Source organism: Gymnogyps californianus, chromosome 1 (assembly GCF_018139145.2).
Source record: "Gymnogyps californianus isolate 813 chromosome 1, ASM1813914v2, whole genome shotgun sequence".
Lineage (NCBI taxonomy): Eukaryota > Metazoa > Chordata > Aves > Accipitriformes > Cathartidae > Gymnogyps > Gymnogyps californianus.
In genome coordinates this window covers 126,180,560-126,252,648 of record NC_059471.1, presented here as the reverse complement: position 1 = coordinate 126,252,648, position 72,089 = coordinate 126,180,560, and the positions used below count along the sequence as shown (strand labels likewise).

Below are 72,089 nucleotides of genomic sequence, written 5' to 3'. Positions count from 1 at the left end.
GGATGATCTCAGTGATGGGGGACTGTCCAGTGCGAAATCTTCAGGATAAGATTGCAAATGTTCATAATGCAGCTAGTATAACTATGCAAAAATAAATAGTGCCTGCCTAATCTTCACTTATTGCTATCTCTCTTTCCATCGGTAGGCTGGTTGGCCTTTGTTTATTTTTACTGCATGTGGTATTTCCACTCACGCATATGAATTTTTTCCTATTAAGTAATTTGCTTAACATCTATAAATCAGGAGGTTATCTTACGTTGCATCAAATAGAGTTTATTCATTTCATGTGTTGCCTGATAGTGTCATCAAAACGCAACAAGTTATGGGACAGGGCAAGCACAAACAACCCTCTAAACCAGTGAGTCTCAGCTTTTGCAGACAGGTAGCCCATTCCACCAGGAAAAATATTTAATTATGGAACTCCTTCCTATATGTACCATGTCACAGGAAAAACTGTGCGGTATTCTGTAGAACTGTCCTATTCATATACACTGCATTGAGAGGCAACTACAAACTCAATCTTGTATTTGAAAACAATGAGTTAAATCACAGCTATCAAGTACATCAGAGGCAATGTTCCTCAGAGCAAATTCAGTTCTGCTTATTTCAGGTTTTATGCCATGGGGTTCAAGCAGCAATTCTTATGATGCTTAAATTCTTAAATCATTAGATTTACTGAGAAAATCTCATTAAATTGTTTTTTCTCATTTTTCTTATTCTCAAATGTATGGAAGAATTAACTTACCTTTCTTAGACAAAGATAAATCTTCACAGGAGTCTAAATGCAGGTGAATGTCAGGATGGATAAAAAAATTCTAATAAAATTTTTTATTTAAATATTTTAAAATAAACCTACATATAATGATGACCAATCATTATGCCATACCTATTCAAGCAATTACATTAGGTAAAAATCATACAGTAGTACATGCTTTCTCCTAAAGTTTCACAGAAAGTAGACTTTCAAAAATACTTTAACGCCACACACAAATCCCACTCCTTTGAACAAATAAAATCTTTTGCTTTGGGTTGAATAAAGTATTTAATTCCATCCTAAAACGTATTTCTGAAAGAGAGCAGCAGCATCTGGTTTGACCACAAGGTGGAGATGAAAAGGCAACTAGAGTGGGGTTTTTTAAACTGCTGAAGTCACCCACAAGTCAAATGCACATTATCCCAACTGCCTCGTCTTATGGACAATGACAATTGTGTACAATTTGTACAACATGTACAAAACAAAATGTACAACAACTATGACAATGAGAAAAATAATGACAATGAGAAAAATAATGACAATGAGAAAAATTACTATCAGACACCATGTTTTGAAACAGCTGGGGAAGAGATTAAAGAACATTTCAGTTCACTGTGAATTCTAGCAAAACTTGTGGGATGGAATGGAGAAGAAGGGACAGTTTTCTCCTCTAGAAGAAATATAACACCCATCTCTTAGATCCTGCTGCTAGAATAGCTGAAAAGTAGGGTGGAATGTAAGTAGATACAATGGGAGAACCATGCACCATAGATGACATGTTCCTTCTAAAGTAATTTCTGGTCTTTCAGTATTTCTGGTGAAGCAGGACCTCGTGACACATTTATCAGAAGAGAAACCCAACCAGGGAGAAAAGGCGGCTGGTAACTTTGCAGAATTCTTCTCACAGATGGTACGGATGGCCAACTCTAGCAGGTAGAAAGTCCATGCTGAATGTGGATAGCAATGCAAGAAATCCTAGTTACTTCAGCTGTCTGAAGGACAGTTATTTTTAAGGCGTCACATGATTTGAGTTCTCAGAGCATTATTTTTACTCATCAAGTGAAAAGGTTTGGGGTATCTGTAGGGTGCAGAGCCTGGGCTGAACTCCACATTGCAAAGTGTTCTTCATCATTGCTTTTTCTGTTTGTTCTGATCCTTCTGGATTTAGATTTAGATCTTTGATTCTCACAGAAATCAAACATGAATATGTGCCAAAAAGCCTCTGTGATTTCAAGGCATTAACTGTATATGCCATTTCATATACAGTCATGCTATCTTCTAGATGGTATTACTGAACCAAGTCTTGGCAGAGAAAAGTTGGGAAACTTCAGCTCGTCTAGATAATGACATAAACAATATATGTATCCCAACCTACCTTGAAAGCAAGCAGAATATTTAATCACAGAAGATTTAATCTGAAGTTGTACTCAGTTTAGGCAGTTATGTGGATCACAACAATCTATTGACAAAGTGATTTTGGGAGAAGAAAAGCTGCTGTACTCCTGCTGTACGCTCACTGACAACAGTGCCAAACTCATTAGTAAGCTGCTGTTGGTATTTATAGCTTATCAGGGTAAACAGTCGCTCTTTACAGAGCTCAAGCTGGAAATTGCCATCATAATCAAAGGGCACAAGGTTCAGAAAGCCATCCCAAAGTGGGAAGCTCAGAATGCTCTGCTCCATACCACCCTTTTGTCTCATCAAAATTCAAGTCGCAGTATTTCCTGGATTTTAGTGCTGTTTCATTCTACTTTCAGCATTTTCATCCTAAAGAGCAGCTACAGCAGTTTCTAAAGAAAGAACAGAGCAGTCTGAGGCAACACGTCATTGCTAGTCCCCAAATTATGATTTTTGAGCTTCTGACTCACTGCCTCTTTCTTATTACTGTTCAGACAAGCTTGCCAAGCACCGGAGAGATGCAAAGTTCAAATGTAACCACTTGTATTCACCAATATCTAGTTTAGAAATTCTGACCTGATTAAAACATAAAAAGCCAAATTTATTGTAACTACCAGAATTTTACCATCATGTCCTTTTCTTCACCTGAAGTGTTCTCAGTATCGCCAAGTTCCCAAATTAAGTGATTTAGAGTTCTTCTGTCCCAGCTGGAGTCACATGCTTCTGAGATCTCGTACTTTAGCCATTGTTGTTACAGAGCAAAACCACCCAAGCAAATGCATTTCTTTTGCAGTCATATGATTTGTGGCCAGCAAGTTGAGAAATTATTTTTCAATCTTCAGGGCTGGCAAGGCTCTATCTTCCAGATCATATAGATGCTGTACCCCCCTGTGCTGTTCTTAGTCGTGCATTGCTAACAACTGTAGGCTGGTATTTCCCTGTGCCAGACAGGCCTTGTTTGTTCTGGTATAGCAAGCAGGGCTGATTCTTAGTCATATATTAGTATCAGAAAAAATGAACAGTTTAGGTTAGCAAGTCTGCTTACATGCGAGAAGCCCATTTGTTCTCAGTTTCCAATACATGCATCCCCATCATAACATAAGCATTGTACGTATATAATATATGTAGCCTTGGGAGTTGAACTTCTCTGTGACAGAGGCAGTTTTTACAATTCACTTATAAAAAGTGAAGGTGACAGAATAAGCCAGTAACAAAACTGGAAGAGAGATCTTTACCTCCGGCCTATCTTGAACCCCCCAGATCAAGTCTCCTGCCTTCCTCAAAAAGTGGCAAGAACAGCAACATGAAATCAGGGAATTCCACCCTACACATTAAACCATTGAGACTATCAGGAAAAATCAAGGCTTGATGAATATACTGACTTTTCTGGAGTTATACTAGAGATTCTTTTGGAATTTGCACATCTTAATTAAACCAATTATAACTGAACTGTTTTATGCCTAACACAACTGTGATAGACTAGACTTGGCTAACAACCAAATGCCCACCCAGCTGCTCACTTACTACCCACACCCTCAGCAGTAGAGAAGGAGAAAATAGGAAGAATAGGAATGAGAAAACTCATGGGTCAAGATGAAAACAAGGAGATTGCTTATCACTTACCCTCATGGGCAAAACAGACTTGACTTGGAGAAAATTAATTTATTGCCAATTAAAATAAGCATTTAATTAGTGATTTGGGTAGTGGGAAACAAGAAGACAAACATTAAAACAATTTCCTCTGCCCTTTTCTATGCTCAACTTCATTCCCAGCTCCTCCACCCTTCCCAGAGGCACAGGGGGGTGCAGGGTTACAGTCAGCACAAAGCAGTTCCTCTCTGACACTTCCTCCTCACACCTTTCCTCTGCTCCACGCGGGTTCTCCATGGGCTGCAGTGAAATATCTGCTCTGGCACCATGCAACACCCCTCCTCCTCCTCTTCTGACCTTGGTGTTTCCTCTGCTGTTTCTCACTCTTTTTGTTCCCTCTGTGGTGTTTTCTGCCCTTTCTTAAACATATTTTCAGAGAGGCACCACCAACTTTGCTGATGGGCTCAGCTGTGTCTACAGTGGGTTCACTACCCCACTACAAAACCTTGCCACGTAAACCCAGTACATAAATCTAAGGAAAAATCCCATTGTGGGGAAGTCCTCAAATGCTAAATATTTTTCAACTGGATCAGGATTTTCCTCTATTAAATATAAATCGTGTCTTTTTTCTGAAAGTTAGTGGCACAGGAGTTGATCATATTAGAAGTAAATGCAGCACAGAAGTTATCTGAATAATGTGGAATATTTCCAAACCTCCCAAATTTATGGCTGACAGGCCAATCTGGAGGTAATAATTTCAGTGTGATCTGAGTCACAACATAGATCCTTTGCTAGGAAAGCCCTCTTTCATGGAAAAACATTTTCTTCAGAAAATAAGATACATGCTGCTGGAATGGAGACAACGGATCCTGTCCTCCATTTCAGATTCTAGAGGTTGCTGAAGCTTTTATCAGCACCCTTTGGAAGGAGACACACAGAAATGAGATAAGGCAAAGCATGGTACAAAATTCAGAGGTTATGTCCTCATTCAGATTTTTTGTAGCCTTGACGAAATTTTGAGTTTCGTATTATTTTCCAATTTAGTCTCCATTCCCCACTATAGCTATCTTTCTTTCACTGGAAAAGTCAAGAGTTGTACAGGGTAAAAGCCTAAAGCTGACAACCCATAACTTCCCTTAATCACCTACAGATTAGGTTCATCACTGCTATACAATTCACTAAGGTGTTTAAGATCAATCCTGGGAGAAGTGAACAGGTATGAATAAAGGGTGTTTCAAATTTCATGTGTATCCTGTTCTTCATCTCAGTAGAGGTACTACTAGTACTCATTCTCTGTGGTGAGATAACCCAGGCTCCAGTAGAGCACTTTTTCTAAGAAGGCAGCTAGTCTTTACCTGAAGGAAACGAGGCATGGGAATCATCACTACAGTAGTTTGTTCCAACACTTAGTCATGCTCACTGTTAAAAATACATGCCTGATTTATAGTTTGAATTTGACTGAATTGTAGCTTGGTGGGCGTTGCACCTTTTTCACTGAGTGAAAAAGTCCTTTACCACCTGCACTTTTTCCCTGTGCACATATTTGCATGTGATGATCAGATCACATTTTTCATCTCCCTTATTTCCATTTACTTGTTTGTTGATATGCTATTATAGCTATCGTCTAACCAAAGGATTAGAGCTTCCCAAAAGGGCTTTCTCGATATGGTTGAGGAAATGAATGTGTGCAAATCAAGATAAATTGTCAGTTTATTTCACAGAAGGTGCTTCAAATCTTGAGGCAAAATTTCGCTGAAACTAATGAATTTGTCCCGATGTAGCTTGAAAAGTTTGGCCTTTTTAGGACAAGATATATCACTGCATGTTCTTGGTCAATTTGATGGTGGTGAACCTATAAAGAAAAGCTTTCTTTCCCATTTCTAGTCCTAGCGCTCAACCAGATTAGGCAAAGCTGCACTCAATACTGTTGAGAAACAGGCGCACAGTACAACCATGTCCCGGTTGTAGCTATTAGCCGCTAACATTAATGCAGTACCACATAGTACATACATACAATACTGTCTCGGTGCTCTGCTCTGCACACTGTGCCTCACTGTGTGCTCCACTCAGCCTCTCTTGTCTCTCCTTTCATCTCAACATCCCATCTTGTGAAATGGGATGCCATCTCTCTCTCTCCCTCATGTCTTCTCCACTCCATCAGTGCAAAGGAAGGTGAAGACTCTTATATCCCAGCTGGTGGCACTTTCCAAGCAATGTAGGAGAATGGAGCTGTCATGTCAGTGGGTCACAGGGGCAGAGGGGAGCAGGAATGGGATTTTGCCAAGGAGAAAGAGTCAGAGAGGAGGGAGTCACAGCAACTTCTACACTACTTGCTTTGGCTGTGGAGATAAGTGCCCTAGGAAAAAGTCCTGCAGCCCCCATAACCCACTTGTGAGATCAGATCACTTGGACAATGGGAAAGGGTTAGTGAGGCTGGAGGAAAGATGTCTGTCTCCATCTTCTGTCCCCTGAAGTTCCACTTACCTCTGTCCAAAAGTTTTAATACAATGCTGATTTAGCATGGATTCCTGATGGCTTTTTGTTTTATGAAAAAAAGACTAATTTCAACCCTCCACAACTGCTGTGTTCCTGACAGATGAATGTCATGGTGGATCTCAATGTAATTTGTACAGTTTAAGAATGATCCTGAGCTGTGAGATTCCTGTGGATGTCTCTGTGGTAAGCTGAACTTCACAGAGAAGACAGGCTATGCTAATAAACCAGAGGAACTGAGAGAGGTTTCCTCTCTAGTGTCCAAAAGTAAGATGCTGAAAATAATAATTTTAAATGGACAACTTGAAGTTTTTCTAATTCTCTGTGGAAGTATAGCTGTCTTTGGGAAGCCTTTTTGATGCAGGTGCAGAAAATGATAATGAACCTAGCATATATTTTTAATCAATATTGTGACCTTCCTGCACATAAACAGTCCATGATTGACTGAAATTATCTATAGACAGTAACAAGAGCAATACACACATACACACATACAAGGCTCATTACTGCATGCCTTGACCACGCTTTGGAAAGACTGTAGCTTTTTAAAGTTACAGGCAACATTCAGACCTGGCAACACTTTCAGTTCCATATCTTTCTCCAAGTGTAGTGGGGAGTATGTTTTGCACAGAAATCCCTCCTAAACTGCAGTCTACCATTTCAGAGTGGCCTTAAAAACCAGGTCATATATTAGCAAATCTCATGACCATCAGATATTTCAGACTTGAATCATATGCTTCTCTTTACTTCCTTCTGTTTTTTCTTCAGGTGATGTTAAATGCAGTCGGAATAGAAAGGGAGAGAAACCAGAGTTTTTAGAAGAAAGGCAGAAAGATCAGGATTCCAGCTTGGATAGCTAATTATTATTATTATTATGACTAGAAATTAGTTTCTGTTTCCCTTGATCCCCACAATGCAAGAACAGCAGGATGCCTCACCTCACCTCATACCAACTTCAAGGCAAGAAAAGGAAGTAACTTTTCATTCACTGCATAAATGGGCTGCGTACGTCCTTATCACCAGATATTGCTGAAATAAGAAAACAAGCAAAAATCCGTAAAACATTAGATAATCATGAATTGTGGAAACATTAGAAATTACAACAATGCAGGCGCAGTACTGAAACAGATATTAAGCTTTATGTACTATCATTTAAACCAATACCTATCTCCTGAAGATTGGAAAGTGTCCTGCACCTTTCTGTGAATGATCTGATGCTGGACTTCAATTTCTTCACTAGAAATGTCCATTCTATTAGAATCATCTTCTCTCAGCCTTACTGCTGTTTACTAAGCAAAATAAGACAGAAATAACTGTCCAAACCCCAAATCAGGCAGAAGAATCTCCTGCTTCTGCTTACATGTGTAGCATATGTTGCAGAAAATTAAATAAATGGCTCTACACCCTGCAAAGGTCTCCATACTCCAGCTTCTTTCCACTAACCTCCGTTGATTTATGTCAGGGAAGAATTTCCCACAGATTTCTCATGTTTCCTTACTCCAGCTACTTGAAATAATAGAGGACATAGCACATAGAGCCTTACTGTTCTGTGCAGCCACGCTGGGGATAACAGACACATCACGACATGCAGGGTAGTGCAGAGGTTAGTCCCAACCTAGCTAAGCTAGCAGATTTCCAGGCCACATCATTAGAAGTGCCGCAAATGGTGTTCAACTGCAGAACTTCCTCCTTCATGTCCTTAGCTTGCCCACCCTCAACTGGGAGATTGCTAGGAAGCATCTCCATTGGAAAAAAAAATAGCCTCAGGCTTTGCTGTCAAGTGAAGATATCCTGTTCATTCCTCAAGCCAAGGATTTCAGTGTTTTAAGGAATCAGAGAAGTGAAACATCTTCTTCCTGTTGTTCAAGCAGAGCCTTAACAATTACTTATTTCTGTGCAACCTCCTGACCAAAGAAAAGAGGGGCTGACTCCAATGCTTTGGACCTCCAGCACAGAGGGGAGCTAGGCTTCATCTGGAGGTTCCTGCTCCTTTCCTCTCATCAAACATCTGCCTCAGTTCATCCGGTCCTCTGAGTCACTTCCTCCCCACTTCTCAGTCATCCGCTCTCAGTGCACTTCTCCAAGTAAGCCCAGTCTTCTTTGCCCAATCTGGAGCAGAGTTCAAGGGAAGCCTTGCTAGGAGGTAGGCTGGAACGTAACTGCAACATAATCACAAGGTAAAGCTTCTAGACATTGTGGCCTCTGCAGGAGTTCGGGGCAGGTGAACATCATGCATTTTAGTGATCTTAATGCTGATTTCAAGCGAGCCACAACATTTCATACCAGCAGGAACTGTGTGCCTTCTGCGTATGTCAGTGACCCCAGAACTAGCTCCAAGTAAGCTGATACATCATTGCGTTGCACTGGGTGGAATCATTCGTCCTCACCGGGTAGCAGTTAGTTGCATGAACAAGTTGCTGTGCCCCGGCTAGGTGCAGCGCTGTTCTGACTTGACCGTACCGCTTCTATTTCTGAAGCTAGCTCGAAGCTAGCTCAAAGCCAGCTCAGGGAGCTCTGCACTGTCAGCAACTGCACAGCATGGACATGGCCCGCAGAAGCTATTGAGACAGGAATCCAAGGAGCGATGGGAAGCAGAATTTCAGACTAGGCTGCAGGGAGGTGTTCAGTACCTTTAGCCCCTACACCCAGCACCCCCAGAAGTACTTTGAAACATGAGTATTATTTTATTTACCTATGCATGTGTATAAAGGGTGCACAACAGCTCTGAAGTCAAAGTCAGGTCCTCCAATTTCAGTCTTGCTATTAAATGCAAGCTTCCGTGAAGGGAAAGGGACTCTGGGAATATGGGCTTCACCTCAGCCTTACCTACCCTCCAGTAGGAGTTGTGTAAAAGAAACCATATTCTCATCAGGACTTTCAGGTGTGTGGGTGTTTCCAGGAATAAACAACACCCAACCACAGAACAACCAGGAAGCGGCTTTATAAGCATTTTATGTCACTTTACCGTCACAAAGTTTATAAATTTTATCTCCATAGCCAGCCTACCGCATTATGCCATTCTACTACGGGACTTGCCATGCGATGGGACCAATGGGCTAGAAAATGACCACTGCACACTGCCCTTCATGGCATGCTGAAAGCAAGAGCTGAAATTACAGTCTGCAATTGCAACCATTCAGACAATCAAATTTTGGGCAGACCTGTCAATCATATTCCAGGTAGACTGGATGAACTCTGTTAGAGTTAAGAACTGGAATAGTCGGAGGAACAGCCAGTCAAAGTGCATCAGCAAGGTAGATATAGCAGAAGTTTTGCATCTGCCCACACAAGCAGTGATGCTATCTAATACTTTTGCTTTCTCTTTCACATACCCCCATATGCAAAATTAATGTATTTTGTTAGAGTATGCAAATAAAACTTATGAAATTATTTTTCCTTCATTATAAATGTAACAAGTTCTAAGCTCTAAGACAGGTCATCAAAAGGCAGGAAATTCACTGAAAAGTGTGACACACACTGCTATCTCTGAAAGAATTAAAGTGGTTTTAATGCCCTATACATTGGACAAGGCTATTGCATAATGTAATCCAGCCTTAATTTCACTTCCTTGCCAAATTGCCAGACAAAACCATTGTATTTCATTGCTGGGGTGAGCGCTTAGTGAGTAAAACAGATCCGTCAGCACACAGAGAATCATGATGCTTTTCCAGAACTATTCCCAGCTTCAGAGATAATTGATTCACTCATTTATGTGCAACCTGTTGAGCTATCTGTATGGTACCAAGATTTAGGATCCTCAGCTGACATAGAAAGAGACAGCAGGGAGAATTCTCACGTGGAGAAAGTCATGGTAGCTCCATGAGAAGTCAACAGAACCAGGCCAGCTTAAAAGTTTATGCCAGCTGAGGTTCCAGCACTCTGATATTCATGTCATCATTGGAAATGAAGTTCCTGGAAAGAATTTAATTTCTGTCTGCACCTTGATAATTAAAATCCAGGTTTACAGCTCCTGCACTTCTTGTTGAATGAGTTATTAGTATGGAATCTGCTGTCAGCGAGGACTTTAAGGCTGAGTAAAACCACTTCAAACAGAGCAGATCACAGACTCTGCCTGTGTCAAATAATATCTGATGACATTATGATAATCAACATAAAATGGGTCTGCAATAACCCACACTGAAAACCACAGGCAGAGCCCAGATCTGTACTCTCAGAACACAGAAGACAGGGAAAGTTCAGTCTCCAGGAAAGCTGTGATGGCTCTGCGTAGCGCCTTCAACAAACAATGCTTGAGCTGTCTCTGCTGCTGTGTGGAAATGTGCACTTACTGAAAGTGTATCTTTAATTGCACCTTGTTGGCAACGTCTTCATCCTCAGCTACATCTCAGGCTTGAACTTCAGCTATCACAAGCAGTTTATCCCTCTCCTCCTCCTTTCCATCAAATGCACACTACATTTCTGCGTAATGCAGCCGGCAAACCCTGACAACTTCCCCTCCTCTACATGCGTTATTTCTCCATCTAGGTCATCCTCTGACCCACTCTGGCCTTTCTCAGGGTCAATTCCTCTGTCATGGGGTCCTGGCTCTCAATGTGTAACTGAGAGGACAGGCTCCAGTGAATAAGAAATAAAGTACTTGTCACTTCTTCTGGTAAATTTATGTTTTCAGTCATGTCCTGCCACAGACTTACCTCACTTCCCAAGTTCTGTTGCCTGTAGCAGAATTTTCACAAGGTAGAAGAAGGAACTGTTGCAGTACTTCCCAGACTCAGTCCTCCTCAGATTTCTAGACGTTGTCACGTCCCTATGCATGTGATCAACAAGATAGCAACTGTGTCTCCACCAGCTAACAAGAAAGAAACTTGAGCTTTTCCTAGGCCTTGTGGGATTCTGGAGAATGCATATTCCAGGCTGTAGTCAGCTTGTGAGCCCTCTCTGTCAAGTAGCCCAAAAGAAGAACTATTTTGAGTGGGGCCTTGAGCAACAGCAAGCATTTGAGCAGATCAAACAGAAGATGACTCAGGCGGTAGCTCTTGGACCTGTCCAGACAGGACCAGCTGTGCAAAATGTACTCTACACTGCAGCTGGGGAGTATGGTCTCACCTGGAGCCTCTGGCAGAAAAAATCAGGAGGAACCTGAGGTTTACCACTAGTGTTTTGGAGCCAGAGTATTGAGAATCAGAAGCCCACTACATCCTGACTGAAAAAGAGATACTAGCAGCACATGAGGGAGTTCAAGCCACGTCAGAATTTGTTAGTACAGAAGCATATCTCCTCTTGGCACCGTGATTGCCCATGCTACACTGGATGTTCAAAGGAAACATCCCCTCTACACATCATGCAACCAGCGCTACACAGAGTAAGTGGCTAGCGTTGATCATGCAGTGGGCTCCACTGGTGAAACCCAACCACGCAGGAATCCTGGAAGAAATCATGGACTGGCCAGAAGGCAGAGATTTTGGAGCATTGCCTGAGAAGGTGGCTCATGCCCAAGAGGCACAACCATATAATGAGTTATCAGAAGATGAAAGGTGTTATGCTCTGTTTACTGATGGATCCTGTTGTGTTGTAGGGAACCATTGGAAGTAGAAAGCTGCTGCCATGTGGAGTCCCACACGGCAAGTCATTGAAGCCACTGAAGGAGAAGGTGAGTCAAGACAGTTTGCAGAAGTGAAAGCCATCCAACTAGCCCTAGAGATTGCTGAACGAGAAAAGTATTCACTACTCTGTCTCTATACTGACTCATGGATGGTGGCTAATGCCCTATGGGGGTGGCTACAGCAGTGGGAGACCAATTGGCAGCGCAGAGGTAAACCCATCTGGGCTGCTGCATTGTGGCAAGACATCACTGCCCGGGTAGAAAACATCGCTCTAAAGGTACATCATGTAGATGCTCACATGCCCAAAAGCCGCGCCAATGAAGAACATGGAAACAACTAACAGGTAGACATGGCTGTCAAAATTGAAGTAGCTCAGGTGGACCTGGACTGGGAGCGTAAGGGTGAGCTATTTGTAGCTCGATGGGCCTACGAAACATGGGGACATCTAGGGAGAGATGCAACATACCGATGGGCTTGTGATTGAGGGGGTGGACCTGATCATGTAGGCCATCACACAGGTCAGTCATGAATGTGAAACATGTGCCACAATCAAGCAAGCCACATGAGTAAAGTGTCCCTGGAATAAAGGGCGGTGGCTGGGTTTTCAATATGGCAAGGCCTGGCAAATTGACTATATTGGACCACTGCCACAAACATGCCAAGGCAAGCGCTACATACTCTCTGTGGTGGAAGCAACTACCAGTTGGCTAGAAACATACCCTGTAAACCATGCCACTGCCCGAAAGACCATCTTGTTTTGCCTGTGACAGTAATTGTTCAGTGATCTCCCTGTCCTTATCTCAACCCACGAGCCTTTCATTGTATTTTTCTCCCCCTGTCCAGTTGAGGAGGGAGAGTGATAGAGCAGCTTGGTGGGCACCTGGCAGCCAGCCAAGGTCAACCCACCACACCTTCTCATATGAGCCCCTCACTTGTTCCTAGCAACCCAGGCTTCAACCAGAAAGTTGCTCCCAAAGCAACTTAATGACATCTTAAATAATATTTGCCTACCAAAAGAATCCAGCTGTCTAACTTCTGGTTCCAAGGGAATTCCTATAGGAATGGCAGAGACCTTTCATTACGACAACTCAAAGTAGGACTTTTCTTATTTAGAAGATAGTTTGATCTCTTCCAAATCTCCTCTGTCCCATTGCATCGTTTTATTTTTTCACGTTCATGCAGCAATCATCTATCCAATACGCCACGTCTGTACATTTACACCACCTTCATTTCCTCTTGTCTTTGCATCAAATTCGAGCACTATTTCTTTTACATTTGAGGCCTCATACTGCTTACATGTGGCTACTTCTTTCTCCAGCCTTGTATCTTAATCTCTACTTACATAAACACCTCTTCTTCCTCTCCATGCCCTTGTCTAAAATATAGCTATGATATCTATCCACAAGCATTACTAATTCCTAGATCAGTAGTAAATACTCAGAAAATAAACCAGAGTGTTACTGTGAATAGCATATCGAAAACCTCAGAACAGTGCGGAGGAGTGTCAAAATGTTAAATTGAATTTAAAAAATCAAGTGGGGAAAAATATACAGAACGCCCTCCCACACAAAACTGTAGTCAATAAGATGATGCTGGGACCAAGATGATCCAGCTGAATTTCTGTCTTACCTGATTTTCTTTATATGATCATTATCAGTCTTTTTAAACTTATTTACATAGGACCTTAATTCATACTCCTCTGTTCCAGTGAACATCAATGCAGACCATTTTTGAACACCAGTCTGATCAAACAAAATTACCAGAACATCAGACTACAGTCATCAGTACAGCTTGCCGATGTTCAAACGTGGTGTGCAGTCCTAGCTCCTGAGCAGTTCAATTTCCTGCCAACTTTGATCTGGTTTTTGTCTTTGCCTCTTATGTCTCTGTCCTCACTGGTAATTATTCTGACTTGTAGTTTTCAGCATCTGAGGCCTTTTCTCTACTGCTGGCCCACAGAACTGTGCTGGGGAAGTGCTGTGGCTTAAGAAAGGAAAAGAAACCCTGCATCTCAAATTACTAGATGAGTGAGGAAGTGGGGAAACAGGTACAGTATTATTTTTTAAAAACTCACACAACAGTATTCTGAAAAAAACAGTTTTTCAGTGAAACATGTGGGCCAGCTTCAATTTCTGTATTATTTCTGTTGAAAAGTATGTAAAATAGGCTTTTCTTTCCCCTCAAAACTCAATTTCTCCCCCCAGGGTCTGGAAAGCCAGTAGCTAAGTAGCTACTAAAGGGAGAAATCATTAAAAATATCGCTTACAGAGAAGACTTGAGACTGCTTATTTTTTTGAGGGAGACATGAGGAGGAATTTTCTTGGAGGCAGTGACAAAGAAGTGACAAAGAAGTAGCAGTAGGAGGAAGAGGAGTGACAAATATGAAGAATAAGTTTCTCTCTAGCTTCCCAAGACTAAGATTTCCTTTTTGATATTAAACTCAGCCTTGAATAATCTCCTCTGCTTTTACTCCCTCTCAGCTCTGCTGCAGGGTTTATCTTCACTCATCAGCCTTCTGAGGAGAGCCAATGAACGGAAGGCAGAGTTGTTCAATCTGTTTCCTCAGCGTTTGCCTAGGCTCTCAGCACAGGAAGCCTAGTGCTCTGAAAAGTCAGAAGGAGGAACCTCTCCAGCTTTGAGGAGCCAGCTGATCAGGAGCACGCACAGCTAGAGGAGAGGAGTGGGAAAAGGGGAGAGAAAACACTGACATTGGCTGCTGAGGATGCACCGGCAGGCTAGAAATACTCCCCATGACCACAGCTAGGTTGGCGGCGGGATGGATGGAGTGACGGAGCTGCCTGAGCCATGAAAGCAGGAGCCGACATGAAGATTGCTGGGAAGGCTGTGTGTGTTTTTGTGCTGCTCACCATCACCAAGGTCACGAGAACAGTAGGTGAGTCTAACTGGGACCAGTCAGCCATTGGGATGAAAGAAAGTGAAATGTGCACAGATAGTTGCTTTCCATAAAAGCTATTCATCATGCTGTGACTTTCTTTAATTGCTAAAAATTATGGAGCACAACTAAAACATGCTTCCCCAATATCCACTCCTGCTCTTCTTTTCTTAGTGGTCACAAGGCTGCCAGGCATTATCCCTGTGAATTCCATGTAGGCAATTATTTAGTGACCCTTAGCTGGGAATGTGCCGTTTGTCACAGATAGCCTTTTTACTCAGACCTCTAAATCCACATCATCTGAGAAACTGATCCATTTGACATATTAAAAATATGCCCGGGAAAGTGTTTGTGAACTTGAAGCTTTTGGCCATGTGGTTTCTGCTGAAGAGAGGCTGCAGATATTCTGAAATAGGGCAGGGATGTCTTGCGTCTTTCTGAGGAGTGGTGGAAGATCACTGATGCGCTGACAGTAGGGAGCAGTTTCTGGAATTTCATTCTGAGGCTAGTGGGCATGGTCAGTGTTAGGAGTGGGAAAGGCTTTTGTGCCAAAGACAGTGGCACTCCGAAGCCTTTCTAACCCCATCTTTTAGTGTAGTTGACTTAGTTTTCATATAGTTTCGCTACAGCAGTTAACATCTCCCACATACTGTTCATTTGCATTTCTACAGCTTGTGCTCTTCCAGACACCACGCAGCAGTTCGGGGACTTGGTAATGGAACTAGGGATTTGACCAGCAGTTCCAGAAACCTAAACTGCCTATGTATAGATGGAGAAGGCAGATAGATCTGTGAGATCCAAATTAAACTAGGGACATCTCTGAATAATATGTAACGTGCATGCGTCCATTCCTGTTATGGACAGGTAGAACTAAACTGCATGGACATGAGTTATTCCATTCCACTTGGCCAGAAAATAAAAATGGCTCCTTGGTGATATTGTAAAGCAAAACGGATGCAGTCATTGTTGGCAGTGAGGGAACTATGGTCTATAGTGTGTTTGGCTGATCAAATGATCAGCCCCTCAAATGAGGGATCCAAAATGGTTACCTCAGTGCTACGCATTGGAAAAAATTGAAATACTTCACAAACATTATTAAACTTTGCATTGGTAACCTCACAAGAGGCACACTGGAGATAAAAAACCTGTCCCTATTCTGCAGGTAAAGAACTATCTGAATAGTGAGGATAGAATACTGAGGAACCTGCTCAGGGTCATACAGACTGAGTATGGTAGCATCAGAGACAGTCTACATTTTTGAATACAGCTGCTCAAAAAGTAAAAGAGTATGGACACGTCACAAAATGTTGAAGAAAATGGAGGAGACAAAGGGGAAGCCTACTGGCAAAAATTCTTTTAAAAAATTGACTTTGCTGGAAATATTTAAAAAAATCCAATGCCAAAAAGTTACTTTTTTCACCCAAAAGGTAATTGGATTTTAACTTCCTGGTGTCTTGATGAATCAATGATATTCCCCTTCAAAGAACACAGAAAAAGATGTTCAGTTAAAACCTAATTTCATGCTTGAACCTCCCCCCCTCCCCCCAAATAAAAAGCACACCACATTTGATGGGAAGTTTTTAGCTAACAATGCTCTTAAACTCATTTCCTTCAATATTAGGTTGGCTGTCCTGAGCAAGATGTAGTTACAGGGTTTTTTTCTTCAGAAATCACAGGCTAAATGTGTCAAGCTGATCCAATGTATGCATTATAACCAGAGAATTTTAGTGTTGTATGAAGCTCAGAAGGAACTATGTCCCCCTTCTGAAGACTAGAGCAAGCTACTCTGAATGAAATAAGGTCATGCAAAAACTGTTGTGTGTAACCAGGCTTTATCTGCATTGGCATTTTCCTTAACATTTCCTTAGCATGTTGTTTTGTGTGGTTTGGTTAGTTTTTACCACAGCAGAAGGGACAGCTCAGAAGGAAGGCTGAGGTCACTTCATGATTGTCGTATCTAGATCTGCCCCTAAGTAGAGTTGGATAATATGCTACTGAAGCTGCTGGTGCATGATCTGTACTAACAATCCTTCTGCGACAATCCTCATAGTAGCAGCAGTGGAAAAGACTCAAAATTAAAATCTTTTTGGTAACACTTTGAAGACTTCTCTAGCTTAACTAAGCAGACAGGACACCTCAGGTGGTTGTGTACATACTCCAAAGGAAAGGGGATAAGGGAGGGCAAGATCTTCCATGAGAGGTTCATGCAAAAATCTCTTTTTATTGGATTAACATTTGCAATGTTGGACTGTGTAAGTCCTGCATCTGCAGTTGTATCCTGTCACAATAGATATGACCAAGTGCTTCAGAGGAAGCTGCAAGAAATCCCTTGTCAGTAATGAGATGTGATTCTCTATGGTTGTTCAGTTTTATCAATAGTAAAAAATTGAACTCAGTGGCATTGCATCAGTGCTGGAATTAGAGTGTATGAAGTGAATAAAAGTGAAGTAGATTTACAGAGCAACCTGGCTAGAGTTCAAGTTTACCTGCACACATAACTTTCTTGAAGGCTACTGCTTTCATTTAGTTTCTTTCCTTAATATAACTTGTAAATTCTCTTTCATGAGTGTACTAGTGTTTTATTGCCTTCTTACTTTCTCTGTCCTAGTGTGTCTCTGCTCCTGTCTCTGTTGCCTCGTATTCTAGTTTACCGTGGAATCTTGCTCCAGATACAAAAAATCATGGCCTAAAAAACTATTCTGGTAAACTTACATTTGTCTCCATTTCACTATCTCTTTGCTGCTCCTTTGGGTCTATGTGCTGGAATCATTCTGACTTTTTTTACCCTAAAAACACCTGAATCCAAACAGCCTGTTTTTCTTACCCAAATGCTTAAAACAGAATTCTGTACTACTAAATTCAGGAAAAATTTTCTCAGAAGAAGTCTAAATTGCCCTAGTACAATCTTCAAAGCATGTCCTTGTGACTTTAACGTTTTACCTTGCTGTGGTCCAAATGCAATGTCTGAATGTGTCTAGTTTCAAAACCATGGAAACAAGAAAGTTCAGTCTTGCAAGTTGACCGCATACTCCATGACTACAAAGCAGATTTTCTTTAGTTGGGCACGCACTTGTAGAAGTACATGCTACTTAAAACTCAGAGTTGATACATTTTGTACTTAGAGGTACAATCATTCATAAGAAAAAAGTGTAGGGAATCTTGTTACGCTGCCTTATCTTTGTATTGAGTAAGAAAATGCTAGGAAGAAAAGTACTATGCTAAAGCTAAGCACTAAACAAGGTATGACTGAGATTTTTAACCATATAAAAAAGTGAGGTCATAAGTGTGTTTTCACAGCAGTCCCTTATCTGCTCTCTGCAAAGTATCAAAAAGAGCGCATACAACCTACTGTTTGCAGTCAATGATCTATTTTTGTTTAGAATAGCAGGAAAATGCCACTTAAGCATAAATAAACAGTACAACTTATTTTATTCTTCTTCTCATGAGGAAGAGAGTAAAAGGCCAAGTTCAGCATGCAGAACAGAATATAAAACATTCTGTATCTGTTTCTATACTGAGAAGTGGGGGGCCTTTCCACTTTGTTACGCATGGTGTCACAGTGCTACTCTGAAAGAAATACTACCCACGGCACTTTGACATCCAGTGTAAATCCCTTTTCCCCTCATCCATTCCAGCTCACATTCTGCAAGGACAGAGACCTACTTACTTTGCACACAGGAGTTGCTATACCAAGTTTAAAGTTTACAGCCAGACTGATATAATACGCAACAGCTTGTTAACTTCAGTGATGATTTATTATCATTTGAGGATTTGGCCAAATGGTTTGTTCTGCAAGCTGGATGATTCTAACACATCATTTAAACACCAATTAATTCCTTCATTAAAGAAGCGTACCCATCCTTTTTTCTACAAAGTCATGTTTATATTGAGACATAGCCCATTTACGTGAGGGTAGAAACAAAACCTCAGAAAGGACCCCTACATCACTGCATCAAATTGCCTTTTTTTGCAGGCATTGTATCATGAAACACTTTTCATAAACAATCTGAGCACCAAAAAAAGCACCCACCTTATTGAAAGGCTGGTTTTAATCCTGATTGAGGCAAGATTCTCTATTCTAATTTCCAGCCTAAATTTGTTGTACTACCTATTTTTATTGTTATTACAATTTGAGCTGCTGAATTTCAGCACACATCTACCATTCTACTCATCAAGGTCACCTGGTTCTTTTTGTGTGACATTTCCATTCTTTATATTAATAATGCTGTATTCTTCCTGCTTTCAGTAAATTTCCTCACACATTCCTGACACAAACGCCAATGCCATTAGTAAAACTGTTAAGCAGAATTACTGTAAAAATCATCTGCTGAGAAACATTATTAGCAACCAGACAAGTCCTTTTAACACTGCTTTTTGCTTTCTCTCCTTAATCCAGTTCTTTATCCATCATGTTTCCTTCCAGTTGTGCCTCTATTCTTCAGCTTAATTTATGACTTTCAAGAGGACACTGTATCAAACCGCATCTCTAACTAGGCGAGCTTTAACATCTTTCCTTTGCCTTCAAAAACAGCTGTCTTGAATGACTGCTTGAAAGGATACTGAAGAAAGCTAAAGAGAATGAAAAGATCATAGAAAAATTAAAAACTAGGAACTGGCAACTGCAAAGGTATATTCCACCTTGAATGGGAAGACTGAAACCTTGGGTTCATTATTAAGTTCTGTCAGTGTGCTCACTTCTCTGCAACATATAAAGTCATATTAAAGTTTGCAATCTAAAAAAAATTTTCATACTGGAAAATCAGAGTTTACAATGACAAAGGGTATTTTTCTGGCTGTGTTTTAAGGTTGCTATTTCAGCTTGTATGAGACAGCAGGAAAGAGATTTATACTGCAAGTGATACAGTAATGGTGGCAGAAAAGAAATGTGTTAAAAGGAGAACAAAAGAAGAATTTGAGTATGAGGAAGAAAGGAATTTCTGAAGGTAGGAAAAAAGCCTAAATAGAATGAAATGGGAATAGGAGATATTTTCAAGGAATAATGACGAGTATGGATAAAAGAGTGTGAGTGGGAAACTAACAATAAAGGTATAAGTCTCTTATTGTGTCCTTATGTCCACGCTGAAAAGAGCTGTGATCGCAGCTTCAAGAAGCAGAGTCGTATGAGCTCAGGCCAGCTAGTTCATGTATTCCTATCACGAAAATTCGAGTAGTCTAACTACTTACTACTCAACCGACACGCAGGGCTGGTTTTCAGCCTGCACTCTGTCCTGTGCTGTTGTGGCTACATTTTCAGACTCACAAAGCTACCATATATAAAACTCTGTCAGTACTTTCGCAATCCCTACCCTAGTACAAAGCACTTCTATTTGTTTATCTTTCACTTCATTCCAGACAAGCCTTGCTAACTGTCACAGGCATTCTGTGGCAGTAGAAGGGGAAAACAGATGCAGAGCTCAGCCTGTTGTACCTGGCCTCTTCCAAGCATCCGGTACTGCCTTTTTGATTATGACTTGCTATGACTCATATAATATATTCATTCCAAGATACAGTTAGTCATTTGCTTGTGGTATGATCATTGTTTCAGTTCATTATACCTCTAAGTTTAATATGTCGCAATCTGCAGTGTGGAGGGGAGATGCACCAAAACGCTGTGGTAGATTGTTACTGTAAGAAATAAAGACACAATAGGATTATGTGTGAGAAAGTAAAGCAGTCTCTTTACAGTGTGAAAAACTCTTTAACAGCTATATTTCTGAAGAGGCTGTCATGGAACTTGAGTCATTTTGGGGGTAGGAAAAAGTTCTACTGTGGGTTAAAACCTGCTATAAAGAATAACAGAGGCTGGAAATCTTTCCTATTTGAAAGCAATCAATCAAAAGCACTTTCAAGCTGTGTAGCTGTCTGATTTTGCAGTGATTCGCCTGAAAATTTTAGTGGCTTCACAATCAAATTTTCCTGTTTTTAAAATCTTTCTTTCTCCTTTTACTGTGAGAAAGACTCTGAGAAAAAGGAGAAATGACTAAATAAGTGACACTGCAAAGGAACTGGTGCAACTAGTTATCCACGAGAGCTGTCAAACACACTACATAAACCATGTTAAAAAAAAAAGAGCAAAGTCTTTCCCACAATCTTTTTCAATTACAGTAATCTTAGCATGACAACAGTAACCAGCACATTTTTGAAACACAAATGCGAACTCCTCAACTGAGTTTGTTTTTTCCTGAGAGAGGATATGTCCATTTTCAAACATAAAAGTGGAATCTGTCAGTGCATTGGAATGTGCCCTCAATGCACTGGAATAGAGCTTAAGAACCTCCTCAGACGTGGCTTAAAATCTTCTTCAACAGTCGAGGAGAGACAATGAGGGATGGCATAATATTATTGGTATTACAATTAGATGAACTTCAGAGGCTGGAGTCAAATTGGAGGACCTCAGTCTAAAGGCCTCCTACCCTACCCACCTGTCAGATGTGTCTCCAAGGTGAAACCTGCTCACGATGGATTTGCATCCACAACCAAAATAGGATGGTTCAGCCCGGAGCTGAACTGGAACCTGACTCGCCTATTTTCTACACCAGTGTGACAGACAGCACGTACTCCTGGGCTCCTGAGCTCTGCTCCTTCTGGCTAACAGAAAAAATGATTGCCATTTTCCAGAGTCCACTCATCTGTGAAGAATAAGACTGAAAATGAGAAGTTATTTACAATAAATATGTAGGTATATGATCCTTCATTTCATCTCTCTTGTGTGCAATGAAATAGTTAACAGTACTGACATTTAATTATCGTCCTACGGTTATCACTGCACTGAGATGAGCTTGATGATAGCTCACACCTCTTCAGATTTCTTGTTCTCTGCAGGCCCACAGAGAGTGAGGCCTTTGCTGCACTTGTTATCCCCTTTTTCAGCTACAGCAAGCTGTCAGTTCAGCTCAGCTATAACATGGGATTTCACCTTGAGAGATGTAGCAGTGCAACGTACTGGCTTGTTTCCAAGTCTTTGTTTGAATTGATAAATGCTGATGTGTATGGCATATATGCCCTAATGTATTGGTCATAAACCAATCAGCTATCACAGAGGAAACTTTAGCAACTGACTTTTAGCCATTTTACAGTATGAAAGCACCATTCCAGAAAACAGTGGTGCAGCGACAGGTCTGAATTAAAACACTTGCAGCACTGAACCTTTCCTCTTTAACAAAGCGGAATACTTTTGTTTGTTTAGTTCTCCTGCAGAGCAGACACACACCCTTTAGGTTTAGTGACATTCCTGGAGGGAAGGGGAGATTGTGTCTTCCCTCAGAGCTGCTGAGTATATACCCAAGAGTGCAGGCTGGGTCAGGCAAAGGAGGGCAAAGAAAGCAGATGGGGAGACCCTGGCAAAGGACTTGGTTGGAGCAGACCCACAAGAAGTCATGGAAGTGATAGGAAAAGGAGCTTAGAAGAGATCATGGGGGAATCTGTGCAGCCTGACAAGTCACCGAAAGCTGGTGGAGTAGAAGAGACTGGGGGAAAGAACCTGTTCTGTAGGGGCACAAAGAGCAGGGAGATCTATTTTCAGGCCTTTTTTTAAATGAGTATAGCTAGCAACTCTGTGTTCCCTAAAGAGCTATCACTTTCTAGCATATTGGTTTATGTTCTAATAAAACATACTTTTAGAGACTAGATGGCTTTTAGTATGCTCACTAGAAAGAGAAAGCAGGGCATGTCCAACTTCAGCCCAACATGAAGTCCTATCAAGATCTCCAAATTGAAGGAAATGCTATGGCTGACCAGGAAGGACAGGATAGGGATGAGGATAATTTCTGTTTAAAGAACTGCTTTTGTGCTGGTGGATCCCATGGGTATTTACAGATTAATTCCTGAGAATATGTATTTTGGACTGCTTTTAAAAAAAGCTAACTCTGTGGTAAAAACCAGCAAGTCTTGACATTTCATTAGACTATATTTTAGCTTGAAATAGAAAGAAAGACAAATCCTCTTTCATTAGAAACTGTTATGAAAGTGGCTGACACTATTCTTTATGGTTTGGAAGCTTCTCATCAAGTATTACCCAGGCCCAGTCCTATTTTGCTTGTGAGTGACAAAATTTTAGCTCACACAGTTCAAAACCTTAAATTATCTGAACTTGGTACTATGCTCTGTGGTAAAATGAAGCAGAGCTCTCTTTTTGCATATGCTTTCTTGGGAGAATAGCAAGCATGCTGGAAGGTTTCTGCACCACATGATAATGTGAGTGAGCATCTATAGAAATGGAAGCATTACAACCATCCACATGGCTGACAAGCAGGGCTAATGAGCAGAACTATCAGCCTGGCTATGCTGGTTTTGGGACTCAGTCTAGTAGATATCCACAGCACTCTGCCATCACAACATGCTTCCATGCCACACTGAACCGGAAGAGGATCAAAATAGGTGCAGGCTCTGCAGTTGCGCCTTGCTCCCTTACCATTTTTTTTTCTTTGCCTTCAACACAAAGACAGATGGTCAGAGTTTTAGACAGTTCTTGGGCGAATGCTAACAGGCTAACAGGGTCATTACATAGGATAAAACTTCCTCCTAATAATATACGTCTGTTCTACAGGGATAAAAACATATTCCCTGTTTCACTGTAAGAGGAAGTCTTCAAAGTGATTTCAGAAATACAAATTAACCAAACCTTTCAGGATTTTTGGCATATGAATTCTTTTTCTGTAAAAGAAGTCTAAAGATCGTGTTTCTAGCAGCATGCATGAGAAAAGAAGCAGAGCAAGGAAGTACACAATTCATATTTACACTAATGCCACTTATGTGCACTCTAGGAATGAAAGAGGGCAGTAAAGTGAAAGCAGTTTAATTTTATTGTGTTTATAAGGCCTCTTTACATTAGTAGGAAGGTATATGTAAGGATAGGATAAACAAGATTTACTAATTAATCTACCATCTGGGGAAAAACTCCTGCCTCGCTAAAAGCCTTCTAAACTAATAACAAGATACAGGGGAATTCAGAACCCTTCTACAAATTTATCGTAAATCTAAAATTGTACTTAAACACAATTCAGCAGATTTTAAGCTGACTGATGTGGCTTATCATTTGAAGTGAATGGTACCTGATTCACTCAGGGGAGAATATGACAGAAAGGCACAGCAGAAAACACCACTTTCACTCCTTCTTTCTTTACAGTCTTGAAGTACACAAGCCATTATATTGGGAAACTTGTACATTGCAATAGGCTGCTTAGGAGATGCAGAGTTGAAAGACAAGTAAAATGATACTGCTTTAATATGTAAATGAAAGTGTACACAGTTAAATATGCACATTGTCATTCCTGTGCAACATTTGCAAACATTATCCAAGGAAACCCCAGCCCCAACACACAGGCTGTTTGAATGCTTAGGTTTGCTTAGTCATTTCCAGATGAGGTCAGCTATACTGATGACATGACTCGGAGCTCTGAGGCTCTAGGCAGTGTTAAACTGGGAGAGGAAACACTTTGTTCTCCAATTTTCAGAGATATTCATAGAACTTACGTCCAGAAACCATCATAAGACCAAAGGCTTCTTTCAGTTCCTTTCCTGGTAAAATCATCTGAGTTTAAAACACACATCTCACATTTTCTTGAAATGCCATTAAGCAAAAAAAAATTGTCATTTAAAAACACTTCCAGTGTAATAATGTATCACAGAACAGTGTTGACAATGGAATTAAGGAAACAAGCATTTGTGGGGCTGGTGGATAATTTGCGTATCAGAAAACGGTGTGAATAGATAGCACTTTTCTTCTTCAGCTGAGCTTGGAAACATTAACTGATGAATCCTGGCAGTATTGAGCAGCAGGAAGCTAATTATTATTTCCTTTATTTAATAAATATGGGAAGTGGATGGCTTCAGTGAAATACTACCCCCACCTAATTTTCCTTGTCTACCAGCAAAAAAAAATTCTCAGAATTACACTGATTTCCATGTTATACAGCTAGAGTAACTAATACATTACAGCACTGTACGGTGTATTGTAGTGTGGGGCAATCTTGCAGCTACACCTCCTATCAATCTGCAGGAGCTAGGTCTAGGTTTGGAAATGTCTTCACCCAAAGGATAATTAATCCTCAAAATAAAAAGGCAAAAACTTTTAAAGGAATCTTTAAGTAGTTAAAATGCAGTGAATTGTGTTTATTTTGCAAGTTAGAAATCATTTCCCAAGAACACAGTTAAACAGAAGGAAAAGTGGTTGAGTTGGAATGGTTTATTCACCTAGATTCCAGAAGAAAATTCTGGAGATTTCCAGAAAATCCAGAAGATTTCAGACAATATTATTAAGGTGAAACCAACTGTAGTTTTCTCAAAGAGGCTGATTGATAGTAACGATTTGACTAATAATTTGAAGTTGATGCTCATTAAGACCATTTCTTATAGTGTTGTGAATGTTCAGGAACTGGGCTTCACATTGTGCCAGCCAGCAGAGGTAACAGAATTCCAGCTCTGGGTAGGGGATAGAGAAACACAACAAAGTCAGGTCTGGTACCTCTGAGGAAGACTTTGACAAAGGTTTGATTAATCACGCAAAACTTAGGTGTTCTAATTTTTGGCATATTCCAGCTGAACTTTCAATTGCCCCTTTAGTATATCTGCTTGAAAGGTTTGGGGAGGGGTTTAACATGTTTGGAATAACTTGTGAAAACGTATTTGGCAGTACAAATCAGGTTGGTTAACTTTCGTTGTCCTTCCAGATTAATGCATGGTTTGAAAGTAGTACTCTGATTTCTCACACACAGCTCTCAGAATGCCACTAAAACCATTACTCAGCCCAAGGAAACAGTAACTCAGGGTTCCACCAGAGACACAGAGCACTCAGAGATCAGTGGTTTACAGTCCCAAAGTTTAATGGTCACCTATTAAAAGAGGAAATGAGTGAGGTGGTAAATGGAGGCTGGCTTGGACTACAGCTATGGTTATTATTCCTGTTAACTCATTAATTGTTGCACCTAGGAGATTTTTAAAAAGAAAGGTTATTTGTCTGTAACAGGTTTTCTTCAGGTGGATATTTATACATATACATACATTGTGGATTTTTGGGGTTGTTTGTTTGCTTTTAATTTCAGCAGGACCCAAAGGACACAAAAGTCCCATTCCCTCACCTACTTTTCACACTGGTTTACAACCTGTGCCTCAGACTCTTGTTTTCTCTCAGTCTCAAAAGTGCCTCACAAAGGAGGGTGGGCTGCATACTTAAGTGTAGGCAACACTAATGCATATATAAGCAACTCATCTTGAAGAACAGTTACAGGTAACCTTTCTTTCATCTCTGAGTGCTTGCCCACATGTACCTTTACTATTAAGGAAAAGGTCCCAATGTGACTAGTTGAGACAAAGCAAAAGAACTGACTGTCCCAAAGGTAGCATCATGTTGAGAGGCTTCAATGGTCAAGGAAATAGTGAAATGAATCTTGGTGTTAGAAACTTGACCCCTTGGATGTGTAAGCTGAAGACACAGGCAGATGAGGGGTCCCAAATCTGGTCAATATAAAGACAGCAAGCATGACTTACGTTCAATATGTGCAAAAAAGAATCAGTCATGAAAGCTTGTGGAAAAAGAAAACCTGGGCAAATTAATTTCTTGGCTAAGAAGAAATTCAGGGACCCATAAGCAAAAAAAAAAAAAATTTTAAAGGCAATCCTGAGGGTGTAACTTGTCTTGAACAAACACAGTGCACAGAGGAGCTGTAATAGTGGTCTGGCTCTCTGCCCTTCAATGGCCAACATGATAACTTCCAAAAAGGACAAGAGGACTAGGTCCAAGCTTTTTCATACAGACATCTAGCTTCAAGTACATAGTTCATGGATCATGAAAAGATAAAGAGAGGAGGTATCATGCCTGACTCCAAGTAAGAGTCATCTTTTAAAACCCAAAAGAAGAGTCACTGTCATAGAAAGAAAAAAAACCCAAACATGTTTCCAAGCAAATGCAGAACAGAATTCAAGAACAAGACATACTCACTATTAGAGAGTCAACACAGTTGATAAGTCAACTGAATAAAGTTTCTCTGCAATCTTAGCCTTGTAAGCAAGAGGCACAGGGATATGGGCATATTTTACACCTTCGTAGCTGCATGCCTGGCACAAAGATGGGTAGGATTTACATTCATGTCCTTTGGGGACCACTGCAGTAAAAAGTACAATCACAGTGTGAATGCATATGTACACATTGTGTACACCCACAGTGTGAATGTATGTGTTCACAAAGATTCAGAAAATGAAAAGACACCCCTGAGACTTAGGGTAAAAACCTTTCCTCCTACACAAAGCTGCAGCATTGTTATTTGTGCTGTGGTCATGTCTGAGAGGTGTAGACAAGGCCTTTGCCCACAGTGTTGGATTTTGTATGAATGCAGAAGTAAAGTTGTTTACTTAGTTGGTAGCAACAGTTCCAGAGAAAAGTCATTATCATGTGGCCAAATCCAATAGTCAAATTTCTATCATTTCAGCCTTTAAGTGTTAACAGCCCTGTGAGCAACTCACTGGAGGATTTGCCAATAGAAGCACACTATTCAGATGCTGAACTGCTTAAGACAATGGCCAGGAGTAGGGTCTTCCTCCAATATCTGTCTTATCCACTAAGATGAGTCCCTGTGGGAAATTTGTTGTAAGTATTGAGGGGGTAGGCTGTGATAGGCCACTGGCTCCATAATCCACAGCTGTAATGCAAGATGACAGACAATTTGCAGATGAGCACAGACGGGGCCTTACCTTGGTGTGTAACAGTGCAGACGTTTCTGTGTGAAGCACAAACCAGAACTCCAAGGCTATGAGTGACATCCCTGGGCACCTTCTGACACGTCCTTCTCCTTCTTTCTCTCCTTCAGGGAACAACAGAGTGTCAGCGACAGTAGGGAACAGCTCTGTGCTCGCCTGCCCTCCCAAATCAAACATAACTATGATAACATGGAAAATAAGCCCCAGGGTTGGAGGCCCCTGCACCTTGGGATACAGGGCTGATCAGAACAAGACAGACAGAACAAACTGCAGTGACAGCATGAACTGGAAATTCAGACCAGATCGGAATCCTACCCTTGAGATACAGCAAGTGGGAATAGCCCATGAGGGAAATTACACCTGCGAAGTAGTAGCAACAGAAGGGAATTTCCACAAGACGTACCACCTGACCGTGCTGGGTAAGGGACTCCTTCCTCATTTTACAGTTCACCAAAGGACCGTGTCTGGGCCTGCACATACAAAGCCCCTTGCCCCATGCACCGGGGGAAGTATGCAGTAAGAAGAGGAGCTTTCTTGCGGGGATAGACTGTCATGCATTTCATTCATTGATAGTAGCTCCGTTTCTCCCTTCTCCTTATTTCCCAACACTCTCGTCCCTTCTGCTGCCCCCTTTTCCACTGTCTAGTTAGAAACGACAGGTGTGAAGCAGGTTCCAATATGCTGACAGAGGATTCTGCACGTGCTTCCGGTTATCCTGTAGAATCAATCATTAATACGCTAACTTAAGAGAACTAAAGCATGTGGAGTAGCACTTGCAAGTGCTGACATGTTCTATCAAACACGGGATGTTCTTGTCCAGACAGTAAGAACGGACCCATTTCCTCTTCTGCTGGCATTCAAATACATTTTAAACCACGTGTGTGATGGCTGCTTAGGACAAAAGTCTAATTCAGCCCTGTATTTGGGATAATTCCCTACCGCAACGTCCAGGGATACCTCCTCTGACGGTACGTGGCTGTGGTAACTCACCCGAATGGGGGAGAGTTGTCCAAAAGGAAAAAAGAGGCACGGTCTTTGTCTCTTGCGACTCTGCCCCATGTCACTGTAACGGGATGGCACCTCCAACCTCATTCTCCTCTTTTCACTGCGTTCATTTTGCGTAGAGAACAAAAACACCCTATCCCAACTGCAGCAAACTAACTCCATGCATCTCCCCTTCCTGACGCTTTGCAGTCCCCCCCCGGCTGACCCTGTACTGTGATGACCACGGGAATCCCGTGTGCGAGGCAGCGGCAGGGAAGCCGGCTGCTCAGATCTCGTGGGTCCTAGAGAGCAACTCCACCCCCAAGGAAGAAGGCCATGACAACGGGACGGTGACTGTTCTCAGCAAGTTCACAGCATACAGCACCAACATGACTAACACAACCTGCATTGCGTCCCACCCAGCTGGGAACCAGAGCAAGTCCATAGCCTGTCGTCCCTCAAGTAAGCTTCCCTTTGTGCGTTCGGCGTTCAAAATCCTGGTTAGCCTCCTGTGCACGCTCTTGTTCCTTCCAGGAGGGAAAATCCACAAAAGCTATAGAAACCTTCAGTGAAGTCCTATAGAGACAAGAGTACCATCCCCAACTGCCTTTGCCCACAAACATCACCAACTTGTTTGTGTTCTAGACACTATTTCCTAATGGTTTCTTCCCTAAGAGGGGTATACGTAAGTGTGGTAGTATTCTTTTGATAGTGGAAACGTTGTTGGAAACAGAGTCAAAGCAGTCGTGATCTTAGTGTTTAAATAATCACTTGGAAGCAGAACATCAGCAAAAGTATTTTAGATGCAACTGTAGAGTCTCTTGCTCCGATCATGGTAAGAGAGAGAAAGAGAACCAACTCTTGTGTGGCCAGCAGAAACAAATAAATCACTTCATTCCGAGCTGTGAATGTCTGACACTGTATGACATTTGGTTTCTGGTTTTCGCTTTTTTTGTTGCTTCTGAGAACTACACATGAGTTGCAGTACTGAGATATGCTGAGTCCTTGAGAGAAGCTCAGGTATGGCTTAGTGAAAAAATATCGTGCGTGTCCACTGTGGGATTTGTGGGATCTGCTTTTATCTCTGACACAGACTCCATTTGTGTTCCTCAGACAAGTTTCATTACTGACTTCCCCTGCTGCTGAAGGGGATTATATTTATTTTACGAGCATGCTGAAAATGTGTGTATGTGCTAAAGCAGCTTTAATCTTATACTGAAATAATAAAGAAACCGAGCAGCAAGAAGATATAACTAAGACTAACTCTTTGTGTTTAGAGAACAGCGGCTTTATCCTGCATGTCTCCACCATTCTTTGTTTCCTGAGCATTATCACCTTCATGGCTGTCATTTACTATTTTAAGCTCCACAGTAACAGGTATGTATGATAGAGTGCTAAGGAAAGATTGTCTAGTGCTAGAAGAAATCTTCAAGTACTGTTTGTGTCTTGAAATCATATGATTCTGTCAGTCTGTGCTGCTATGAATAACTGAATTAACTACATCAAATATTTCTGTACTGCAAACACTGTGCATTGCACACATCTTCACTGAATAATGCACCTGAGTAAAATATAAATGGGCAGAAGCTGGCAGAGGATCCTCATTGCACTGCCTGCTACACTAAAGGGGAGGTCTTCATTCTAATAGGAAACTGGGAGAGTAAAGCTGTTCTTCAGATACTGTGATAGTCTGTCAGTGTCTCTCTTGTTTAGATCAGGGGGTTGGTTCTGCTGCCTAATAAGTTCTATCAAGTGCCAGAGGAGTGACCAGTGCTATCCTGCCACATCAACAGAGAGGACAGCAGATTGTATCTGTATTTATGAAAAAGCTCCCTGGGTGAAGCTGGACTCTAGCCCCTTTAGGATTTGCTGTGGAGAAAAAAGCAGTTCCAAGGAAAAACTACAGAAATCATTTGTGCAGAGAAAGGCTGAATTAGCACCTGTACTGAAAAACTCAGCTATGTTCCCTCCTTCCCCTATTCCAAAACTGTTTTTCTCCCAAACCTTCTCTCTCAGAGCTGAAGAATTAGTTGAACACAATTTCACTAACAGCAAACTGTACATCCTTCCCGAGGACTTCAATTTTAATCTTTTGCTTCCACTTTGTGCTTAAGCTCCCACAAACATGAGAAAAGACCTCTAAAGAAAGTCAGGGTGCCATAATTTCAGGATTAAAAGTCAAGGAGAAAGAGATATGAAAAGGCTTTTTGGCTTTACTCTTGATGACAAGAAAAAGAAATGTTTCATAAGCTTGTGATCAAAGAAACAAGGCTGTGACCCAGCCAAACCTAGGATTGAGGATGGAATTTGCTTTAATACTTGTTTTCTTTTTCACAGACTGTGCCACAAAACCAAATGTCCTGAAACTGCTCCTACACATTCCCCACAGGTAAGGAGAATGATTCAAATTAGACCATCACCAAATCAGGGATCTTCTGGTAGCCCTGAAAACATGGTCAGTAAATGGAAACCGTTAGATTTTTACTCTATGCTTTCAGCAGGTGCTACTGTGTCTTGTATGTTTTCTCTTAGCTGTATCTCAGGACAAAACAAAGCCTATCATCACCGTAATTTTAACTTGGAGCAAACATTAGAGGCATGTTCCAACAGCAAAGGCTCAGCAACTGCCATCCTTTCTCTTAGCAAGGAGTGAGTCCCACCACATCTCCCTGGTCATATCAGATACACTGACCACAACTGCTGTACAAACAGTACTCAGGAAGGGAGGCAATGTCATGGGTTGGGGAATATTAATAAAGCTACTAGTAAACAAGAGGATTAAGCAACAAAATTAACAGACACAGGGGAAAAAAGAATATCCCTCTTGGTGTTCAGAATGATAATGTGCAAGTTTTGAAGGCCACTCTTTATCTTGTATGGTCAATCCACAATCAAAGAACCAACCATACTCAAGACAAAAATTTTTATAGAACAACGGAAGGAGTGCTGAGCTGCAAGCTGGGAGGTATTCTTGAATTCCTTATGCTGTTACAAGCTTCCTGTGTAGCTGAGCAATTCACTCATCAGCTCTGTGTCTCTGTTCTCTGCTACCAAATATAAATAACAGCATTTCTATGCAGACAAGATGTGTTACATCTATATTGTGAATGTGTGCACCTACAGTAGACACTACGCTCAAATTCTGTTGTCAACTTAAAAAGGTGCTTCAGTTTCGATTTCTGAAAAGTCTTAGTCAATTCTAGTTATTATCATTCCTCCTGTTCTGCTGCACCCTACCTCCCAGTTGTTGCTGACAGATGCAGTTGCATTAATGTAAAATAATGGATTAAGTACCAGTGTTCTTGCTGTCACATCATGCAACTTTCATTATCGTGTCTGTAGACTGAAACTGTAGACTGATGGAGGAATCAATCATGGTCAAGACTCTAGCATGTTATTTGTTCTTTCTAGAGAATTAGACCCCAATACAATTTTTTTTCAGGCCAAAATAAGTGGGGTAGAAGGGGAGGAAAAGGAGGCAGGTGCACCAATACCTCAGCTTTACCCTCCAAATCTTTGACAGAAACAGCAATGCATGTTCTTTGGTAGAAAAAGCAATAGAGTTTTTTTTCTTGAGTCCAAGAGGAATAAATACGGAAGCACTACTACCCAGTTACATTCTTCAGTCCAGACGAAAGGCTTGCAGAGTCTTGACAAACTAAACTACTCCTTGTATTTACAGTTTTTGGTTTTGTTTTGCTAGGATGACACAATGGAAGTGGAACCTTATACTACTTATGTGCAGAAGGAAAACGTAATTTACAACTCAGTGTCTGATCTGACAGCGGGGCAGAATCTTCCACAAGGACTGTCACCAGCAACATGAATGATTCAACAACACTGGAAAGGGAGAGAGTCTTTATAAAAGACTGGTTATAGAAAGAAACTTCTCAGAAGATTTCTTCAGATTTTGGGGCAACATAGCTCACTAGGTCTGTTCAAACACCTGTGCTTGCTGATAAGTCTGTATAGTTCTTTTTTTCCCTGTTTTGCCTTCTTCCTTGGGAAAGGAAACAGGTTTCCTTGGGAACCTTCCTTCCTGTTATTCCTTGGGAAAATGTGACTGACCCCATGACATAGTTTCTCCTGGAAAAGCTGTTGTGATCAGTTTTCCCATTGCTGTTCCTGCCTTGGAGATCCTAGTTTTGTCAGTCGCTTCTAGGCATTACTTTGATGCACTTGACACTATGTTGCACACATTTGGGAGACGGACGGAGTGTTATGTCTGAACTAAAATGAAACACTCTTCAATCAACAGCCACTTTTTTCTAATTCATAAATTACTAACATAGTGGCCCGAGTACTCATCATCACAGAATAGCTCAAATGGCAGAAGATATTGGTAGGGAAGACCTTTAATCCGCCATTTCTGAAAACGGAAATGAGTGATGAATTTAGAAGGTCATCCACTAAGAGAGACTTCACTAGCATGATTAATTTACTTGTTAGGCTCATATTCAGTATTTCCACTAAATGTGTTCATTCTGTATTTCAGATTATTGTTATGATTACTTTCCCATAAGATTCTCGGAAGATATGGTATTCCTCTCTTTCTTAAGAATATTGGCATTAAGATACTGTAAAAGAATTATGTTACTCAAATCTGGTAAGCTACTTTTAACACAAATGAACATCAAATATTTCACAAAACAAAACAAATTCAAATAGATCTTCTATAATTGTGCAATAACGTACAAAAAGGATAAAATGCTTGCTAATTCTAGTCATATTTATTTTAACTACCACAATTGAAGATTTTTTCATTCATATGTCTAGATGTTTTATTGCTATTCTTTTAAATATACTTGCAAGTTCACTTTTTATATGTAAATCAGCTTGTATATCTTAATGTGTCACATGTTGAGGTGACTTTTTCTCACCTTCCCAAAGTATCCTTTGGGAATAAGTTAAATAAATTGTCCTTTATATACTAGCAGTTCTCAAACTTTTTGGATTGATGCCTTACTAGCTAAAGTATGAACAGCTTTACAGTAAGAGTAAAGAAATCCATTTGTAAACCTCTGTTTTCTGCCTCTTATTTCAGTATTTTAAAAGACTGGGTACTTGGTCTGATGGTAGGACTAGAAGAACTAGATTTTTCCTTTAGACTATAGAAATGTCTTTGCCACACATTGCTAGAGCTTTCTTTTGAGGTAGATAGCTTCCTGAGGGCTATGACCCAGTGCTTGGAAAACAGACTTCTAAATTGATTGCAGTTCCTAAATGTATTACTCATGTAAACTGATACAATTGGTTATTTATTCTCACTCTAGCAGCTACGAAACAGCCACTTTTGTCCAGGTGCTCTCTGCATGCAAGTATTGCTTTTCTCCATTTCTGTATGTTATTTTAGGATGGAAGGGATCAAAGCTGAATATCAATCAGCTACAAACAAGTTTTAAAGGAACCTCGGTTTCCAGTGCCTTGCCAAGGAAGAGCGCCAGTCAACTCGGTCATAATCCTCTGAAATTCCCCACTTAAAATAGGTGTAATACTGTCCAATGATCTTTCTTCCCACCCAAAAACAGGGTGCCATCACTTCTTAGACTTTTTTCTGTGGACTGGAAAGTCATTTATGTTGTTCAGTGTCCATAAAGTGGGGTTCATCCTATGAGACAGCAGTTCTTGAAGGTAGATTCTTGCCAGTTTATATGTAATATATTATATTTACAGAAGTATAATACCTGCTAACCTGCTGTCTAGCTATAGGGTTTTATGATCCTTTACAGGCCTATTACACTGGACTAAATCATGTATGTTCCAAACCTGGATGTTACTAAGTTGCTAACTGGTTGATTATTTCCTTCATCCTCTACTTTGTTCCACATTCATGCCTGCTTTGGACAGAAAACAGAATTTTAGCTTGTGACTGTGATAAATAATATGAGTTAAGAATCTTATGTATACACACATATACAAATATGCTCTTTGTCCCTAGCAGGACAGAAGGTCTAGAGCAGAAAGTCCCTTCCTGCACTCCTCTTTCTCCATCAGGGTACTTGCTACTTCTCTTTGCAATGTGCTGCTGTTGTGCTGCAGTCATCCTCTATGCAAAAGTGCTGTGTTGACTGTCTTTTAGTGGTCAGGCAAGCCTGCCCTTTAAACTCCCCAGCATGTTGCAAAGTCACAGGAAGAAAGTCAGCAGCTTTTTGGCTCCTCCCGTAAAGAAAGGTTTTGGCTTTAACCACATTTAGCAATGTTCTCTGTTGCTGCAGCATTTAATTTTGCTAAATTTGTATCTATCTCCCACCTTTACTGCTATGTTTTATCTGCACACACACATTCCAGTCTCCTGACAGTTTACGACTGCCATTCCTGCTCTAATCAGGCAGTTAATAATCACGGTTATCTTATGACTATAGAGAGTCCTGAGCACCGAGCTCACATGCACAGCAAGTCAGCAGATTCTGTGCTGTTGTGCATCCACAGAGCAGCCGCTCAGTGAAGTGCAGCAGGCCTCCTTCAGACTAAGGGCCTATTCTTTAAGATGGCACTGGCAGAACTAAAAAATGGATGCACTACAAATCCTGAGACTGAACATAGCTTCTGTACATACATCAATTCTTGGGCCTCTCTAAGCAGAAAATATTTCATGGGAACAAGGTCAAGCCCTTCATCACCCATTACAGCAACATGTAAGATTTCGTTAAATTGCAAATTTTAGCGGAAAGTTCATTATATCATTACTTGCCTGCTTCAAACAGCTTTCCTAACAATAGAATCCATTAAAACTGGTGTTCCAGCTAATACCCTGTCTCTGCATCCCAACAGGTTTCAGGACTTACAACTACGTTCTCCTGCCAGTATTACCTACTCATATTTATGGTTTACTACTTACAGTCTAGTTTGTAATCCTGCTGTCCATCATAGACCTTCTGGTTCAGTGTGTGACTGCTCTGTAGTTCTGCCCAGCTTACTTCCAGTTATGAATTAAAATGACTTCAGTATCTTCTATTTTCATCCTACTGGCAATAGAAATTTAAGTTTTCACATTAGAGCTGGATGGCTTTCACATGAGCATTGACATAGCCACCTACCTCTAGATGTAGCAGGGACTTCCTCATACAAATACAGAGAATGAGTGTATTTCCTTATACAAGTCTAGAGAATGAGTGTATTGGCAAGGGAATGCTAAAGAAATGTTTTTCAAAAAACATTTGTTAAAAGAAATGAAAAAAATTCTGAAATCTTTATAAGCAGAGTAAAAACTGATTCATATTTAACTGGTAGGGAAAGAAAAGTGTGCAATGCATTTAGTCATAACTAGAAAGAAAGCTCAAAAAATACATTTGCACAGAAAGAAGCTATGCAGTCAGACCAAAACCTATTCACAGAAAATACTAAGCAAGGAATTTTCACTACTGAACATATTTCACTAGTGAATATGTAAGAAAGGCTTCCATAGCCTAACCTGTTCTCCCTTGCATTCACTAGTGAGAAATCATTTCTCTCTGATGGACTAAAGATGCCAGCTATCTTTGATGACATGTTAAGGTTAAAAATAATTCACCTTGTGCTTTTTGTCATTTACCTCAGATGGGACACTCCTCGGTTAGGAAACTGCATAAACATCCAGGAAGGTACCTCATTATTTTTCTTCAATGTCTTTGCTTAACTTCTGCAATGACACCTGTTCAATAAAAATGACATTTTTGAGGGTGTGGGCATACTGGAATTACTGCTAATTACATAGATCAGATTGTCTTGTAATTCCCTTTTTGTCCCCATCATCTGCGTCTGTCAGCATTGCCCCTCAATATATACTTAAAACTGTAGGCATTACAAGGCAGATGTTATCTTGAGGTTCTGAGTTTGCAAGCACCTTGAATAAAGGGATTCTAATCCAAAAGTGGTGCTCCAACACCTTGTGAAAATGCAAATAATACACAGAATCTGCAAACTGAGCTAGATGGGAAGTTTGTTTGCTAAGTATTATGACTTATATTAGCCAATTTGCTCCAGGAGATATTGCTTGCATAAAACCTTCCTCACTGATCAGTACACATAAATCTCTCCATACAAAAAACTGAGAATCACACCTGCTTCTGTCCACAGTATCACAGATACTAGATGCAGGTGCTAATGCTATGCAGCAATATTCTAGCCTGAGTCATCAAACTTGTAACACTGCACTTTGCTCTGCCAGTTTTCCTCTTTGTAAGAGCGTATCCTTATTACACTGTGTACCAGTCCCACTGGTTTTCACATTTGTTCATTGAACTCCAGTCATTATTGTTGAGGTGTTAGTATTAGCTTTACCAATCAGTCAGCTGCTAAACACTAATACATTAACAAGCCTATAGTGAGGAGATGCACAGTCAGCTCTCTTCTGACAGTATCAATATATTTGATGCAAAGTAGCTTTTATATAAAGAGGTCTGTACTCAAAGATCTAGAAGCCTGAGGCTGTGCCCACTCATGGTGCCTGCTGTTTCTTGATATATCCCTGCAGGTTTACTACAACTTGCTGAAGTCAATGCACAACAGAAGACCTATGCCTTTAGGCTGAAGGCTGTTCTCCCTTACAACCTGTGCTTGTCCAACTGAAAACACTGGCATTGCACCGATGCTGTAACAAAACTTGACCTTCTAGGATGAGTTAGGGTGAAGTGTTGCTACTGTTTTTAAGGGGAAATTTGAAATTGACTGTAAAATGATTGCAGTAGGATACCTAACAAGGGAAGTTCTTTTGATGCCCTATTTTAGCTTCAGTTATCTTGATCTTCAGCCTCCCACAGCTGCTGAGTAAGGCAGAAGGCGATATGTCACTGTGGTAAATTGGGGGAGAGAGAGGAAAAAAGGAGTTCACAGCCCTGCTGCATAAAGTTATAAATTTGTTTATTCTTTACCAAAGATTCTAGGGTTTTTCCCTTCACCTCAAAGCCTCTCAGATACATATATATTTTTTTAGATTAGTATTTTCAGGTGATACATCCTGGGAATAAGAAACATTCCAGCTATATTCAAATGAAAATGGTAATTCAGGGACACCTATTATGACCACTAGATGACAGTTTCACCTCACCCTATGAAAAACACTGCCGTCGAAGAAGCATTAGTTCTCCACATACTTTCTTGTTAGAGCTGGGATTCTAGTGACTCATTTTCTTACATGTGGAGCTTCATTTGTGACAGGATGTTCTCACAAAGAAGGCATTTTCCCGTGCATGACACCATCAAGCAATAAGGCAATTCTAAGGAAAACCAACAAAAACAACATACTATGCACCAAGAAGCTCATTCAGAAATCGTTGGAGATATCTCCATCATATAGGCAACGCTCAAATGTGCAACAGTAAGTAGGTTCTGAGGGTATGGAGAAGAGAATAGGGAAAAGCCAGTGGGATCTCTAGCGCTGGGGTAGTAAAAGGTAAATTGGGAAGAAGATGAGGGAGTGATTAATGAGAATTCAAAGGACTGCAGTTAGGGACAGGAGTTCCTCTCCTTTTTCAGCACTCCCCCTTCTCAGTGGGAAGGCTCGTTCTTCTCCCCTTTATTATAGGAATCAAAATCTGTCTACTACCTGGGGTCCACAGAGCAGCTAATTCCGTCCTGCAGCCCCCACTGTTCCCACACCTCCTGGACTGCTGTTTCAAGACAGGAAGCAGGTGGGTGTGAGGTCCCAGCAGAGAGCCAGCAAAGGACAGGGACATCTAGGCTAGTTAATCCTGCTGCTGGTAGGACCAAAACCACAGATTTGCAGTAGAAACCTTAGGACAGGTCCCATGCCTTCAGTAAAAGCCATCCCCTCGCTTCCACAGACCCCTGGCCTCAGTATGGATAGCAGCAGAGCAGAATACCTTCTGCTCCAGTGGTTGCTCTATTTGGAAAATTGGTCCTTATATTCTGGACAAAATAAACATCTGAAGTCAGCTTTGTCCAAATTTCCTACTCTTCTCCCTTGTACACTCACCTGTAACCCAGAAAATTACACAGCTCTTGACAAGGTGGGATCCTTTTATGGGATCCATTGGCATCCCATGACAGTTGATATCAAGCTTAATCTCCATCTTTCAGTTTGGGGAGGGACACAGGAAATGGGTGAGACATCATTGCATACCAGCCCAGTGGGTAAGAGTGATCAAAACCTGATGGAAAACATAATGGAGAAAGGATGCAGTGGTCACACTTTCACTTCCATGAACGACTAAGCTGGAGAGGGGCTTGTAAACTAAGGAGAGTTGATGCTGGCCCTGCCTTTTAAATGTAGGACCTATGTATTACCACTCTGCTATGTGGGGCCTTTCTTTCTTGAGAAAACCCTCTGAAACATGGCCAAGAATTTCTGATCACAGGGAAACATAGGCTTACACACCTGTCAGGAATATTTATTTCACCAGCCCTTTGCCCCTTCCCCTGTACCTTTATGGCTCTCTCACAGTGAGAACCAGGGACAAAACACTTTTTAAAAGTTTGCATCCCATCACAATCACAGACCTTAATCCCCTTCACATTTCTGGTGAGCAACCACTTCCCATCCTCAGTTCAGCCGACCCATTTCTGCTTTTTTTCTCCCTCTCCACTTCTCTGCAAGCACTCAGACCTGTCAATACTGAAATGCTGATGAAAATGTTGAACACTGCCAAAATAAGGCTCCTGTATCGAGTCACATTAACAGACACATTGCAAGGGTCTGAAGATGTACACCCTAGGCTGTATGATGTGAAAAGCTGCTTATCCAAACACAAAACAAACAGATGTCTGGGCATGGACTTGCGTGATCCATCATGCTCCTTGGCATGCTGTTTCAGGAAAGGGAAGTAGGTGGGTGTGAGGTCCCAGCAAAGAACAGGGACATCTGGGCTAGGTAGTCCTGTTGCTGGTAGGACCAGCATAGATCTGCAGTAGGAACCTTAGGAGAGGTTATATGATGGTGGCTTATAGATGAATGACTGTAGGAACATGCTTTTTAGGAGTATTTACCACTGGCTGCAGTGCAGCTGCCTCTTTCCAGCTCCAGGACCCCCATTGCAGGAAAGCAACTCAGCACATTACAAATCTGCTATCAAGGTGAATCTGATGTAGGGAATATCCAAACGAAGAGGATGCTGCAAATGTAGGAGCTGCCAGTACTACAGCAGAGCAGCATGGGAGGTGATAAAAAAGTGAGTTTTTTTTAAATAGCTCTCTTTACCTTGTTGATCCAATGAGGTTGATGTAAGTAGGCAGTCATGGCGCTCTGGGCTTAGTATCAGTATTTCAAGAGCAGTCCAGAATACTGTAGCAGAATAATGATATTGCTTTGCCTGTCAGTAAACACCTCCTAGCCAAAGATCTTACAGCACTTCACCATTACTTATAAATTTAACCTTATTAATCCCCTCTGAATTATCATCAATATTTAAAAATCAAAATCAAAGTATCATCAATATTTTAAATAGACAAGAATATGAAGGGAAAGAATGATTCAGTGATTTGCACGCAACCACCAAGAACCACATGTTGCCTATTCGAAAATCAGGACAGATCAACTGCAAGAGTAAGGAAAAATCATTATAAAAATTAGCACCCTCTAATCCTCCTTAAAAAAAAGCTAGCAATACTTTAATAAACAGGCAAATTTCTTCACCTCTGGGAGCCTCACTTTTCCCTTAGGTAAAATAGCGTAATGATACTGACCTACTTTGTGAAGTGCATGGTCTTCTACTTATGATAGGTACCGTGTGAAAACTAAGTATTACTTTTACCATCAAAGTGCAGCCACCTCTGAGCCTGAACACAGAAAGCTGTGAAAACTGCAAATTTATTTAAGAGTTACAGAATAGAAAGTGAAAATTGTAACATCAACTGAAACTGCCAAATTGAGTTTAGATGGGCAAGCTGTCCTTCACCCCTCATATTTCCACCATGTCATAGAGTTGTGTATAATATCCTTACAGAGAATAATATAGAGTTTTAAGGGACAAAATTTTAATGTCATTTGGTATTTGATTTAAGACGTCACCTAGCAGAAAATTAATCACTGTCTTCTGTCTATTTATCAGGTAATGCTTTCCACAGGACACTGGTTTTTGTTTGCTTGTTTGTTTTCCCACGGTCTCCTCACTTCACACTGACCAGTGCCCAGCAGTGGTTTAGCTGTACAAGCTGATGAGCTCATGCTCTAAAGTGGAAAGGTTACACAAGACTCAGCTGCTAACACTCCCAAGGCTGAAAATCTACAAACCCTGCCACGTGTATGTGGGGGTGGGAGGGTAGATTTAAAAAAAACTAGAAAAAACCCTGCAAAACCAATGTATAGTATTGAGACTTTGGTTGTCCGTCATCTGCTTTCATTTACCATTTCAAGTGCTATTGCATCAGCTGAAAGTAAACATTTTTTTTCCTTTTTATAATTTATATCTGTAACCATACAACAGGACACATAAAATCACTTAGATGACCACATGACAGCGAAAGAGAGCTCAAAGGAACTAAAATACAGTAGGATATAACTTGGAAGAATTCTTAGATATTATTCCAGGTATATATATGCTCTCCTTGCTTTACTCCTCATGTCATCAAAAGAAGAAAAAAATTTCTAGAAAGAAACAAGTTCCTTTTGGGGGGTAAAGAGGAGAGAAAGTTCATAAAAATTTCCATGGTGACTTTTCAGCTTATAATCAGATTCAAATCTCAAGTCACATACAGTCCAACATATGATCACTTGATTGCTTTTAATTTAGGAGGATTGTATTTCCCATGCCCTGGCTAAAGATTAAAAGAAAGCTATTAGGGCTGGAGGTGGACACTAAAACTTTTGTTGATGCCAGGTTTTTTTTTTCTCTTTTTCAGACTTTCATCCAAAACATGCTTACTTTGGCAGCCTACGCAGAGGCTGTGTGAAATCATAAAGAGCCACTGTCCAATTCTTACCTCTGCAGGACAATAGACCAAATTTTGATCAAAACTGGTTTGCCATACTAGAAACTCTTTTTTTTTTTTTTCTACTTTTCTGTTTTTATGTTGTCAGGACCTGGAGGGGCTCAGGAGACAAATTTTTCCCAAGAGATTTTGAGGTTGTTCTCTTATCTGCTTTTAACTACATAAAGAAAAAGGGGGTGGGGATTGCTGGGAGGGAGGAGGGGGAAAATGACTTGTGCTGTTCAAGAACTTGCCTTCAAAAGACTGAATGAATGGCACAAGGAGTAATGAGGCCTTGCCTTTATGCTGCTGGCTCAAATCTGATGTGACTGAAGATTCCTGACTGCTTTGTTATTACCCTTGTTTATTATTGTAATGTCTAGGGACTAATCAAGGTGGACAAAGATTTAGTAATCACTATACAAACAGGGAGCTGCAGACAGTCCTTGACCTAAAGAACTTACAATTTAAACAGACACGCCAAACATGACAGAACAGGATGCTATCAGTGATGTTGGAAAGCACATGCAATTGTCGCAGCATGTTCAGTACTTTAATGCCCAGTACGCCATCCTGGATCAAAGTTAAGATTTTCAAAAAGGGTGTGAGATACACAAATGCATTGAGAAAGCTCACCCTAAATTACTAACTCTGAGAGCTGATACGCTCTTCACTGGTAGTTTCCATTTCCGTTGCAACATCCTGTAGAAACAAATGCTAAATCTTATGCCATTGAAGTTAATAGTGCGTTTTCCATTTAAAAACTCAAAGCAAAAATAACAACCTAAGTTGTTATGAGGACTTTTCTTGGGCAGGCATCAAGGCAGTTAAGTCAAAGGTGTGTAAGCCTCACTGTATTCCTACTGTGGAGTGGGGAAAGTAGGCAGCATGTAGACGGAATTTAAGGCATGAAGGACAGGACAGGAATTAACTACAGATACACAATAACTCAGGATTAGATTGGTAGGACAGAATTCAGGATCTGTCCTATCAGCTTGAGCAAGACTGATCAATAGACTGCATATTGTCAGAAATCTAATTGCAGGTACATTGAGACAGAACAGGAAGTTATACGTAAATTTGAGCAGAATAATTCCTGCACTAATAATCCCCTGATCTTTGGGTGCATGAAGTTCTCTTTTGAAGTTGTGTTGAGCTACAGGCAGCGATTTAGGATAGGAAAGACCGCACAGAAGTTACTTATGTGAGGATAAGTAGTGGATTTTAGTTCCAGGGAGGTTTATGGCACTTTTTGTGGCATCATATTCAGATTTTAATACTCTATGAAGTGAAATTTTAGTCACTCTAGTCTGCTAGGCATTAATAGATGATGCTGTAATGCATGTATGAATTGTACTCCCCCTTGATCTGCAATACAAAAATCCCCGTGTCTCAGTAATGTGAGAATTTGATCTCACAGGAGAATTGAAGGGCAGATTAGCTAAACAAGTAAATAATATTCTTTGGGGAATCATATCTGGCAGTTTACTAAGGAAATTCAAAAGTATAAATATTTACAATAGGAGGTACACAGATTTCTCATAATATTGTAGCTGATTCCAGTTTGGAATACATGCTGTTTTGCTTAAGTTTATTTGATTTGCTTTTGAAATCTGACCCACACTCCACATCATATAAACTTCATTATTTGCTCATCCTTTCTGTCCCTATCCCTGCTCCGTTATTTTTCTGGGGGTTGTCTTTTATTGGAAATTTCATGTACTTTTAAATTTTACCAAAGGATTGCCTTGGTAAAAAGCTCTGAATAAAAAAGCAGAATCCTAAGTTGATATTTACAAAACAGATTTGTGCTGTATAGATACTGTATTTATAAATGTATGTATGTAACATTACTATTATTTAACTGCATTACTGGCAAATTTAAAGATCCTAGTGAAAACCAGGGATAAAAGCCTCTTCCTTGTAGAGTTTACAATCTGAACAGTCAAAATAGGCACAGAGTGGAAGAAAATAACTTCAAGTCTTCATGACAGATGTATACTTTCAATCCTTTTTACCTCATTCCTTTTGTGCATCTCAAAAGGAACTTGCAAATTAAATAACACAGTGAGTTTTATACCCATCAGTAAAAAACCCAGCCATCTTGTAATAGGCAGGGCCCAAAGAATGAAGCCATTGTCAGCACAACATGACATATCTGCATTAGGAGCTTGCAATAGCATTAGTGCATCAGGGCCCCTGCACCCATGCAAGGAAGGTCATGATTAAAACAAACTGTAAGGCTGTAACTAGGGCTGGGCAGACCTCAGACTATGCAGAGATTCCCAATAGCTTTTAAGTGTGCAGATGCTGTCTGGGCCTTCTTTGAATAACCCTCATTCAGAAGTGTCTACCCAGTGTCTTCAGCTCTCATACAGTCAAGCTCCTATCACAGTTTACTGCTTGCCATTTCCAAAGTAGAATTAGACTTAAAATAAATTATTTGAAACATTGATACATTTCTATCAGCCTAAAGGGAGTAACCTTAAGTTTGGAGCACAGATACATTAGGATACAGAGGAAAATAAGTTCTGATTGCATCCAAACTATTTTGCCCCCCTTTACAAGGCAGCATTACAAGTTACCAACTCACACACTGAGAACCCGATTCTTTCACTGGAGGATACTCCTGAATCAAGTGAAGATATTAGTGTTTGGCCATAGGAGAGAAGTGGGACTATCACAGAAGGTAGAACGAAAACTCACAAAAATGGGAAGCTTGGGGCATTCTGTAGTCTAATGAGGGACACACCATGACATTCATCCTTGGTTCACTGGAAGCTGGAAACTGACGGCACAGGATCGGGTCCCCAAACTACCACCACTATGGATAACAACTGGAGTGATAATGTGGTGTATTAATCTTACACTGGAGGCAATAGATTAAACAGATCCATGGTAGACAGTACACTCACAGTAGAGTGTAGTCAGTTCTAGAGCTTGTCCCTTTTCTAAAGAGACAGCACTACAGAATGTTTCATTCCTACTCTGTGCAATAAAATTATGAACCCCAGTGCCACTAAAACTGTTGAAATAACACTTTTTACCAGCTTCCCAGAGAAATATCCAATGCCAGCCACAGGTGTAAGTACATTCCAGGGTCAAAGTTGTGTCAGCCTTACCCAGTCTAATGTACATAAGCTTGATACAGCTACCCGAGAGATGTATGGACAACTATGCCTTGAAAGCTCAGCCCTCAGAGATTTGCATCAGGCCTAAATCTGAAGTCCAAATATATCATTAAAGTAGCAACAGTTAAACTAGGCGTTAAGAAATCAGAAATGTATCCTTGTCCTGGCCTCATCTTATTTGGAAGTAATATAACTGTTTTATTGGACAGATCCCTAGATTGTTGCCAAGGTATTTAAATAAGGTCTTGTTATCCACTGAAGCCTCAGGGGTCCAGGAATATAAGCAAAATCTTGTGATTTTCTTTTAGATAGGGGGCTACTTTGTTTTCAACAATCTATCATCCTTCAGGCCAGGCAGCTTCTGCTCCTCAGGGACTGTTTAAAAAATGGCTTGCAGAGGAAAGCACAGCCAGCCAACAAAATCCCAAGGATTTACTCTTTCGGGGCTGCATTATGATCAGCAGTCAAGTAGCTCTAAGGTGTGAATTTTAGGTTTAGAGCAAAGATCTGTCAGTCTGTCTACAGCTTTGCTGAGATGGGGAATGGTATGTATGATACATGCCACTTTGTGGTGCACTTATATATGAGCAAAGCAGCTCCCACCATAGTAGGTTCTTCACCTGTAACTGCAGCCAGAAGGCACTATGGCAATAGCGACAGCAGCTAGTGTAACAGTCTTACTCAGTAAATGACATTCTTAGCCACTGTCTCTAGTGAGCCATATTCAACTGGCTTAATAGCATCTGGTTTGAGAGCATTCACAGGACTTCAGAGTGTGTGTGGGCACAGGACATAGCACATTGCTCCTATCCTGTTTCCAACATTTTGCTGTGCTCCTGCAAAAATAATTCATAGGCTGTTTACTCTCTGCCTCACAGCAGCAAGGTTAGGAATGACCTCTCCTGTGGCAAGAGAAAGCTACTGTATAGTCATACCACTGACCTGCAGATTAAAGTCTACAGAAACCTGCATCTGACAGGAAAATAGAAAGAAATGGAGGGTCAGGAACATGCAACACTGAACAATGGTTTTGAGAGGAAGAGAGACATATCTAGAGCTTAAAACTCCCCTTGGGAGCCATATCGGAACATGGCTCCAAATTTCCTAGCTGGCATGAATCTCCAGGCTGAGCCAAAGCCAATACAGACCTTTGTGTTCTAGGTCACGCCTTTTGTGTATTCAATACACAGAATATAAAAGAAGGAACAAACTGGTTGTCTCTGTCCACTGGGAATCTCCAGCTATTGGAGATTTTTTCTTTGGACAGTTTTATCCCATGCCAATGGGTGGCCCAAGACTAGAGGAACCCAAGAACAGGGGAGTTGTATGAGTGGTTTAAAACTAACTATAGCTGTGTGTACAGGACCCCTTTGGATTTCTGCCAGGTGCAGTTCAGGCAATCTGGAGACTGTGGGCCAAGCTGTACAATGCAGGCCTGTGGTGGTTTAAGACCTGAGGCACACGAATACTGTGAGGTTCAAAGGGATGCAGGGAGAAAAAAGCATACAAAGCACAAAGCAGTATCTTTCTGTAGCTGCGAGTTCTAGACCCAAGAGTTACTGCCTTGTCTCAGGGAATAACCCGGAGGCATAATCAGCTCTGATCTGTTTGTTTTCATCTCCTCCTGGGAGCCATTATACGATATTAACAAAATAAATCAATTTTAAATAACTCAGTGTGTAAGCTTACAACAGAGTGGTTGTTTCTGGCATACCTCAGGGACATTGCACAGTCCTCCACCATTATGAATGAATGAATGGACCTTAGCTGTACTGCAATAGAGTAATTTGTTTTAATAATGTCTGAATATACACTGAGGTAATATTTGTGCAATCCCTAATAGTGTTCTTAGGGCAGAAATTCACATATTAAGAGAACAGTGTTTATTTACTTTTAAAGAGCAGTTATGGACGGAAAAGAGGCTCTAAAAATGACACCAGGAGGATCACATTTACTCTCTCCCTGTGGTTTCAGTTCAGATTTGCCTGGTGCACAAGTCAAAGGTATTTTCTTTTAAATGACAGTTACAGAAACTTCACATGGGATTTGAAAGACATCTGCTTTTTATCCCCCTACGCACAGTGGAGAGCCTGCAACTGTATTTAACTGAAGAGCTGGCAGCAAGGAGAGACTCCAGATGCCCAGAATCTTCTTAGTCCTTTACAAGAGTCAGTCCTCCTCCTCTTAGAAAAGGAACATTTTGGTTGGTGGTAAGTGAAATCCATATACGTACTAGCACCACCAGAGAAAAAGCACGGTTTTCAGGGTGGGAGTGGTTTTTTTGGTCTGTTTTCTAATGTTAATTCCTTCTCCCATTAAAAATGGCAGGATGCTTGAGAAGGGAAGATTATACTATGGTCTTCAGGAAAGCCTTCCTGGGGAAGATTGGATAGAGACATGTTGGTGCCTTTAAGTAAGTTTAAGAACCAAATATTGCATGTCTGTCATTTTTGATTCTCCACAAATATCCTGGAATAAGTATCTTCTCTCAGTCCAATATTAAACTGTTCTGAAGGCATTTCCTATGCTGACTTGTTTCTGCAGAGATTCTACCTGTTTCTTTTTAATTTATGACAGCTCCTTGGAACGTTTAGTTCTGACTCCAAGAGCAACTGTTTTTAAAAGAACAGATGAAATCTCATTAACAACATAACACACAAAAATAAATTGCTGTAGGCCAAGATTTGAAGGCCCAAATTCTCTGTTAATAGCCAACTATTCACTACTAGTCATTTGATAAAGGCTAACCTGTATTTAATTCTGGCAGAACATCTTGTTTGGCCACATGGTGTTTCAAATCAAAAAAAGATTAGTTGCTGAGTTTTATGCAGTATATATATGTTTTTTGGAAGGAACACTGACGACTGATTTCTGTCCTCCAGGCTACCTGCTTACTGGACTACATCTTCTTGATGTAGGGATTCAACGCATTTTTTGTTGGGGCAGTTCATTGCATCATAAAGGTAGGTCTGCTGCTCCTGGACTGCTGCTTCAGCAGTGGTGGAGCTCATGAGAGCACTGCAAAAGCATGATGCTGAAGATAAGGTTGAGATGGAATTTCCAGGCTCAGCACTGTGATCAGTTATAGCTGTCTCTCTCTTTCCAAACAACAATATCCCTTCTGGGCAGCAGTCACTGATGTTTGGCTTTGACTCAGAAGCAAATCTTTGCAAGCTTTGGAAAGTTTGAATGTAATCATTTGGCTGCCTTGCAGTTATATCAAGTGAAGAAAAATGTTTTTCATCTGTTTGTTAGGAACTTCGTTCAGCTCAAGGCAGCTGAAACATCATTCCAACACTTCACAAACCTTTATGCTTCTCCCTTTAGTATTTTCTTTTGTCAGATTCAGGATGTAGACCCTCCATAGAAACTGCTTAACAAAGTAAATAAAACCCAAATGCCTGATACTGCTGTAGAACACATCTTCATTGGGGGTGACAGCCCCGTATTTCGTCTGTACCTGACATGTTCTGTTAAAGCCACCAACTACCAATAAAAGTTCTTCTTGAGGAAGGAATATAAGTAACATGAGTAAAACCCTTTGCTGGGTATCACTTATAGGCAGAAGTAAATCATTCAATTTATACCTGTAACAGAAGCTCCATGACAATCTACATGACAATCCCCATGATATAGCAGAGTTTCATTAGTCCACATTGACAGGAAGATAAAGGTCAAAAGAGTGATTTTAAAAAAAAAAATTCACTACATAAAAACCACAGAATATAAACCAAATTCGCTTCTTACAAAAAGAACTTTGGCAATCATTGCTAAGTTATTATAATACCCTAAATTTACAGTAAACATTCTTTACTTCATAAAAGTAACAAAGTCATAATAGAAAATCTTATCACAAAACTGTGAGCCTGATTTACACAAAGAACCTTATGTTTACATCCTAATTTAGGAGTATTTAAATGTGCTTACATTTGATCACAAGCATCAAGTGCATTTCTGAATTGGAATTACATCTCTCTTAGTAAATATTTCCTCATGTTTTAGAAGAGACCATTGTAGGAGTTACGTTACAAAAGTGAAAAAGAATGGCTTTTGAATATTTTTCAATTGCTTTTCATTTCCTTACATCTGTGCATGGACAAAACCGCAGTATTTTCATTAAGTAGATTAGCATACAAAGACCTGTTTTTAAGTTAGGATGGAAAAGAGCTGATTCCTATGTCACTGCTGAAACTGTCACTAAATCTGCTCCTGTAAAGGCAGTAAAAGAGAACCATTTGCATGAGAGACAGCATCATCAAAATTGCTAGAGGGAGCTCCTGAAGACAAACTCTAACATATCCCAGTTATTTTCTGCCAAAGAGCCAGCTCAATGCCCATGACAGCAATATGCACATTGTCACTCACCCATTATGCCTTAGACTAAATATTCTTTAAAATTGCTGTCTGCTCTGAGTTGCCCTCATTAAAGGTCCTCTAAAGAATTATGGGTGGCTGTATCTTGAGGCGGCTGTCTGGTACCAATGTGCAGAGGAAGTACCTGAAAATATATTTAGAAGTACAACTATAGGTCAGATATATTTCTTCTAATGAAGAAGAGCATGGAAGGAGTGAGCAGTGCCAGTCCAAAGAGGATAGTGCTAATTGATGGAGCTTTTTGCTATGGTTTAGTCAAAATGGTATGTACAAGCTCCTATTAAAATAGTAGGTCTGAGTTTGAGAACTCTGTGATAGCTACAAAATTCCTTCCTTTAATGCAGCTGCTTTAACACAACATTATTGTTGTCAGGTTCTCTTTGACAGCAGTCAATTTGGGCTAGGCTTGACTTAAGGATGTGTGTGTCTTCTTTTAAGAGAAAAGTAAGTTAAGGAGCATAAATATACAGCCTTCAGCTGTTTTTCACAAAACTCAAGCGATGGTTGTTAGTGTGACATTAGTAAATCAACTTTCAGAGTCTGAGCCAAAGATCACTGAAGTAAATTGGAGCCTTTTTGGCTGACTTCAGGGGGCAAATGAGCTATCATGTACTGAGGATATTTTGTTATTATTACAGGCATAAGATATAAAGAGCTGCCTATGATCTGCATAAGCACTTTCAGGGTGCTCTTCCAGGAAGAACAGTGAATTCTAGAAGAATATAAAGAGCAATTGGAAACCAGCAAAAGATAAAGTAACACCCGTTACCAGTTCTTATTTTTGTGTGTGAAGAAAAAATGCTGTTTCATCCACCGATGACAGGAAGTATAGCTACATCAGAAATGATGTTTCATCCAGTGATGATAGGAAGTATAGCTACATCAGTCCGTGCTCTGAACCAAACCGATTTGAGAGAGAATCTACCCTTTCCCCCTTCTAAAACTACATATAAATCTATCTTGCTTCACTGGAAGAACAGAGGGGTGATAGAACTCATGGTTCACTGCAACCAGTTAGAATATGCCTTTTTTATTTTTTTAAAGTCAATCTAATGTATTTTGCACTTTCTGTGCTAAATTACAAGCCTCAGACTGGATCTTTTTTTCTTTTTTTTTTTTTCTTTTGGCTAAAACTGGCTTTGTGGTTTATTTGTTATTGGTTTTCACAGTCTGCTCTGGTCTGGAGAGATTCAACATGGAGATTCTCCAGCTTAGTTTTCACAGACCATGCATTCTTGTAAACAATTCCCAGGAAAAAAATATTTTAGTCCAATGCCATTTACTAAATGGCAGTGGGCTGACTTTTTCCTATCCTTTCTTCCTCCCTGTTTCCTTATGTTGAAGCACATTTCATTTGGCAGTAAGCAGAAAATGAGTCACTGTCAGCATTTGAACCATCAGGTACTAATCAGGTCCTAGTAATATCCAGTAATTAAAATGCTACAGGTCAGCTTGAGCTACAGAATTCATGCCCAGATCCAAAATTTCACCAGTGATTATGTTCACAGGAACTGGAGATTTGCTTTAAGCTCAACTTGATTCACACAAGGCAAAACCACATTGTATTTCATTACAATATTTTATGTAGCTGGTGCTTGTTTGTGTGTTAGACAATGAAATATAAGGACTTCGTTGGCTGCAAGGACCAGCAGCCATGTGCACAAAAGCCAGTGCAAAGTCTCAGAGACAAATGTTGTACTTGGTATTATGCAGAGAATGCTTTTGTTCCCTCCCATTTGGTCTTCTCCCTAAACAAGTTTAAAGACAATACTGGCAAGATATATCTACAGAAATGCAATGAGACTTAAGCAGATGAGGATGATAATGTATAAAAGCAAAACTCAGTGACAACAAGCCCCTACAAAGCAAATAAACAGTGAAAAGTTGTGGTTCATAATAAAAAAGAACAAAATGTCTGCTTAAGGAAATACTGAAGATTTCATGTTTGCCAGTAAATTAGAAATCTATTGAAACAGTTAGAAAACTAGATGTGTTCTAGAGACAGTGCATTTGTGTATAAAATACCTGTTGTTGTAGGGGTCTGATTCTGTCTAGGGGCTCCATATTTCTGAGAGAAATAATAATAGCAATATTAATAATAATAATAATAGTTCAAAGCACATGCTGTTAGCTAAACTGGAGGCATTCATGTGTAATACTACAGTACAGTCAGGAAACCGCAGAACCAAAATATTAATGTTGGAATGCTGGAGATGAAAGGACAAAGAACACAGGATGAGCACAGAGTCTGTGTTAGGAAACACTACTCTGAATATACAAACTTTGGGAGAGGAAGTAAAATCTCCCTCAAAACCTGGTTATTTGTAGAAAAGCAGCAAAGTAAACTGACATGGGTTTGCCCCTGTGAAGAGTCCGAGGTGCCACGTCAGCTCTCTCCTGCTCTTTTTGCAAGAACGGTTTTTACTCCGCATGTGACTGGATTGTTGACTGCTCTGTTTCCTGGTAAGCAAGTTTACACATCTAACCACCCTGCCATTATGAGGTGGGGTACAGTCTGCAACAGCCACTGCTAAAATAACTATTGTCTCACTTTCAACAGAATATTTCTTAGTGGTAATGTATGGGAAGGGATAGAATAAGTCCAGCTGGGTTTTCAGAGAGATCAGCATTTGCCTCATTAATTTGTGTATCCGGATTTGGAAAAGAGTGAAATTAATAGAGCTCTTAAAATCTGGCTTAAAGCTCAACTGAGTCCTTTGGACAAAGTCACTAAACACAAAGTCATTAAAGAACAAATTATCAAAGTCTGATAACTGTAAAACTAGCAACTGATAGTAACCTCAAACCACAGGTACCTTAACCACCCCAAGCATGGGCAAATGAAAAACAATTCGGAAACCTCAAACACATCAGCAAAACAGCTTCACTAGGTACTCATTTATATCGCAAGGGCATGCATGCTTTTATATGGATTAGAGTGGGAGGAAGGAGATATGCAAGTGACAGCAAAGAAAAAGAAGAAACAAAATTCAACGTATCAGTAGAAGCACTGGTAACGCTGAGAAAAAGTCTAGAAAGGCAGCTTTCAGGATGCTGTCACTGAAATGTTAAGAACTGAAAACAAAGACACCTTGATTCCTACTGTGTTTGGGGGAATATGTCCCTGTATTTGCATACTTCATAAATACGCAGGATGACATCAAAGATACCTAATCTGTTTTGTGTCATTAGACAGGATGATGCTCTCTTCAGAGACAATGATGTTTTATGACAGTCGAATCTTACGTATCCAAGTTCCATGCAGAAAGCCGGATGTTGTGATATCCCCCTTGCAGGGTTCCACTGAAGATTTTGCTCTTGCAGGTTTCAAAAAACTGGTGCATTAAAGCTCTTAGTCCTTGGTAGAGTTTGCGTACTCAATGAGAGCTGTGGCCCTACAGGGCTCCACCCTATGAAACATGGAAATTCTGCAAGATTACAGCTGCAAAGCCAATGGGCTCCTTCAATGACACACTTGAAAACGCAGGTCCAGCAGGTTCCAAAGTCTGCAGTCAAGATTATTCAAAGATTTTGGAATTATTGGGCTTGTATAATATTAACCTAAAGCCATGTCCTCAGCTCTTAGGCAAAACTCATCTCATCATCACCATCTCTGTTCTTCATTTCCATGGAGCTTTGCCAATGCAAACGCAGCTCAAGCTGAGCCCCACCGGACATGGTGTCATGGTTGTTGCTGGGCTGGACCATGACAGTTAAAATTTCTGGGCCGCTATCTGACATAGAGTACAACCTAACATAGTAACAATCTTCATTGCTGGACTCTCAGCTTTGAGTGTCAAGTCAGCTGTTGGAGATGATGATGGAGCAGTTCCGGGGACACACATCTCTCTAAATTTGCAGGAAGAGCCTTGGTGCCTGCACCTGGATTCTCACAGATCTTGCCATCCACCTCTGGCATAACATCACACTGGCACATCAAAACCTTTAAAGAGCAAAATCAGCTTCTGTTTCATATTCACTCTTTGCTCAGATTCAATGTAAAGAATGGATTTTTTATTTTTTATTATCATAGTTACATAAAACAAACTTAAGATGTAAAATTGTGCTCATTTCGCAGATAAACATTTCAGTTTATTTTTCAGATTATTTCATAGCTAACCACTTCTAAAAATGTTAAGATATACACAAGCACAAAAGGATTAAGGAAGCTTGCTGGGATTCTAGTGTGTATATATAGACATTGCCTTGCAAGGGAAAAATATTCATAATTTTCAGTGGTGTTTTACTGCTGCTACAGTCCTGCTCGCATTGCATTACTGAGCAAATTGGCAGCAAAAATGATTCCACCATCTATCCAGCAACAGATTTAAGGAAATTGAGATGTTACACTGAGACATGGTTCTTCTGTCTGTGGCTTAAAAAGGTGGAGGAATTATTCAAGCCCAGGGTAAACAAACATGTCAGGAAGTCAGATGAGAGACCCCAGAGTCTTTGCTAGGGAAGAAATAACAAAAATAATCTCCTTGTGCTTAGAAGGGAAACCAGGGGCCCACACTTTACAACTAGCTCACTACAGACTTTTGGAAGGAATGGGCTTTTCAGTAAAGGCATGAACCAGTTTCCAGACAAGCTCGCCTTCCTCAGGGGCTGAGGATTGACAATACATCTATATTAACAGTGCTGGGAACTGCAAGTGTGATGTGAAATGAAATATTTATGATGTTATTGCAAGCGCTACATACTTATAAACTGCAAATTCCTATACCTTTCACTGGCAAGCCTGTTCTCTACTCCACACAGCACAGGCTTACAAAGTCTACATGCTTCAAGGACTACAGTTTAAGCTCCAGAAAAGCAGCTTTCTGGCCTGGAGATAGATAAAGCATTTATAAGATAATGTCAATACTCTTTTCTTATGAACTTAATGCTTGCTTGAGAGTTCTAAAAATGAAGTTCCTATCAGGAAAAATATAGTCTCTCTCTCTCTCATTATGTCCTCTCCATCAGCCCCTGCCTGATCCAGACAAATTTTAGCAAGGGGATAAGATAATAAGAGACAGCAATTGCGTGAGTCCACAAACCTCTGCTAGCCAACAGTAACTGGAGTCTATTGCTGTGGTGATTTCTTTAGTATGACAACAACTGTTCTCTAGGGAGGTCATTGAGGTCACTACTTGCCATCGGCAGATCCCTGGTAACAATCCATGCACCAAGCTGGTAAGAATAAACAAAGCTGAACGGGGTTTAAGGTCATGTAACGAGACTCCTCTCCCAGTGTCTATCAGAACATGTAGAACCGAATCAGCTTCAGTAACATGAAAATAAATCGCTGAAGAGAATGGTCAAATTCTCTGGTTATACAATCAGTGAAAAACCAGCACGTCTCAAAAATGATAGGTCAGAGCAAGTGAAATCTTCCTTAGTGTGCCACAGTGATCTCCATCCCACCCTGTCAAGTGCCTCTTCTACAGGTTTGATATTCACTTATATCCATTAAGGCTTTTATTCCTATTGCAGTTGGGTCAGAGCCAAACAATTCAGATTACCACTGAATTTCAACCTTTTCCTCTAAACTCTGGGATGTGAAGGCATGGGTCACATATATTTCTAATCAGTAACAACAAAGCCAGGCCTTGGGGATCATCAGGAAAGCACCCAGTATCCTGACAGAGAAGAGATTTCTACAGTGCAGCTGCCAAAGGCAGTGAGGACAGCTGCCCCAGTCTCATTCCCTCTGCCTGAGTGTGTGGTGGCCCTAACCCACCGCTGGTTCTTCTAGAGGTGGCACTTCAGTGCTGTGTTTCAATACGAGTGCCCAGCTCACACCTATTAGGCTCAACCGGTTACAGAGAAAGTGCCAGGGGATAAACTTTCAAATTCACTTCCCAGTTCTGTACCTATTTCAGAGCCCTACAAATCTTGGAATTACTAGGTTGGGGAATCATTTGTTTCTCTCACAGCTCACAGTGCAACAGCCTTTTAAGCCAACCCAGAGAGACAGTAAAAGAAAGGGTTGGAGCTACATAGCAAGAGTTGAGGACCCAGCAAACCCCTGAGTTCAAGGCATGTGGAAAGCCTGCCTGGTACTTGCAATTCTGAAAGCTGGAACTGAACATGGGCATTTGGGAGCTCATTGATGAGCTCCTGGGGCAAGAATTTGCCTTATTTTTATTCTGTAAAGTACAGAGCATATTTATACATCTACAGATGTATTTTACTTGCTATGACAATAAACCCTTCAGAATCCGCTGTTAAGTACTCTGTGATTTTCACAGAAGATGGATGAATGAAGTTACAGTGTCTGCAGAGTTCCTGCACTAAACATCCACAGCAAAATGCATACAAACATTTCACATCCATCGAAGACAATAAACTGGATTTCCTCAGCACCTCCGTTCATCCTCCACATCACAGTGTTCACAACTTCTGCTTATCTAGTAAGATCATTTGGAGTGCCTAAATTTGCATTTTGTAGGATCAGCTGATTTTTTTCCATGAGCAGCTAGAAAGGATTTACCTCATTAACAACAGGCTGCTTGAATGACAGGTTTCTAACAGATTTATCTGACTTCCAGTGAAGCCATATTCTGACCTGGCCCAAGTTGTAAGCAGAGCAGTGCATATATAGTACAAAAGAGAACAGGTAAGTCTGGTGGGCATGTCAGTTGTGCAGTTGTGACTCACATGCTCACAGATAAACTGACAGGGAGACGGGGGAAGGAATTTTTCTTCCAGTCAGGTTCTCATAGGCACTGGAGATACTCTGTGTTCTTTCCCACATACTCAAGACATGCTTATTTGCCAGAGCTGATTGCATTCACCAGCACCTGTCTATTGCAAGACCATTCAGCAGTAGGATCATTTTAGTCCTCCTGGTTACTGACTGCAACTAAAGACAGCTAAACTTTCCAAATATACTAATGCTTGCAGCATAATTGGCCTGCATCTGGTTTTATACTGGCAATTCAACACAATGGGCTTCATTGTGACAGATAAAAGATAAAGCATGTTTTATGGACTCACCATTGCTGGGTAACAAGCAGTGACTTTGCTACAGAGACTAGCACTGGTCTCCGTAGATCAAAGAGGAAAGGTCACTTGTGCTCAGTCACATCAAGAGGCCTAAGAGGAGAGGCAGCACCAGGAGCTACTCCAGAAACCTGAACATCCACTCAATATATGTACTGACTGTAAGGTCTAAGGCTGTAAAAAGCATCCTAAAATCTAACCTCTGCCAGTGAGGAAATTTATTTCCAACTGTAACAATGGATTCATTATAGTAATTTTCTTCATCAAATGCCATGCAGCAGGTGGAAATAGGTCAGGGCTCAGAGGAAAAGCTCTCAGTAAATAACCAAAGTATTTTTAAGTGAAAAAGCCTGCAGTGAGTTGTTTTTCTCTCCCCCCTCCCCCAATCCTATTTGTCATGATTTGGGCTCACAGGTCATCTCCCAAAAAAGACTTGAAAAAACCTTTCATTGTGATCTCTTCTCAAATCACAGTGAATTCCCCCAGCATAATGTCTTTTTTTTTTTTTTTTCATTTCTTGCTAAATAAAGAGAATTTCAAAACTGGAGGGCAGCTTGCTTTATTTCTACATAACTGAGAAGTTGAGATTTATTTCATGTGATCTCCAAGTGAAGTGCAGAGGGAAAACAGGATACTGTATCTGGCAGCAAATATGTGGCAATCAGGCAAAGTAAACTCTTGATATGTCTGTAATCTCTTTGTTGGCTTATCCCTGATTCAATTTAAGGCTCTGGAAAAAACCACCAAACCTCTTCATGTGAAGTGTGAGATGGAACTTATTAGTCATGGCAATTTGCTTCTCCTGGGACGCCAGCCGTCAGAGAGCATGGTGTACTGAAAGACACAAACCTAGAGGTGCAAGTCCTGAATCTCTTCGTCCTCCTTAGAGTTACCAGTGAGAAGAGAGTTCCAGGTAGTTTAACACACAGAAGTTAGGCATATGAAGGAAAACCTGAGGGAAAGTTTGACTTACAAACTTTTGTGGTTTGGCTTTTGACAAAGTTTTTGGCTTTTGACAATCTTTTTGTCTTTTGTTTTCTTCAGCCCTTAGTATGCAATCAAATACATTTGCCTTAAACCCATTAAATCAGAGGGATGGGAAGGGTGGTTGCAGATTGTTAAGGGGATGTAATTCTAAAAGGGTACAGCTAGAACACCAGAGGTACTTCCAATCTCTCCTTCAGGCATCATTTTTCTTGCATTTTTTTCTTATTCTTTTTCAGTTCTCAGGTGACATTATTCGCTGAGAAAAATGGACTCATCTATGCCTATTTGTACTTTCAAAAATCACATGTTGTCCACTCTGTTCCTCCTACCTCATTCTAGACGGGTGAAAAAAACCCCTTATTTCAGGCAGACAGGACATATACATGGGCAACAGATGCTCCAGACACTTACACATCCCATTAGTCTTTGGTGGAGGTGACATGAGGGTAGCATATTTGTCAGACACCTAAAAACACTACCAAGGCACATGGGGCTTGAAAGAAGCATCAGGATGAACCAGGACTTCCGTCCTTACCCAAATATCCTGAGCCTCACCTAAATCCCACATGAAGTGCCCATACAGCCTGGCTGCAGGGCAGCTTGGCCGCCATGCATTAGTTTGGACCTGCCATGGCTGTCTAAGACGGGAAAAGCAAATGGGACCCTGGCTGTGTGGCAGCCCTTGGGTCCCACTCTGCTGGTTTGCTTGGGGGCAGAGAGGGTGAGTCAGCAGAGGAATTTGTGAGTAAAAGCAAACGGGAGTGGTGGAGTGGAGGCAAAGGGGAGGAAGGAGCCCACAGCGGCGAATATCAAAATGAGCGCAAGGGAGCTGTGCGGCAGCAGCTGAAACAAAAGACCAGACAGAGAGCACAAGCTCTCTCCCACCTTCAGGAGAGCTCAAGGGAGCCACGGCCACCAGCTCTTACCTCAGCAGGGGCTGCGCAGAGCCCAGTCCCCCTCGCTGCTCCGCAGGAGCAGCCCCCCTAAGCCCTTGCCCGTGCCTCCCCTCACCCAGCTGCTCCCCGTGCCCCGCCCAGGGGGAGCCCCTCCCCTCCCACCTGTGGTGCTGGAATGTCCAGTGTCCAACTGCCAACGACCAACTGCCAACCGCCAACTGCCAGCCCCTCACCTCCCTGCTGCAGCACCTCTCCACCGGGGCTTTTCCAGCCTTCCCCTTCCTCTTCCCCAGGGCAGGCCTCGGGCCCGGCAGGGTGAGTGGCAGCCTCCTAGCAGCAAGCTTGCAACGCTCGGACACCTTCTACAGCCCTCCGGGGAGTAACCCACATGTCCTAAGCCGTGGGCTGAAACCTCGTGCAGCGGCATCGTTGCCCTGGGGTAGGGCAGAATGGCCTCTTCTGCGGGGCAGGAGGGTCAAGGCAGGGTTTAGTGCAATGTGAAGTGGCGGTTTTGCAACAGAAACTCGAGAGTGCTTGAAAACAGCTGTGTTTTCTTCATTGCCCAGCTCAGTGCAGTGCACTGCCAGCTCTGGTGTCTGGTCTACTGCTAGCAAAACCGCCCTACCCAGACTGACAAAAATAACCAAGGACAGAGTCATGTTTTTCTTTTTTTTTTTTAACTGCTTGTTGTCTCAAAATCAGGGTGAAACACCTGGTATTTCAGGGTGTCCTTTGTAGGGCAAAGTAAGGTAAAATTGCTGACCATGAGGGTGAGTTATACTGCCTTAGCAAGAAGCTTGCTTCACACCCACCAGCGGGCCCTTCAACATGAGCCAATTTCTCAGGGTGGGGTGTGGGGCTGTACTCATGCTCTTGCTCGGGGCCTCCGCCTCCAGTACATACAACTCACCGCCTCAGGAAACACCCATCTTACAGTGCATCAACACATCTTAGGATGAAAAAAAGGCCAAACCAAACTTTATAGAGAGTTGGTTTTTCACGGTTTCAAGTTACTTAGTGAAAAAGCAAAAACTTGCAAGGTTTCATTTGGGTTTGTTGACCACTTTTTTAGCTTCCTCCCTTTTTTCCTCCTTTTTCCTTTAAAGGACAGGCAAGTATTTTTTAAAACAACAGCTCACTTTTAGTTGGAAAATAAAGGAAGAGGCAGTGAGAAATTTTGAGTTAAATGGAAAAAATATTTTTGGCAAATTTTAAGGAAAACACTTCCAAATGTTGACCACTCTTTAAAGTGAATTCCTTTAGCTAATTTCGTTAATTCTTTTCCTGAGTTAAGAGACAAGCTGCAGAAACAGATGGACCAAGGATTATACTTGACTGTATCTAGCATCTCTCTGTAAATTCTTAACTCTCTGTTCCTGCTTCTCCTTCCTTTTTCTCAGTTAAAACGGTGCTGAAGGGGATGTCAGGCTAAATTCAGGACTCTGCTGAGAAAGTGACCACAGCCTATGCAGGAACAAGTATGGTGCATAACCAGCAGCTCTCTTACGCAGTTCTTAGCATAAGTAAGAGAGGCAGAGCAAGACGAAGCAGATGACAGCTAGGAGAGAGATACAGTACAGATGCTAGTCCTCCCAAACTCCGGACTAGTCCGTGAACAGATATGTAACCTTGCTACAATGTGGAGCAGCCCCTTGGGTATCCTTATATTGAGGGCCACATAAACTTTGAGGTAAAGTTGATGATAGAGGAATCATAGTGGCACAAATCCAGTATTTATTTCCCTCTATCAGGCTGTTCCTTCTTTGCAGTTTTCTAGGTGGCACAGCAGAGAGCCAGCTCCAGCATTCCTATCTTCTGAAGTGACTGTAGAGATGTTCCACTACCGCAGTAAGATCTATCCTCCTTACCATCCCAAGAAACAACAAATAAATGCTATGATGGGCTAGTGCAGGCTCACTCCAGACATCTTTGTTTAAGAAGGAAATAGGCTGGGTTCTCTTGTATGACTTTCCCTGTCCCACAGTTGTCTCACCACATTTTTGTTCTTCCTGACAGAAAAAAATCACTGACCCGTCTGTCAATGCCATCTCTGCTTCAGTGAGCTGCTTTACACGTTTGTTCACGGAGGGCTGAATAATGGACCAGTGCCAAAGTCCTAATCAAGAGAAAAGCTACTAGTAGTTACAACTCCTCAGCACTATACATGTTTCTGAGTGGGACTGATTAAGACTGTTGTTTGGAACAGGGGAACTGTGTCAGAGGTGCCACATCCCACAAATTATTTTAAGCTGAGGTAATGTATGTGCCAACATACAGCAATATGTCTGCTAGCTCAACAAATCTGGCAAGCAAATGTCTGGGAGAAACAAGACAATCAACATTTTCAGGCATTTAATCCAACTAAGACAGAGTTGTACAACCAAGGGGACCCTTGCAGAAGTCCCAATTTATACAGGGTTTAGTAAAACACTAAAAACTTTGCATTTTATTTATTTTTTAAGGGGAAAAAAAAAATCTGAGAAGAAAATTTGGTGTCCAGACTCAGTTTAGCTAGACAGGAAGAACGGTCTAGTTCTCAAAGTATGGCATTTGCCACTAGGAACTCCTGAGTTTTAATCCACCCCCTCTGCAACCTCTGTAGCACTCTATAGAGAAGTCATTTAATTCTAGTCCAGACAGTGAACTTTGTATGCTGCTGAGCAGATTAGTCATACAAGTGTGTTCCTTTCTGTGGGACTACTCATGTGAGTAAGTTATCAATGGGGGAGGGGGATGCAAATCTGGCCCTTTGTATGGAGTCACACAGAGGGAGAAAAAGCTACCACAAATTTTAATTGGTCTGGCCTCCTTGGAGGAAAAAATATCTACAGTAATGCTGGAAGAAATAGTAAGAAAATTAAGAGACCTTCCTGACGGGAAAATCGGTTAATTGGAACAGTAGTCTCTTAAGTAACAGAAGCTTTATTGACTGTTTCAAATACAATTAAACTGGACTAAGGAATCGCAAATGGAGGGAATCAAATAGACCCATCTCATCAGGGGCACTGAGTAAATGAGTCATAAGGCTCTTTTGTTTCTAGCACCCATCATGTTTTACAGCAGATGACTAAGACACCTGGGAGAAGAGCACGCTTGCTGGCAACGCAACCAGAGAAATTAACTCAACCAAAAGCCACTTCTTAGAAATGTCATTTCTCTTTTGAACCAGAACTGGAGTGTTGTTTTGGAGCCTTTTGGAACCTCAACTGGAACTAGACCCTCTCAAAATTTACTTTAGTTAATTAGCAAGGGGAGGCAATATTGTCTGTGCCTGAAGCTCTGTTCTGCTGGATCTTTTCCAGCAACTGACTGTTGTGAGTCAGTTCCAAGTTACCAACGTGGTTAACAAACCATTAGTGGCCTGAACTGAAACTGAGCAGGAACAATTCCAGTTCCAGATAAACCTGAACTGGAACGGACATAAAAAAACAACTTCCTTGACCCCCTGATGTGACACATCCTTGCTGATGCTGCAGTTACCTAATCACATGGATTTACCTGAGGGGAAATCTGATGTGAAGCAATCTTTCTTTAGAAAACAATGTTTATTCACCACATTACCTTTCTGTTACTGTCAGTAGATTATCTGTGTCTTCACTACTTGCCTCTCTCCCACAGGATCCCAAAATACTAGTTAAACTTCCCGAGTCCAGGGAGATACTGGTTTCTTCTTCTGTAAGAAGACTAAGATGCCGTACAGAGAATCCAAACCAGGGCTGGAAGCAGGATGTGGGAATCCTGGTGCCAATCCAGTTCCCTGTCCTACTCTGCCTGTGCAGTTCAGTAAGGCGCTGGTGGTCTAGGTACTTGCAAAAGATCTGCTTTGCTTTACAAACAGCACAACAGGCAGGTTCTGAGTAATTCAGCCCTCAAGAACACCATCTTCAAGAGCACATCTTCCTGAGCCAGGCAACATCTGTATTTTGTGCCAATGATCATGTCCAAGTAAGGTTCGATTCTTTCTTCTCCCCCCCCCATTAGGGATATTAAGTAGTTTTTCTGGATTGTGACTTACAGTGGTCTAGACTTGAGCTGGGCTGCAAAAATGTATTTAGACAGGAAAGCGTATGGCTGAAACACTGCGTGGCTCAGCATCCCAGTGGGAGTTATAGCTTGCATGAGACTCTGATATTGTGTGGTATTGCTAGGCCTTGATTATGACACTTGGATGACTCATAACCAGAATATTTTCTAAAAATCTTCGTATCCTCATACAGAGATTGGGGAGAAGAACATGTGAAGGTGAACCCAGTGAATGAATACATTGCCTTGTGCTGCAGAGAATAAAGCTTTTAGCTCGCTTGGAATTTACTAAAGTTACAGTATACTAGAGGACATATATCATAGTTTATTCATTCTTTCCATACCAGAGAGGCCTCCCTCTGAGCAGAGCTTAGTCCTTTTTCCATCTGGAAATATTGCCCTTTCAGAAGCCCATGACCTGGGAGGGTGGTTGTTCTCATTTTGGGGGAAAGAAAGAAAACCTCCATGAATTCCAAGGACTTAGTGTCACTGATCGTGTTGTATTATCCAGAATCAAAGAGCTTAATCACCATTTACACTAAAGCCTTTAGCACTGCTCAGGCAGAAGATTATGCTGCCTCATGCTCTCATATTCCTGCACTCTTACATTGTCAAGAGCTTGAAAGTGCCTTGGAGTTAATAAAGATGAGGCTTGCAATTTTTACAAGTGTGTGTATGAAGGATGGCAGAGAAGTCCGCAGCCCAGGTTCAGGCCTTGTCTCTAGAGAGTTATGTTTGCACTGTCCAGATACCAAAACTAGTTCAGAAACAGTTTAGCATGGAAATCCACTTGGGCTAATTGACCTCACTGAGAAGATGAGACTCCTTCATAAACAGGACTGAAGTTACTTACAGCTGGCTCACGTCTCTCTCCAACATACTACCCGTAAGGCATGCTTGTACATTATATGGCAGAAATTATATTGCAGTATCCAGTCCAAACTCAGATGGGGCATGAGGGAGCTAATACACTGTAAATACTAAGTCATAGAAAGTTCACACAGTCATCCAGCATATTCAGATATGCAACATGTAATTAACAAGTTACAGGAGACTGAGAGCTGTAACTGGAAAGGCAGTTGCTAGACAGCCTGAAGAACAGGTCTGTGCTTAACACTCAGAAGTGTTAGGCCTGCTTGGAATTTGTAGAGGAAAATGAGTTAAAGAAGAGGTCAACAATTGTATGTTTTGTGCAGCGCTTGGCTGCGCTGCCAGTGAAAGGAAAAAGACTCCAGTTCATAAGCACTTCACTGATCCTTCACTTTGTTTCCCCTTACCTCACCCTAACACCTTTCAAATTACCTTATTAACATAAACCACTCGTTGCATTACACAGATGTTTAGTATTTGCAGCAGTTTCAGGGAGGAGTGATAGTCACACAATGGCATCTGCAGCTGATTTACATTTATTTATCCAACAGTGTTTTCAAGTCTCTTGCCCAAAATCAAAACAGCTGCCCTCTCAGGGAATGCAGCATCAAAAGAATGCATACATGCAAGGCTGTCTGAAATTTTAATTGCAGAAAGGTCAGGAAGTTCAGACTGAAGGTTCCCAGAGCAGCTCTAACCCCTTTCCCCTGTGTGTATCACGTTGTTACAATAGGGTCTTTCATTACATAATCACGCAGAATGGGCAATTCAGCCTGCTGTTCAACATGTGAAACCATCTCATACGCTGCAGAGGATTTCCACTCCTTTTCCGTCACCTCAAAAGAACTTCTCTACTACCTCTTTGGATCCTTAGGAGTGCTAATAATGTTCTGAAAAACCCTACAGAACTAGTTACAAGGGAGCCTGCATGTCTAAGTAAGGACATAAATTCAACAAGGTGCTAAGTACGTTCATGTCTTGAAGAACACTGCTGGACTCACTGATTAATGCACTCACTTCAATTTAGGTACAACTTTAAACAGTACCCAGGTGAGTTACAGTACCCCAAACATGGAGGAGGGGATTGATTCCAAGTTCTCCTAATTGTTGCTGTGATATACATAAGTCGATAAAGTAGGTTGTAGTGAATCACTTTTCGTGATGACAAAAAACCCTAAATAACTGTTTTAAGATGGATTTGATGAGTTCATGAACAGTGTTAGAAAAACTAGGGGATAATGACAGCAAAAGACTAGATCTAGAGAGTCTGCAAATCTTACCCAGCCCTGTGGTCCTCTTCTCCTCTACACTGATCTGATTTACGCATCAGTGACTCAGTTCCATCTCAGCAGTTCAGGTGTTACTGCCATCTCCCAGCAATTCTGGATCAGCTGCCAGAGCTGATGCTCTGTAGGAGATTTCAAAAGCGCTCAGAAAAGATGTGAATTGTTTTATGTGGGCAACCAACCAAAGCAAGCCTCTGCCTCTGCAGACAGCTTCAGTGGGTCTGACTCCTTCACCTGGCATGCATGGAATGCACAGGATGCTTATATGAAGGCCTGGGTGTGAAAAAAATGCTTCCTTTTTCCATATGGTGTATGTATGTGCTCATTTGGGAAAGAAGAAAATTAAGACATTGTCCTCTGTACCAGCTTAAAATATTCCTAAAAGGCCAGAACATTAAAACCAAACAAAACCACAACAACACAGGATACTCTTCATCTCAGTCTTTTTAGATGGTGATAATGTACAGAAGTGTGAAATGTCTTCTTTTCTTACTACAGTTATCAGTTCTATTATAGCAGAGCCTGCAAGCTGCAACTAAATGTCTTACCATGCTAAATTCTCTACACAGACAAAGAAAGGAGAGTCCTCGTCAGTGGCTCTAATAATACATTGATAAGAGAAGTGTTAGAAGTTTTATAGATGGGAAAACAAGGTGTGAGGAGGGTTAAGTAATTTCTTTCGGGTCATACACAAAGCCTATGGCTGAGCTGGAACTGACACACAGGTTTCCCAAGAGTGTGCCTTCACTGTCCAGTGACTTCCTTCCCAGCCAGTCTGGGAATACCTGTCCGTCTGTGCTGCATATAGGTCCGACTACCCCTCATGTTCTTTCAGGAGTGAGCCAAATGGGTCTCTGCAAGAGGAAACCTGGGTACTATTAACAGGACAGTTCATTCTATGGTCCACTCCAGACAGCTGGTATAGACATAAACTGTAGGTACAAACCACACCAAACCCGAGTCCACCTTTACAGTACAATCTCAGCATGCTTTGCGCTCTCAAGCATTCCGGCAAACTTTCATGCTACATGCACTGTGTGTAATTTATACCACTGAATTCATCTGATGAAAACATCATCCCTGTCAGCTGCAATACCGTCCTTGTCGTTGCAGGCATTTTGAATGGAAAGAAAAAATATTTTAAAGTATTGACTATATCTAGGGCTAAATACGTGAGGTCTAGGGGAGGTGAAATGGTATTCACTGTGCACATTGCCAGCCTTTTCTAGAGCAGGTTAGCCTTGAGGAGTATGGCTATAAGCCACACTACACCACTTGGTCTGGGAAAGACAATGTAGGTGTATTGACATGATCAAGTGGAAGACTGAAAAAGCAGAAGAAAAACGAATAATTTATTTTCACTAAATTGATTGACTGTTATGTTAAAACTAATTGTGAGCCATTGTAGGGACAGGAATTGAGAGATAAGGTACCTCATCCCAACCTGGGTAAGCCATCAGCTTTGATAAAAGCAAATATCCACTGATGTTGAGTGGAACTTACACAGTTTGGATCCAGATTCAGATTTTGAACCTTCTCTTCTACATACAAATGTAATAGTGCTTTGATCAAGCATGAAGTGTAAATGCAATACTATAGATGTGAAAGTCAGATAGGATCTAATTACAAACACTCTCACTTCCTCTCCAAGCTCTGGGGTATTCAGCTACTAGCTTTACCTCCACTTGTTCCCCATCTCTGAATGTTAAAATGTCTTGTGCTCAAAGACATTCCTGCACAAATGGAAATAAGATGTGCTGAGTCAGAAGTAGAGTTAGTCTCCTAGGGAATGATGTGCTAATTCTACAATACACTATAGCTCAAGCACTAAAGCAGGATTAACTTATAATATCTGCTGATTAAAAAAGGGAAAAGGACCAGACCTTACATTGCACAAAACAAACGACTGGATACCAGCCAGATGTTTGAGCAAGTGTCTACCTCCTCCATTAACATGTGCTGCCTCTAACTCTCCAGGAAACCTTCCCTAATGGCACTGCTGTGGCAAAACAAATGCTTAGTTTATTCAGTCTTCCCAACCTAGTCACTGACACCATGCTCCCAAGAACTGTGGGGCACATCCCTTACCTTCAGAATTCCTTGCAACGTTTTGAGCAGCTAAGCACTGCGTCTTGAAGAATTTGTAAGCAGATCTCAGGAAGATTCAAGATTTATGGCTTGCACGTAATAATGTACTTCTGCCCAAAAAGGCATGTGCATGATCCTAGTCCAGCAGCTTCAGGAGATCTCATTACTAGAAATCAATGTTGAGGCAAATTTAGGTTAACCATAATATGCAAAAAATGAATATGAGGGATGTCAACCTTTTGAGTAGTCACTGGATGTATAACAGGCTCTCCTTCGCTTGAAGACTTTGAGTCAGGAAGTTTTTCTTGAAGGTAAGTGCTAGCTGAGAGAGTTAAGGATTTGAAGAAAAGATTATTGTGAAATCTTAGGCCACACAGAATGGAAGACAAGTAATGATCATAGCTTTTTCTCTGCATAACATCTGTTTACCTATATAGGAACTCACTGGTTGTGCAGAATCCTAAGAGACTGTCTACAAAGGTCTACACAAATCCAGATATTCCCACAAAAATATTGCATAGAACAGTTAGACAGCTATTCATGGAGCAGGGGGACTGGGGAAAAATTTGATCAAACATCATCCTTCTGACTATAGTGCTGTGATTAATTTTTACCTGTTTAATGATATTTTATTCCCTGACTTACTTAGGCCAACAGGCCATTTGGGCACTCCAGGAAAGCCATAATATGTGATTAGCACCTGTTATAATAGAAATTAGCTTTCTTCCCGGAGAAGAGGGAGAGAAAGAGAAATTCAGTGAGCACTGGTAGAACTGCCGCTTGGTTGAATTACTCACATATGATGTAATGCACCTTGGCTCTCCCTTCCGGCTTGAGAGCGGTTCAGACTGCCGTTCCTGCCTGCAAATAGTCAGAGCAGGCACCATACAGACATACGTGAGCTCATACCCAGGGAGAGGTAATGGCTGAGGTCAGGGCAATGTTACAGACTCCACTGCAGTGTCTCCTTCTTAATCAGGGTAAATCGGTAGTGTTGATGAGAGCTGTGGAACAGCAATCAGGTCCAGATTGTAATTCAGATAAGGTGCAACCCCATCTACTTCTTCCTGACTTTCCCCTCCCAAGCAATTTAAAAATATTAGATGAATACCAAAAGTCAAAACTTTAGCTGAAAAACCTGTCTAACAGCCACTTTGTAAGGCAGGGGCCCATACCACCTTGGCCAGGGGCCTTCTGTAACAGATCCCATGTTTATTCACGTGAATCTTTCAGGGGCCTGTAGCTAAATCCAGAAGAATTCAGGGGGAGTTTTTCCAGTGTTTACACGAGGACAAGAATTCACACCTGAATAACTAAGTCATCAGTAAGTGCATTCCTTTGAAGTTTTGTTTAGCACTAGTTTGACAGCTTTCCATATGCTTCTTCCCCATTATGAAAGCTGTACAGGAGCAGTGTAAACCTATTTCAACACTACTTTTAAAACTAGCTTTAGGGTTCAGTTGTCCGTAGGTCGCACAGTCTGCCTTGCTGCAGAATACGCTGCAGCTGGAGCTGTTAGTGCTTGTTATTATACAACTGCCTGCTAGAGTGGGAGGGAGCACAAAACAACCAAAGAGACTAAGGACTAACCAAGTTTTGTTTATCACAGATTTGAACTACTGACTTACAGGTGAAAGGCTCCATATGTTAGTACTAATCCCTCTCATCACTCCTCCCCTTTGACAAAATGCTCCAGTAACCTATTCTTTCATGGTGTTTCTGAAATCAGCTGGATGGACCCCATGTGTATCGAATGCAGCATAGTTAAGGGATTTTGCTGCAGAAAACCTTCATCACCTTGGCCTTTGGCAAAGTGAACAGTGCTGAGAAGTCTGCTCTGGAGTTAGTCTCTTCAGACAATAAAGATAATACACTGTCAGAAACTGGAAGCTCTGAATGAACAAATAAAAGAGAAGCAAGCTGCTGAGGCTGGATAACAGACACACTTAAAGTCCTGGTGGGACTAAAGAACAGAATGGATGAACTGCAAATGAAAAAACGGGCTTCTTTTATGCATGACAGTTTCTGTGATGGATGACTACAAGATAGTAAGTGTTGCATTACCTGCTCATTTCCTAAGACTTAAATAAGAGTGCTTATTACGTCAGAATGAGAAATAATGCCTTGAACATTATGGAAGCGTTATATGAATCAATGGTACACACTTGCTTGTAATACTCTATTCACCTCCAGAAGAGCCACAGAGGACATTCCGGAATTAAGTAATGAATGTGACTAGGGGCAGAAAGTTTCTGTACAGAGGGAGACTGAGGCTATTGAGGTCAGAATGAAGATGCTTAAGAAAAATCAGGAAATGATCCAAAAACATTGCACCATTACTGAATATTGGATGACTGCCACAGATGCTGTGTAAATCTGTAGCATTGGCTTTGTGTACCATGGACCTAATCCTATTGCTGTCACATACGTGCAATGATTTTGAGGAATGTTAAAGTGGGGGGATATTTGGCCCAGATTAACATCAAACAGAAAAGGTAAGTAGTATTCTGAGGAGGTAAAGTCCAGTTCACATCTCGGAGAAGAAAAGAAGAACCCAGGCAGTCACTGAGGCAGTTGCTGAGGCCAGGAATTGGGTGGCATACAGGAAGGGATTGGAAATTTCATAAGGGAAAAAACCCACAAGGGGCAGAGGGTGTGATTGACAGAAAATGCTATGAAGTATATTGTGCTGGGCATAACCAGTTTCTCACCGATGGACGGAAAGGTAGAAGGACATAATTTCAATCAATAGCCAGTTATTTCGTATTAACTACTGAGACTGTAGCAGCTTTCCTGAAGCAGTTAATAGTGGTAATATATGGGTACAAAATACCAGAATAGGTTTAACTAATCCCATGTGGCAATTCTTATATTTTTGGAAATAAAAAATAGCTTACAGAAGACCAAATTAAGTATAACAAGTGATGAGAGAAATGCACTTGTCAAGTGGACTGCCTATGATTTCACGGGTTATTTTGCAAGAATTAAAATAAGCTAAAATTTAAGACATTAGGATAATCGCTGAAATCAGATAAGTCAAATTCTGTGCTCAGTTACACCAGTTATTATTTTATTGTTCTCTTCTTGTTGCTTTCTCCAGTGGTACAGGTATGACTGAATGGAAAATAAACCCATCCAGTGAAAGCTGCATCTTGTCTCACTTCTCAGTAAATGTTTTACAAACTGTACCATCACAAGGAAAAGGAAGAGTCACTGCAGGATGCATTTTACGAGGGAAAATAAAGTCTCTTTTGGAACAGTTCACTGACAGCAGTGGAACCGATTCAGCTGTAGTTCAAATGGGAATCCTTATTACAAAATAAAACAGCATTCTACTGCCCAAACGCAGCTGAAAGGAACTGTTACATAGTACATTGCATCATTACCAGACAGCCTGTGTAACCCTATCTATAGCAACAGCCCTGAATATTGTGGTCCAAATTCTCTCATTTGTTACGTGTGTGCAATGATTTTTAGGGCTTTAAGTTGGGGAGATTTGGCCCCAAATAAGATAAAACTGGTGACTTGATCATTTTGCCTCCTTCTGCACAAAACAAATTTGCTCGCTGCAGAGCAGCTGCCTTTCAAATGCCTACACAGCTTAGGAGACCATACAGTAGTCTAATTCCTCGCCAGTGAAGTCAGGCTGTAACCATGGCAGCTGTGAGTGTAAATCTCTGCTGTATGAAAAGGCCCAGGCTGATAAAGCAGATAGATTGTTGCACAAGTACATATGTGCCTGTGTCTGTGTATACATAAAGTAAGAAAGTGTACGGCTTAGGGTGGGAGTGAGGGAGAGCAGAATAGCCCACCAAAACCTTTACCAGAGCAACTCTGGGTAAGCTGCCAGTTGGATCCCAGCACTGCAGGTGCCCTGAAGGACACTGCTGAGGACAGGCTGGGGGGGTCACAGGGCGAGGAGGCAAACAGGATGGGAAGGGATAATCCGGTAAAGGAACTTCATCCAGTGCAGGCTGGTTCTGGCATAATACAGTGATGTTGTCCCTCAGGGGGAAAAAACACTAATTCCAGCCTGACCTCGGTCTAAACATTACATTTGTTGCACAGAGAAGAGCACAGAAGACAGCTCTTTTGCTCCAGTGACTGGAGTCACTGGGGCCCGGGAGCTGGCAGCACACATATCTATAGAGATGGGGAAAGGGACAGTCTCCCTTTAATCATTCTAAGTCTGGCATTAGGTCAAGCTTTTCTTCATCCTCTTCCAGAGAAACTGAAGCTTTTGTTCCTTCCTTTCGTTAAAATAAATGAATGTATGATTGATGATCCTGGAGCCTGATATCGCCCACGTATTCAAAGATTAGCTACAGCAGTGGCTACTGCCAACACAGCACATGCTGATGTGTCGCAACCCTAATCTCCAGGCTCCTTTTTAAGGGCGAGAAGCCCATTTCCATGGCCTAGTCAGCCACTGGACTCTTTACTGCCATGCAGGCACAAGCACAGTGGTGATTTTGTAAAGAGGGGTCTTCACCTACTAGGAATCAAGCTGTGGCCCGCCTGCTCATCCCAGTGAGGCTGCTGAGTGACTAGGGAGCGGCAACACAGGGATTTACACAATGGCAGGTGCAACCAAACACAGGCAAAATTGAGGTAAAAATCAACTGAGTAATTAAAACCCTTCCTCTTACCATCCAGGCACACTGGTACACTTTGAGAATGGGCAGTTCCTCCAGAGATTAAGTCCATTTTGGAGAGGGTGCTGAACTGAATCCGAACAGAAAACCATTTTGAGCTGATATTTTTTCATTTCAGACCACACAGGCACTGTTATTATGACGATTTTGCTGAAGCTGAGCCTGGATGAGCAAACATTGATTTTTCTGGTTCAGAATAACAGATCAGGATTTGACATCTTCACCAGGGACCTTCCTGCATGGGAACAGCTTGTTTCTAGCAGGGTCTGAACCCCACAACTTTAGCCATTCATTGGCTTTCCCATCTGTCCCAGGACATACGACTTGCCCAAATGTGCAGTGACGCTGCTTTGCTCTGCAGACCTTTGCAGCAGGCTGTTCACCACAGCAACTTCTTCACCTCCCTAAACTGGTGCTCCTCATCAGAGAAACTTGCCAACTTTTTTATTCCTCTGTGTGAAATGTCCCATAAGACTGCTGAGACCCCTCTGTGTCTGCCCCTTCCAGCCCAAGCACCTGGATACACCCTTGAGTGCAGCTTAGATCCCAGATGCCCACGTGTATGTTCATGCACTGTACAGGCACAAGTTAATCAGGAAAGGCAAAGAAGCCTCTAGTCCTTTGCCACTGGTGAGCCTGATTTGCCCTTCCCTGCCAAAATACTGTAACTACTCACTGTTGTGCTGCTGCTTCACTCCAATTTTTCTGCTCAGCAAGGCAGATTTAGGGAGGTAGACAGAAACAGTCATACAGTAGTGCCAGAAATGTAAGTAGTGCTACAGCCCTAGCAGAGCAGCAGATCAACAAATTCTTCCCTATCTTGAGGCTCGGCATGTAAAGCCATCCTCACTGCAACTGCTCACTGAAAGCTCCTGATAACGTCAGTGCCAGACAACATCTTGTGAACATCTTACTACTTTGCCACATACTGCGTCATCCTCATCCTGAGGTCCAGAGCTGCCCCAGTGTGGCCACACACCTTCCTGGGCTTGCCTTCGTCCATCCACATAGACTTAACTTCTGACAATGAAAAGGACAGTCTGAAAACTAGAGGACCACAGTAAACCACAGGATGGAATCCATCTAGCTGCCCCAAACCAGAATTATCCTTATATTCCTTATTTGCTCAGACTTGTGCCTTCCGTATGGCAGGAGATGCTGCAGTGACCAGTGGGCCACCACTGTGAGGTCACCAGAAACCCTAGAGTTATACACTGACATGAACAATAGCTCATAGGAGTTGTAAGAGTTGAAAGTTCTGGAAATGAAGCAACATATTAAATCTGAATGGCTTAGTCCCAGACATATCTCCCAGTTAACTACTTCTGGGATATTTCCTTCCTGTTCCCCTACACACACAGGTTTTCTTTTAAGAAATCCCCTCCTCTTCGGGTCAACTTTATTTTACAATGAGAATGAAACAGGAGCACAAAGCTGGAGACTGTGTGTAACTGGAAAGATCAAACTATGAGATTTGTTTTAAAAGTTATTTGATACACAATGAATTGCAAATTCTGTAGAGTACCAGCTGGAAACAACTAAGCCCTTTACCAGCAAGAGATGGGAAAGAACAATGACGAAAT

General features: G+C 41.2%; 1 protein-coding gene across 1 annotated transcript; it reads left to right on the top strand.

The window, feature by feature from the left end:
- The first annotated feature begins 14,530 nt into the window (after window positions 1-14,530).
- LOC127029677 (cell surface glycoprotein CD200 receptor 1-A-like) lies at window positions 14,531-33,100 on the top strand. Its single transcript, XM_050915430.1, has 6 exons — window positions 14,531-14,689; window positions 27,490-27,798; window positions 28,574-28,825; window positions 29,641-29,740; window positions 30,701-30,752; window positions 32,067-33,100. Exons 1-6 carry the CDS (start codon window positions 14,602-14,604, stop codon window positions 32,187-32,189), a joined length of 924 nt encoding a protein of 307 aa, XP_050771387.1. The 5' UTR covers window positions 14,531-14,601; the 3' UTR covers window positions 32,190-33,100.
- Window positions 33,101-72,089: the final 38,989 nt, after the last annotated feature.

Coding starts and splice junctions, on each gene's coding strand:
- LOC127029677 (XM_050915430.1), top strand. CDS start 14,602: ATGAAAGCAGGAGCCGACATGAAGATTGCTGGGAAGGCTGTGTGTGTT. Junction 14,690..27,489: donor CAAGGTCACGAGAACAGTAG/GTGAGTCTAACT, acceptor TCTCTCCTTCAG/GGAACAACAGAGTGTCAGCG. Junction 27,799..28,573: donor GTACCACCTGACCGTGCTGG/GTAAGGGACTCC, acceptor GACGCTTTGCAG/TCCCCCCCCGGCTGACCCTG.